Source organism: Lithobates pipiens, unplaced genomic scaffold, assembly GCF_037356315.1.
Source record: "Lithobates pipiens isolate NorthernLeopardFrog02 unplaced genomic scaffold, aLitPip1_a1.2 Scaffold_30, whole genome shotgun sequence".
Taxonomy (NCBI): domain Eukaryota; kingdom Metazoa; phylum Chordata; class Amphibia; order Anura; family Ranidae; genus Lithobates; species Lithobates pipiens.
Window position 1 is genome coordinate 72,956,611 of NW_027507791.1, and position 72,089 is coordinate 73,028,699.

Consider the following 72,089-nt stretch of genomic DNA (forward strand, 5'->3'; position numbering starts at 1 on the left):
GCAGGTCAATACAATGGACAAACCAATAGGTAGGCAACTGAACACATTAAAAAGGTAAGTGAGTGTTTGGGTAAGCATGAGATAATAATGACTCACACAGAGTAGTAGAAACAAATTTTAGAAAAAAGCGTGAATTGGGACTTTCCATGTGCCTCGGTGGAGTAAAGACAATGATTTATGACACAATGTTATTTAAAAAAAGTTCATAAAGATATTTTATTTACCATCCTTGGATGAAAATATTTAAAAATTTACAATTTAAGAAAAGATAAAATTGTACTGTTAAGTTGGTCCAGGTTGTGCAAATCCTGGTATAGAATACCGTGAGGTGTGACCTATGCTTTTCGCAGGAACCCAGCTTTGTCAGAACCTTTTAGAACAGAACAAAGAGCATGTGAATACTAAAAATGTCCTAGAAATACAAAATTGCAAAGTTTACAAAATCATAAAATGATATTAGTTAAAATGTAAATAATGCATATATAAAACATAAAAGACTCTTACATAATTTTAGATCATTTGTGATTACCCTTAGGTATAAAATACTGATATAATAGAATAGAAATATTTTTAACAAAAAATGCAGTAACAGGTCATACTTATTTATGTCCAGCAGTGTCCTGCAGACACAGGAATATTCCATACAAAGAGAAGGAGATAAATATTCTAATTTAGCATACAGAAATTAAATTTATTGATACCAAGTATGATTGTTTATTTATAGCTTACCCTCAGGTTGCATGTGTGGCGTGTAGGTCCGGGGAGGACGATGAGCCTACGGAGCCCGTGTGGATATCCCACCAAGCCCCACTGAAGGAAAAACAGGGCGGACCTCTCTGTGTTTAAAGTAATGTAATATAGTGTGAGACAGGGGATGTTAGTAGAAGTGAGTGCTGGTTAGGGATGAGCTTCGTGTTCGAGTCGAACGTACGTTCGACTCGAACATTGGCTGTTCGTCCATTCGGCGAAGTCCGAACATTTTGGTCCATTCGCGCCAAATTCGTGTGGCGCTCATGGCCCACAATGCACTGCGATGGCGCAGTGTATTGCTGGCTCATGATTGGCTGTGCACTGTGACCCCGCATGCTTGGCCAATCGCAGCGCCAGCAGCGAGGAGAGCCATGATTGGCCACAGGCAGGATGCCTGTGGCCAATCATAGCTCAGGCTGTGTAGTGCACGCCCCACACTATATAAGGCCGCCAGCGCGGCGGCCTTGTGTAGTGTGTTGGCGTCTGAAGCAGTGGGTGTTCTGTGTACCTTCAACACAGTACACACCGATCGTTTTCGGCCGATTTTCGATCTTGCTGTTGTGTAGTGGTTATTGTCTGCGTGCCCTGACCGCAGTATACACTGCTATATTCACCTCACCTATATAGCTAGTGATCTATCTTTTATAATAGAGCTTGCAGTCAGTAGTGTTAGGAGATAGTGCGTGCTGTCTGCGTGCTCTGTACCCAGTACATACCGCTATATCCACCTACATAGCTGTTCTCTATTTGAGCCCTCTTGCCATCTACAGGAGTTATTGGAAGTTGTGTGTGCCTCCAGCACAGCACAGTATACATCTGTATATACCCCTTTATCTCTGGTGTTCTATAATAAAGGCATCTGCAGGAGTTAGTGGGTGTTCTGTGTACCTTCAACACAGTACACACCGATCGTTTTCGGACGATTTTCGATCTTGCTGTTGTGTAGTGGTTGTTGTCTGCGTGCCCTGACCGCAGTATACACCGCTAAATGCATCGTCTTCCCTCCTCTCAATGTCATCATCAGTGACTCCTTCCCTAGACCCACCACGTCCTCCTGAGGAGTCTCCTGAACTCTTTGAGCACAGTGTTGGGTACATGCTCCAGGAGGATGCCCAGTGTTTTGTGGGCTCTGATGATGACACTCAGCTAGAGGAAGGCAGTAGCGTGAGCGCAGAGAGAGGGGATGCTCAAGAAGGACAGCACTCATGCAGTCATGTTCCACAAGCTGCAGCATACTGCCAGGTTTGCTACAGCGATGAAGAGGGAGGGGATGATGAGGGCACAGCTTAGGGGCAGTACACCGACTGAATCACACCACAGAGCTCCGCCTGTGCAGAGCGCTGCCTCTGCGCGTTATTCTAAAAGTTCTTTGGTGTGGGCCTTTTTTGAGACGAGTGCATCAGATCGCACCGCTGCTATTTACAACATATGTCTCAAGCGTATCTCACGTGGCCAAAACATCAGCCGCTTGGGCACCACATGCTTGACCAGACATATGTTGACCTGCCATGCAGCTCGTTGGCAAGCGTACCTCAAAGACCCACACCAAAGAACAAAGCGGACCTCTCCTTGCTCCTCATCAGCTGGCATCTGCCACCCCACTAGACCTTCAGTTCTCTCTGAAACCTGCTCTGAGAGGAATGAAGGTGTAGAATTAAGTGTGTCACAGCCAAGTGCTTCCGGGAACTCTGCTAGCGGTACACCCACGTCCGATTATAGCAGGCAAATGTCCCTGCCCCAGCTGCTGGACCGGCGAAAGAAGTTTACTCCCAGCCATCCACATGTCCAGCGGTTGAATGCTAGCTTGGCTAAATTGCTAGCACTTCAACTGCTGCCTTTTCAGTTGGTAGACTCGGCCCCCTTCCGTGAGTTTGTACAATGTGCGGTTCCTCAGTGGCAGGTCCCCAAACGCCACTTTTTCTCACGGAAGGCGATTCCGGCTCTCTACCGGCATGTGGAAGGCAATGTCCTTGCCTCGCTGGACAGGGCGGTCAGCGGTAAGGTGCATATTACCGCTGACTCATGGTCCAGCAGGCATGGACAGGGACGTTACCTGTCTTTCACGGCCCATTGGGTCACTCTTCTGGCAGCTGGGAAGGATGCAGGACAAGGTGCAGTAGTGTTGGAGGTTGTTCCGCCACCACGCCTCCAAAATGCTACTATTGGTTGTGACACACCTCTCTCCTCCACCCCCTCCTCTTCTTCTTCCTCCATGGCCTCTTCCAGTGCTCTGTCCTCAGAACCAGCGGTGCTCCGTAGGCGTTCCAGGGGCTACGCAAGTACGCAGGCAAAACGATGCCATGCCGTGCTTGCGCTGGTTTGTTTGGGGGACATGAGCCACACTGGGGCGGATGTTTTGTCAGCTCTGCAGGGGCAGGCCGAGAGGTGGTTGACGCCACGCCAGCTTAAGCCAGGAATGGTGGTTTGCGACAATGGCACCAACCTCCTCTCCGCCCTCCGACAAGGACAACTGACCCATGTGCCCTGTGTAGCTCACGTCCTTAACCTGGTGGTGCAGCGGTTCTTGGGCAGGTACCCCGGCTTACAGGATGTCCTGAAGCAGGCCAGGAAAGTCTGTGTGCATTTCCGCCGATCATTTAATGCCTGTGCTCGGCTGGCTGAGCTCCAAAAGGAGTTGAACCTGCCCAAGAACCGCCTTATATGTGACATGCCCACCAGATGGAACTCAACATTGGCCATGCTGCAGCGGCTGCACACGCAGCAGAGGGCCATCAATGAGTACCTGTGCGACTACGGCACCAGGACAGGGTCAGGGGAGCTTGGTTTTTTCTCACCACGCCAGTGGGGCATGATCAGGGATGCATGCACTGTCCTGTCACCGTTTGAGGAGGCCACAAGGATGGTGAGCAGTGACAGTGCATGCATCAGTGACACTGTACCTCTTGTTCACCTCTTGGAGCATACGCTGCGTGGAATAATGGACAGGGCACTTGAGGCAGAACAGAGGCAGGAAGAGGAGGACTTCCTTGCCTCTCAAGGCCCCCTTTATCCAGACAGTGTTCCTGCTGTGCCACCCATCACACAGGAAGAGGATGAGGAGGAGGAAGAGGAGGAGGAGGATGATTGTGTCAGCATGGAGGTGGAGGCTGGCACTCAGCATCAGCAGCAGCAGCAGCAGCAGCAGTCTTGTAGGGATGATTTACAGTCCCAAGAAACACGTGGACTTGTACGTGGCTGGGAGGAGGTAGCTGCGGATCATGTTGTCCTTAGTGACCCAGAGGACTCCGGACCGAATGCCTCAGCTAACCTACGCTGCATGGCCTCCCTGATCCTGCAAAGCCTGCGGAAGGATCCTCGTATTCTTCGGATCAAGGAGAGGGACCATTACTGGCTGGCCACTCTCCTTGATCCACGGTACAAGGGTAAGGTTGCCGACCTTATCTTGCCATCGCAGAGGGAGCAGAGGATGAGACATCTCCGGGAGGCCTTGCAGAAAGCTCTGTGCAACGCGTTCCCAGAGACTGGGAGGTTACAAACTCCTGGTCCTGGACAACGTGTTGCTGAGGCATCGGTCAGAAGGAGCGGTGGAGAAGGTGGCCGTCTGACTGATGCTTTCAGACAATTTTTTAGTCCGCAGCCCCAAGGTATGATCGGTTCCAGCACCCATCGCCAGCGTCTGATTTACATGGTGCAGGAATACCTAGGGGCAAGGTCAGACTTGGACACCTTTCCCACCGAAAATCCTCTGGCTTACTGGGTCTTGAGGATGGATCACTGGCCAGAGCTTGCACAGTATGCAATTGAGCTACTGGGCTGTCCTGCATCCAGCGTTCTTTCGGAACGCACCTTCAGTGCTGCTGGTGGCTTTGTTACCGATCACAGGGTGCGCCTGTCCACCGAATCAGTTGATCGACTGACCTTCATCAAGATGAATCAGTCTTGGATCACCCACAGCTACCAAGCACCTGAAGCTGATGTAACAGAATCATTTTTTTTAAAATATCACATCCCTTCAAGACTGCCTATGCTGATGCTGAGTGACTGTCCTGTTATGTTGATTGTCTATCCTCTTCCTCCTCCGCTGATATGTTGGAAGAACATTTCTGGTTCTGGTTGATGCCATCAGCCCAATTTTTCTGCCCCTGTTTAACAGGGGCGTTTAAGTACAATTTTTGATGCAATGCTTTGCAGCAGGGCTAATTCCTGAAATCAAACAAGAGTATATGGGAGAGGTTGCAGTGTGGTGGCCCCAGCACCAGTGCCTAAGGCCCAATTTTTCTGCCCCTGTTTAACAGGGGCGTTTAATTACAATTTTTGATGCAATGCTTTGCAGCAGGGCTAATTCCTGCAATAAAACTAGAGTATATGGGAGAGGTTGCAGTGTGGTGGCACCAGCAGCAGTGCCTAAGGCCAAATTTTTCTGCCCCTGTTTAACAGGGACATGTAATTACAATTCTTGATATAATATTTCACAGGAGGGCCCCTTCCTGTGCCCACCCAGAGTAACGGTGAGGACTTATAGTGTTGTGGCACCAGCACCACAACCACCAAAGGTCAATTTTTCTACCACTGTTCAACAATGGCATGTAATTACAATTCTTGATATAATCGTTCACAGCAGGGTGCTCCAGCGCCCACCAAGAGTCACTTTGAGGGCTTACAATGTTGTGGCAAAACCAACACCTTGTTCCGCCATTTCTGCAGAGCATATAGGGCAGGCCCCTACTTTCAAACATCCAATTTACAAACATCTCCTACTTGCAAACGGAAGGAGACAACAGCAAGTGAGATGAAAAAAGATGGGCGACAAAACAAATTATACAGGGGTGATAACCCTTCCCTATGTTTTCCAAAAAGCTTAAAAATCGTTTTTTTGACTGGAGCTACACTTTAAAAATGTACCAGTTGAAAATTACAAACAGATTCAACTTAACACAACAAACCTACACAGTCCCTGTCTTGTTTGCACCGCCTGTATACTGCTGTTCTGAGTATATAGGGCCTGGGGGCCACACGCATTTCCTTTTTTTAATATGGGTACGGGGTTCCCCTTAATATGCGTACAAGACCTAAAGGGGCTGGTAATGGGCAGGGAGGGCTACCCATGCCATTTTTCTCAATGATTTTCAACCATATTGCAGGAACCAGATATAACATTAAAACCGCAAGCAGTTTTAAATGGTGTTATTTCCGTTTAATGTCATTTTGTGCAGGGACTGTTCTAAACACGGGAAACACGTGGCACTTCACAGGCATACTATAGACACCCCCCAGGAACCATATTTAAAGGAATATTTCACTTTTTTTTTCACTTTAATCGTCATTAAAATCAGTGCTCCCGCCAAAACGGCCATTTTTAAAAACATTTTAGGCATTGACCCATGTCCCCTGGGGCAGGAGCCAGGTCCCCAAACCCTTTTTAGGACAGTATCTTGCATATTAGCCGTTAAAATTAGCACTTTTAATTTCGAACGTTCGAGTCCCATATACTTCAATGGGGTTCTAAAGTTCGTTCGAATTTGGGCTCCGTTCGAAAGTTCTGGTGCGAACCGAACCGGGGGGTGTTCGGCTCATCCCTAGTGCTGGTGAAAATGGAAAATTGTGACTTGTGTGGGAAAAGAAAAGGGAGTGTTGGAAGTGATGGGAAGGGAATTGGGGAGCAAAAGGAAGGGTGTTGGGAGAGGAGAGGGGGGGAGGAAGGAAAGGGGGGGGGGGGGGTAGGGAAGGGGGGAGGAAGGAAAGGGGAAGGAAAGTGGATGAAAGGGGGGAGGGGGAGGGGTAGGGAAGGGGGGAGGAAGGAAAGGGGGGAGGGAGGAGGGAAAAAAAGGCTTACCTTGTTTCTCAAATCCATATGAATGTGTAACACATGCTGAGTGGTAATGTGGGGATGGTATTTTAAAGTGAATGAAATGTGAAGTCCCTATATCCCTGGGTTTAGATCAAGCATAACGGAGCGATGGATCTAAATTAGATTCATATGGACAAACTTTCCACAGCTAGAAGGGAAGGGCAAGAAAAAGATACCAACTTTCAGGATAGTGTTTAAACTAAGGGTATGAGCATATACAAGAATAAAAACAGGGGGAAAGAAGTTACCTTTGTGGTGGTGTGTGTATAAAGTATTTTCCCAGCGTCTCATACATAAAAGGATAGAGCACTGAGAGGAGACAGGTGAGCAGAGTGATTTATAAGGGGTAAAGGGGAGGTCCGCCATGATGATTCCAGGAGGGCAAGGAGCAGAGATCCCTGAGGCCGCTTGCGCCACCCGGATCGAGAACCCAGAGATCCGGAGCGGCGGAAGCGGGCTTATCTGCCCACTGAGATAGCCAGGGGCACACCATAGGCCACCGCCATGGCTTCCTACGGTGAAGTGGAAGGTCATATCCACAGATATGACCTCCCACCTCACCTTAGGAAGCCACAGCGGTGGCCTATGAATTAGGGGCAGCATGCGCATTCCAGCAGCGTGGCCTATGGATTAGGGGCAGCACACACATTCCACTTGGAAGCAAGTCAGAAGACACAGCAAATCTCTGTGGCTCAGTCCTCAGGCTCTGTGGGTGCTCACAGGGCCTCGTTTTCTCACAGGTTCAGGCAGATACCACAGCAGGTCTGCACACTTGAAATTCCAGCTATAATGGACCCATTCTCAGAATGCCTGGGGAAAGTGCTGTCTTCTTCTCCCCTGTGTGCAGGGAATCCTGGATATTAAAGCGGAGGTCCACCCTAAAATGGACCTCCGCTCATCGGAATCCCCCCCCCTCCGGCGCCACAATCGGCACCTTTCAGGGGGGAGGGGGGTGCAGTTACCTGGATAATCCAGGTAACTGCACCCACTTCCGGGCTAGCTCTCTGCGGAACGGGGCGTACGTTACGCCCCCGTTCCGCAAGCGCCCGCCCCCTTCAGCAAGTGCCCCGCTGCCTGCTGGGAAACACACAGCTCCCAGAGGCAGCGGGGACCGTCCGGATTGCGCCGCGCGGCTCGCGCATGCGCAGTAGGGAACCGGGAAATGAAGCCGAAAGGCTCCATTTCCTGATTCCCATACCCAAGATGGCGGCGGGACCCGGCAGCCGAGCGAGCGATCGGCTTCGGGTGCCGACATCGCGGGCGCGCTGGACAGGTAAGTGTCACTATTTAAAAGTCAGCAGCTGCAGTATTTGTAGCTGCTGGCTTTTAAAAAAAAAAAAAAAAAACGCGGAGTCCCGGTGGACTCCCGCTTTAAAGTCCACAGCTCCATTGATTATACTTTTTAAGAACCAAATATGCCAGTGTTACATACACTGTTGTGTCATCCAGGGGGAGGGGACAGCTGAACTCTTTGCCTGTGTGCATGGCCGTCTGGGTGGTGAAGTCTACAGTTTTATCCATGTGGACTGTACTGTGCTCCTTTGGGATACACATCCCATGATCCTCCCCCTTGCAGCAGCCTCAAATCTCCATTTCACAGGCTCACAGCTGCTGCCTGGAGGGAGAGCGAGAAGGGGATTTCACACATACAGAGATACAATGGGTTCTAGTCACAGAATGAATTTGCATGAGGTATATACATTATATTACCAAAAGTATTGGGATCCCTGCTGTTACACGCACATAAACTTTAATGGCATCCCAGTCTTAGTCCATAGGGTTCAATATTGAGTTAGCCCCTTTGTCGTTATAACATCTTCAACTCTTCTGGGAAGGTTGTCGACAAGGTTTAGGAATGCGTCTATGGGAATGTTTGACCATTCTTCCAGAATGTACTGGTGCACAGTCGTGTTGGAACATTAACTGTTACCACCAAGTTGGGATCATGAAATTGTCCAAAATGTCTTGGTAGGCTGACACCTTAAGAGTTCCCTTCACTGAAACAAAGGGGCCAAGACCTACCCCTGAAAAAGACCCTTACACCATAATTCCCCCCTTCACCAAATGATTTGGGCCAGTGTACAAAGCAAGATCTCTAAAGACATGGATGAGAAAATTTGTGATGGAAGAACTTGACTGCACAGAGCCAGGCCTCGTCATCCAACCTCAGTGCCTGACCTCACAAATGCGCTTCTGGAAGAATAGTCAAACATTCCCATAGACACACTCCTAAACAGCCTTCCCAGAACAGTTAAATGTGTTATACCTGCAAAGGGTGGGCCAACTCAATATTGAACCCTATGGACTAAGACTGGGATGCCATTAAATTTCATGTGAGTGTAAAGGCAGGTATCCCAATACTTTTGATAATAATAAGGTGTCAGACACATTTTGTCTAAATATCGCATGCGACCCTGAAACTGTCAATTCACTAGACTGTTTTGTGATATTTACCAAGAAACGCTAAGAACGCTTGTTAAAGTGGAAGTAAACCCATCGATTTAAACAGTTAAAAAATAAAGGCATGCCGGGAATGCTAACTACACATTGGCTGTGCTCTCAGCCAAACTATCAAACCATCCAATGGCTGGTGTCATAACGAATCACATGTGCAGCACCATAGCAGTTGAGGATTAAACAGAGGCAAAGATGGCAGCTTCCTTGGCTGAAAACAATAGGGGAGTTTACTTCCACTTTAAATACTGCATTAAAGGGTGTTGAAATTCATTCACAGAAAGAAAGAAATAATTAAATGCATGCAGAAATTAAGTAGTGGTCCAGGCATTGCGGAATTTGTGGAATGTGTACTAGTTGTACACATTCCAATCGTAGCTGCAGGAAAGGTATGTATAGCAATTTTTGCTTTACAGGGTTAGAGAGATTAGTTTTATAATTTCTTTTTCTTTCTACTTTAGGTCTGAGTACTCCAACACTGAATTTGAGCCCAAACACACTGGCGAGTAGGCAAGGGTTTGCCAGAGACTGTCGGACCATTGCCTTTGCAATTATCTCTTAGATAGGATTTCCCATAGTATAGAGATTAGGGATCAGTCATTGCTCCACTTGTTAATGCCTAAGTTCATACGTTATTTTGCAACTGTTTCAGTATACTTGTTGAGATGTTTATTGCTGCTTTTGGTTATTTTGATCTTTGAATTATTGTGTATTATAATAGTAAATATTCCCTCCCAGGCTTGGTGTGTCAAAGGGTTTTGAACCGGGGGGGGGGGGCACAAACATCAATGTCTTCTTCAGGGGTAAGCACTATACCTCATATGTCAGCTTATTAATGTGACCAACATGATTTCATATTTAAAAAAAATGTGAAATCTATTTTATGGAATGCTGGTGAAAGTTCATTGTCCTCATCCAGAAGAAGGAATGAGGGCCATTGATGGCTAAGACAAACAGTGCTCCTTATTTAGGCTAGGTTCACACTACTGCAATCTGATTTTTATGCGATTTTCAGTCTGATTATGCAGTGTGACTTGGTTGTGTTTTGGATGTGGTTTGCATATTCTATCTATGGGGTAAAAAGTGTGCTGGAATCACACCAAAGTAGTACAGGACCTTTTTCCAAAATCATGCCATTCTATGCTGCATTGATGTGAACGGCAAACCATTGAAAACAATGTGATTTCGACTGTCATGTGATTCTTTTTCACTGAAATTGTATCTGAAATTGCACTGTGTTAACCAGGCCTTAAGAATTGCTATTAATAATCAGGTTGTCTTTGATTTTTTTAGAGGGAGATAACTGCCTCTGGTTGTAAAAGCAACATATTACCCTTAAAGGGATTGTAAAGATAAAAATTTTATTTTTTAAAAATAACAAACATGTTATACTTACCTCCACTGCGCAGCTCGTTTTGCACAGAGTGGCCCCGAACCTGCTCTTCTGGGGTCCCTCGGCGGCTGTCTCTGTTTCCTCCCTCAGGTGCTTCTCACGTTCATGCGAGCTCCCTCGCATGGTGAGAAGCATCTGCGGGCACGCTCCCGTGATACAGTCGGCGGCTATAGCCGCTCGCTGTATCACACGGCCCCCGCCCCCGGCGCTCCGCGTCATTGGATGTGATTGACAGCAGCGCGAGCCAATGGCTGCGCTGCTTTCCATCCATCCACTCCAGCCAATCAGCGGCCAGGCTGAACGGTGGATAGGACGTCGGGGGACGAGCGCGGGACTTTCGAGGGGTGAGGTAAGTAAAACGGGGGGGCTGGGGGCGCCGGGACTGTCAGATGTTTTTTCACCTTAATGCATAGAATGCATTAAGGTGAAAAAACATTTACCTTTACAACCCCTTTTAATTACATAAAAGATTTGCTAGAAAATCTCCATGTGAGCACAGCTTATACCTTATACATGCAGAAAAATTAAGGGCAAAAGTGTCACATGTGTGCACATGCCACTGGCAGGCATGTAAAGAGGTAAGTCTAAGAACTTGCATTAACTGATTTAGACCGAAATACTTCACCTTTTTGTTGTTTTTACAAACATATTTGTTCATGTATAGTCACCCTACACATGGGCATAAACAAATGCATTTAAAGGCCCGATGCCAAGCAAGGACAAGGTTGGTATAGGCTTCATTAGAAAGCAATTGTAGTTTCTAGCTATCAGAAGACCTCACTATCAAAGACAAATATCAGTAGTTACACCCCTGCTGTTCTTTGTAAGTGTTGGTAACAAATTAGAAATACTGGGACCTTCTAGATTCCCCTTGATTCCATGTTATATAAAAGTGTAGCGCTTCTCAAAACTTCAAAAACCAAACATAATTATGCCTTCCTTAAATAAGCATAATGAGTGCAAACTTATACCAATACATTCAGTGAAAAATTCCACTGTGAAATAGTGCACATAACATGTAAAATCTTACATAAGTATTGATTACTATATAAACATATATTTGTGACTATAAAGTGAAAAAAGGGTTTCAAAAAAATCCAAAAAACAAAAAAGAAGAAAAAAGAGTCCCAATAAGACAGTATAGAGTCCCTTGTGTATAATATCCTTCTATGGTCCACAAGTGTGCAGGAAATATGTTACACCTCCTTCATAGAAAACTCGTGCATTAACCACGTGATGTTCCCGTCACCAAGCAAATTGAACGCTTACCGGAATTATTGGATCCTCACAAATTTACATTTGGGGGATCATACAAACTTTTGCAAACATATGCAGATTCTTTCAGCAGCCACTTATCCAGGGGGACCTTGAATATAACTAAACCCTTCGTATGTTGAGAGGTATTTTAACTCCAGCCAGACATATCCGTAGGCATAATTAAATACATATAAAGAAAAAAACAGGGAGCAAAAATAGTGTAATTCCGTTTTTTATAGAAAAATAAAAAATAAAAGTACAAAACTCACATGTGTACAGTAGTTTGAGCGCTTATCAAGATAAAACACAATTGCAGTAGAGTCCCGACGCGTTTCGTCGTAGAAGACGTCATCTGGGGTTGATTCCATGTGACAGCACTGAGTGGTGATTGGCTGCTCAGGCATTCAGAGCTGTCATTTGGAGGAAGGGAAAGAGTCCTCAGCCCTGTGTAAACTCCAAGTTGTGTCTCACGACTTACACAGGGCCCCCCATTTGCTTCCGGCAGTGACTGGGGGAAAAAAAGGCTAGGCAAAAATAGGCAGCTGAGACACTATGCATAGCCGAAGCCTAAGTTCACTTTAAAGCTGACCTCCAACCCACACCCCCCCCCCCCATCCAAAAAAAACCAAGTTCCTTTCACCTGGTCTACAGTGTAGAAGGGTCCTTCTACCTATATCAACATTGCTTCTTGGATAACATGGACACTTCCCTTTGGCTGAGTAAGGTGTCTTTCAAAGGAGACAACATGACAATGTAGCAACAAGGGGAGTCAAAAAGACAGGTTAGTGCCAAGCCAGGCCTGCAGTGGTGGATCACAGGTCCTCAATATAAAAAGAGATGCCACTGAAGGTCTCATGATGGCAGATTCAGGTAAGTCAAAAAGAGACTTTGGAAGGTTTTTTGTTTGCCCGGAAATGGGCATTAAAGCATAGAAAGGTTAATTGTTAGGAGGAGTATCAAGTGATTGTAAACGATTTCACCTTGTAAAACAACCTATTCAGTTTAAGCCACTTTCACATGGGCAGTTTGTCTGTATGTTTTTCATTTGTCATTTGATCCGCTTCCATTCAGGTCTGCTTTTTTAAACGGAACAAGTCTGCATTTTTATTCCATTTAAAAAAAAACGGAAGCGGACAAAAAAAATTGTATGCAAATGGATTGTCATATGTTTTTCATCTGTTCTGTTTTTTTACAAAGATATTTTGATTTACATTTTTTAATATACTTTATGAACCTGTTTCCCAGGTAGTAGTCAGCAAAGAAAGTGACATCCTTTTCATCTGCTGTCATCTACCATGATTAACTGACAAAAAACAGATGAAAAACGGATGTAAAATGGATGAAAACTATTATAATTTTTTTCTTAGCAAAACTGTGACTGAGTGGCTGATGCCGGTGTAAAAGGGGATTTAAAATAAAAATGAAATGCAAAATATTTGTATGGATATAAAAAAAAAAAGCAAAACAAATAATTATTTTCCACATTGCCTCTGTTATCTGCTGCATAGAAGCTCAGGGAGGAGAAACAACAGAACACTAAACTTCCCAGTGAAAGGATGTGCAGGGGGTGGGGGGGCGGGGGGGTCAGCAGAAGTCTGGTCATTAGAGCAGGGCTGTGTTTCTAGCAGTTGAATCAGTCTGTATATGCAGTAAAGAATGCTTGTTATACTCACTGTAGAATCTAAGGAGTAAATTGTGTAATTGTCATTTGTGTGAAAGGCTGCTTAATCCAGAGTCTCCAAACCATCTTCGGATAGTACAGAGCCTTGGGGACAAGCTGCACATGCTCAGTTTGGTGTGTATTGCTACAGAGTTTTATTTTTTCTTGGGAGGGTGGATGTGATCAGCACAGGTCCAATCCGCACTGTCCCAGCAGAGGGTCAGGGGTCCCGCATCCTCATAGTACAATCAGTAGAGACTAAAACGGCTAAGGAGAAAAGGTATTTAGCGGTTTAAATTTACTAAATTATTTAATGCAGGCTCCTGGGTTTAGTAACACTTTAAAGCCACTTTCCCACTGAGGCGCTTCACAGACTATAGTGCTAAAAATGGCGCCTGCAAAGCGCCGCTCCTGTCACTCCAGTATGAAAGCCTGAGTGCTTTCACACTGGGGTGGTGCGATTGCGGGATGTTAAAAAGCATCCTGCAAGCAGCATCTTTGAGGCGCTTTAGGAGCGGTGTAAAGTGCCCCCTGCCCATAGAAATCAGCATTTTTAACCCTTTTTTGGCTGCAAGCGGGGGGTTAAAGCTAGGTGATCTCGTCACACTCTCTTTCTGAGGTTCGGCAGGAGCGGGAGGAAGAGACCTGAACATCCCAGGTATTTTGGGTGCTGTGATGGATTGAGGTCTAATGGTTGCATTGGCCCATTCTGATGCTGGAGGCTTAGAAAGCACTTGGGCAAGGGTCTTTTCAGGAGAAAAAAGTAGTGGGGACTGAGGGGAGATACTTTCTGGGCTGTCGGTGGTGCCAACATGGGTAGAGGGCTGGAAATTAAATTTGTCTACAACAATGTCAGGAAAGCCTGCTTCCACCTCTTTCACATTGCCAAGGGAACAGTGATCATTAGAAGCAGTAAACTCTGTCTCCTTGCTGACCACTGCCAAGCTCCCTGTAGTGCTGATGGTGATGGCATTGGCAGCAATGGTGGTGGTGACATCATCTTGAGCCTCGGCCTCCTGACATGTTTCCTGCTGCATGGCCAGGATCTCCAGCTTTGGCTGCACAAATGTATGTGCACTGGGAACCCCTTTGGCCTGCCCTCTTCCATAAAAGGTACCAATGGGCAGCATGTTACCTGCAGCAGTGGCAGAGGTGGTAGCGCCACTTTTGCTATGAATTGTGCTGCTGGTTCTAGGAGGTAAATCCTGGAACAGCTGGTGACATGCAAATGTCTGCTGTTTGCCAGGCTCTTTACCACCAGCAGTCTTCACTCTCAGTTGCCTCAACTTTATGGGAGGTGAGCTGAGCTCAGAGGGCGCAGAGACAGAACGTCCCACCTGCTGCTCATGTACACGGCTCATAGCTCTCCTTCTCCCAGCAGCACTCTTACTGCTTTTTTGGCCTTGTTTGCTGCTCATTTTTCCTTTAAAAGTTAGAAAAATTTAGACAAAAAAAAAATATGATTTTGATTGCAGCAAACTAACACCAAAATCACCAAATGTACAAAAAAAATATTATACAAACAGAAAATAACAAAATATTAACTAAATGAAAAAAAAAATAATCTCTCAAAATCAACCAAAAAACGAATAAAACCAGAAACTAAACACTAAGAGATGATACACTTGCAAACTACAACAGATATAAACTAAAATGAACAATGAAAAACTAAGGATTGCAAAGATATTCGCTCAGATGCACAGACAAATAATCGTGTGATCTGCTCCACTACACTAACTAACCCACAAAGGGAAGTCACATGATCGGGCCTGCCCTGTAGGCCTCAGCAGCAGAAGAAAACCTCTGATTGGTCAACCAAGTCACATGTTGTTTCCGTAGTAACGAAATTTGGACATATTGTCATATTGAGGTATATATATTTTCCTTTAAATTCATCGTAAAGAACGTTCGTACAAGTTAACGAACCTAACGACAATTCGTATTTCGTACGAATTGAAATTGAATTTGGGACACGAAATACAAAGTACGAATTAATTCTAACACGGAATGGAACGGAACGAAACAAATTTATTGACGGCGCCCATGTCTACTATTTATATTACTTGGAAAAGTAGCACATAAGGCCAGTATAGCTTTGAAGCCAAAATTATGCGAGTTCGGTTTCTTAAGATTTTTTATTGTAATTTTTTTAATTAGCATGTAATATATTCCAAGTGACACTTTCAAATTGTGGTCCCAGACACATAAACCTAAAATAAGAGCACAACAACAGTCTCTCCAGTATAGCACTGACCTGTCCTAAGATGCATGTTAATGTACCTTATACATGGCAGCTCAGACTGTTCTTACTAATTATACATCATGAAAGGAATTTGATTCAGTGTAAGATGATCCCACTGATAGGCTAATCTCCTTTTCTGCTCTGCAGACTGGAGCCTCCGCCTAACATTTTTTTTTTACAACTGTTTGACAATAAAAGTTGCAATGACAAAAGAAATAAATAGGCAACCAAAGTAGGTACAGCTCAACACATGGCAGACCATTTTGCTCTTCCCCTTTCGGCTGCTCTTTTGTAGGCTCCAGATCCTCAAGTCAATAGCCGAAATCCAGGCACCTTCACTACTTACCATGACACCCTTACCCTCTCTTTACATTCATGAATAGTCAGTACCCAGCAGACAAAACAGAACTAATCTTTCTTGACAGAATTGTTCGATTTTGGTGGAAGAGCTTTAAGATTCTTCCTTTCCCGCCTAGACGCACACACGCTCCAAGCATTTTTAGAAAAAGAGAAAGAAAACAATTAAAGCAAGTATGTTTTTTTTTACGCACACAAAAAAATATAGATAGACTTTTTAGAAAACATAAAGTTACCGGCCTGTTTTCAAAATGCAAACCTCCTTTTAAATAGCTATTACTTTATTTACAAAAAAATATCATAAAGTCATTAGATAAATGCCATCTGTAACACTGATTTTTTTCTTAAAAAAGAGAAGAAAAAAAAAAGAAAATCTATCAACTCAATAGTTTGTTTACCATCTAAGAGACTACAGGGTGTTTTTTTATTATTATTTAGAAATAACTCATTATGCATAAAGGAAATGAAAGGAGAAAGCATGAGTTTTTTTTCTCCTATTCTATTTTTCTCCAGTACAATGATATATCTTTATCAATGATGCCAGTGACATTTCAGGTCACATCATAGAGTGTCACAGCTGAGTGTCCTACAGTCTGCCCTACATACATCTGGCTAGGTTTATTAGCACAGAAATATAAACACCACGGGTAAAGATAGAAGTTAGCAAAACGGTCCACACAGCTGCAAAGTTGCATTTAAAATTCAGTTTACTCTTAGGAAGAGGGCTAATCCTGCCCCTATAATTCCCTACAGCCAAAACGTACCCCCTCCCTGAGTGACAGTGCATTGCAAAGACACTAGCGTGCTTATCTTGCCTAACCAGATGGCTGCCTTGGATCAATGCACACACGCCACGATCAATGAGAGCGATAAAGAATTAGGAAAACAGTGGTACACGCTCCCAGAAAGCTTGTACACTGCATAATTATTTTATGATTCCACACATGGCTACATGTGATACTAAAGTCAAGAAGGAAAGGATAATTAGAGAGGCAGGACAATTCTACATTGTACTAACCTGTCATTCAGCATCTCGGGGATTGTTCAAAGCAATGCTGTTATCTAAAAGTGAATTTAACAAATACAAACATATTAAGGCTTTCTACACAGGGTGTTGATAGATAGATAGATAAGGACAGGAGGATTTGGGGATGGGGTACTAGCAACATGAATTGGGTGCCTAATGAGTAGTGACCACAACTTAATTGCTAGATTATGTCATAGGCTCAGAGTAGCACTGTGGTTTAGTGGTAAGCCTTGTGGCCTTGCATTGCTGTTGTCCTGGATTCAATCATGACTAACTGCATTAGGAAGCATGTGATCCTCCGTCCATATATATATTTAGAAGGTTATAGAGGCACAATCATCCTAAATTGGATATTTGGGAGGAATAACCAGGGGTGATCCCTACAAAACCCCCAGTAGGAAAAGTAACGGACCTTCTCTGTACCCAATTATTAAATGAAAACTTTAAATAAAATTATTTTTACATAATTGTTAAAAAGACGTAAGCCTCGTATACACGATCGGATTGTTAGCCAACAAAACCGTGGACTTTTGTCCGAAGAGCGTTGGCCCAAACTTGTCTTGCATACAAACAGCAAGGAATTGTTGGCCAACAAATATGAACATAGTGATGTACTAAGTTGTTTTTCAGCTCCTTAGAGCGACCCTTTGGGTTCCTTCCGCAAATTTTGTGTAAGTAGAAGTTTGGTGAGTGTTGATTCGCCCTTTTCATTTCGCGCTTTTCATTTCACAATTTTCATTTCACACTTTTCATTCCACGCTTTTCATTTAGTGATTTTCAGTTCATTTCTGAACGGCCGTTGGTCAATCAGCCATGTTGCGGTATTGGAGGAGATAACGTGTTATTTATTATTGGCCTTGGAGTTATTGCTTTTACCCAAGTCCAGTCCAGGAACAGGAGCAGGAGGAGTTCTTCTTGGACCATTGCTTGTTTTATTAATAGTGATCAATTATGCCATATGCCTTTGTTACGGGAGCTCCGGGAGAATAATCCAGATGTTTTAAAGAATTATCTCCGGATGACAGACCCCTACTTTCACCAACTCTTGGCATTGTTGACTCCCTATATTAAGAAGAAGGGCACAAATATGAGGCTTTTATATTATTTTTTGGTTGAATAATAATGATTTTATTTGGTATACTTTCTTAATTTTTTGATGCATAGAATGGACTTTTTGGTTAAGTTCTATTGGCAGATAGCATGTATAATTTTATTTCTTTTCTTTTTTTAATGCACAGTAAAAAAAAAAATTGTGTAGAATAATACTTGGCTATGTGTTTTACTTCAAATGACAGTGTGGGATTAGGCAGTTACATAAAAAAAAAAATACAATGTAACATTTACAAGGGGCACCAACCTAGTTGTATCTTTGATCTTAAAAACTACAGGATAATGGTGTTGTGGTAACTATAATAATATTATTCTTGATATCATTAGAAAAAAAAGCCTTTGAAAATGAGTTTCCAATAACTCCATCAGTATCACCAGCAAAACAGCTTCATTATTATCCCATTAAAGAAGAAGAGAATGTGCCCTGCATTTTGAGATTGCATAATTTGCCATGTCACAAATGCTAATTCTCTGTTATGAACGCAAGTTTACAAGACCGACCGCTTCTGGCTCGTCCTTGCTTCCGAGCATGCGTGTTTGTACTTTGGACTTTTTTTTAGACTTGTGTACACACACACTTGGAATATCCAACAACAGACATTTGTCCGCAGAAAATTTTAAAACCTACTATCTAACATTTGTCCACGGAAAATCCAACAAGAATTGTCCGATGAAGCATACAAACGGTGGGATTTTCCACCAACAGCCTGTCATCGAACATTTCCCGTTGGAAAATCCGATCGTGTGTACGAGACTATAGATGCACAATTGTGATAGAACAGCAGTTCATGATAACCTCAACAGACAGTAAGTGCATTAAGGTTTATTTGTTAATAGAATATAGTATTTTCAAATACCTTAGTGAATGTGAGTGACAACAGGTGCATGCAGAGAGCAGCAACGAGGAGGAATGCCCAGAGCCAGAAACATCCTGATCCAGGAGGAGATATAAGACCTCAAATATGTCCTTTGTAGAGATGGTGGAGGGGGTGGACATCTTGAAGAGGGCCAACTATGATGGAAGGTATGGACCGTACCCAAACCCAAATATGGGAAAGGCCAAGATCATGACTAAAGTTGTGTATGCACAGGAATTTAGGAGTACGCCGATCCAAGGAGCAATTGAGGAAAGGCTGGTCAGTCCTACAATTGAGGGAGCACGATCAGTACAGAAGGATCAGGAAACTGTTTCTAAAAAGTAAGTATTTGTCATGTGTTCCTATTATTATTATTACTTTAGTGCTGCTCGATGTGCTTTTCTTTACTGTTGTACCGTTTAACCACTTTCAGACCGGACCAATTTGCTGGTCAAAGACCAGACCACTTTTTGCGATTCGGCACTGCGTCACTTTAACTGACAATTGCGCGGTCGTGCGACGTGGCTCCCAAACAAAATTGACGTCCTTTTTTTCCCACAAATAGAGCTTTCTTTTGGTGGTATTTGATCACCCCTGCGGTTTTTATTTTTTGCGCTATAAACAAAAATAGAGCGACAATTTTTGAAAAAAATTCATTATTTTTTACTTTTTGTTATAATAAATATCCCCCAAAAATATATAAAAAAACATTTTTTTCCCTCAGTTTAGACCGATACGTATTCTTCTACATATTTTTGGCAAAAAAAATCGCAATAAGCGATTATTGATTGGTTTGCGCAAAAGTTATAGCGTTTACAAAATAGGGATAGTTTTATAGCATTTTTATTAATAATTTTTTATTATTTTTTTTTACTAGTAATGGCGGCGATCAGCGATTTTTATTGTGACTGCGACATTGTGGGGGACCCATCGGACATTTTTGACACATTTTTGGGACCATTCTCATTTATACAGTAATCACTGCTATATAAATGCAGTGATTCCTATGTAAATGACACTGGCAGTGAAGGGGTTAACCAGTGGGTGGCAGTGTAGGGGTTAAGTGTTCCTAGGGGTGTGTTACTAACTGTGGGGGGGTTGGGCTTTCATTTAGTGAACACTGATCTCTGCTCCAATCACATGGAGCAGAGATCAGAGTCACTAGTTGCTAGGCAGAATGGAGAAATGGTGTTTACAACGGCATTTCTTCATTTGGCCGCTCCGTGAGACGATCGCGGGTATGCCCGCGGCGATCGAGTCCGCGGGTCCCGCGACCGGACTCACGGGGGTCCTGACCAGTGCGGGAGCGCGCCACCGGCGGCGCGCTCCCGATGGCAGGGCGGCAAATTTAAAGGGACGTACAGGTACACCCATTTGCCTGCCCGTGCCATTCTGTCGACGTACATCGTCGTGCGCTGGTCGGCAAGTGGTTAAAATGCCAAGTTACAGGTTCATGGGCACAGTAATAGTTCGTAGTAAACTTGTTTGCTGACTAATACAATGTTTTTGTCAGATGCAGGTTAACTACATTTGTTCATGACTATTTGTATTAAAAGAAGTTTAGTACATTGTTGTCTAGATGGGTTTGTAACTAGAATGAAAACTTGATTCAGTGTAAGGAGAGGACACTCAGCAGCTGTTTACACATCTGGACGCAGGAGCACTAGTGTGTGACACCAGAACAAACTTTTTAGGGTGTCCCACACAGGTGCTCCAGTGGATACTAGGGGTCTCTCTATGTGTGAAACTTTAACAAAAAGGTAAGTATTCCAACTTTAGAAAGGGAAAAAAAGCATGTTTCAGCTTGTAACTCTGCCAAAATAGACAATTGTATGACACTTCCAAGCAATATTTCATATTACTATTTCTTGCCTCAAATATCTATGTGCTAAGTATACCTTTTTTGTATTCACATACGGGAGAAAATAATCAGGACATCTGAGGACACCAGGAACACCACTACTCATGAAGAAGGGGAACTCCCCACACACCATGAAGAAGATTTGGAGGGAGAGGTTAATGAAGTGGGTGAAATAGTGACCAGAACAGGTCAGTGTCTGAGACCACAGCTTCAGGTAATAGATGTATACCTGCATATTTATAATATTTATATTTTTTATTTTATTTATAACACATGGTGTGTATTTTTATTTTTAGGTGATGTGGATGTTGTGGAAGAAGAAACTAATTTCAACAGTGCAAGTGCACAGATCCTCATCGTTGAGATCATGGTGTGCAATTGTGATTTAAAGATGGTCAAGCAATTTGCAAAATATCACTGATGTCCAAAAATATTGATATTTTAGGCAGAATCTAAAAACGACAACAATTGTAAAGTTGGTCGTTGTTTTTTATATTTTTGATATATTTTTTAACCTCTTCCCACCCGCCCTATAGCCAAATATATATAGAGCAGGCACTTTCGTCCGGGAGGCCATCCCTGGATGTCCTGGTGTTTACTTCCGCAATGCGCGCCGCCGCGGGAGCGCATCAGGGAAGTTTTGTGTTTGCCACATAATTTTGCAAGACTGATGTAGTTGTGGTTTTGGGTGATCCGAACCCATTATTGGTTACACATTTATATTGTTATTCATTGTGATCATGGTATTTATCACTGATCGAGTGTTATTATCAATTTAGTTATCCAACGCCCCCCATATTATTTATCACTAGAATTTCCATATCTAGGGATAGCAGCTTCAGTTTTTCTTATTTATAAATTTTTTCAGCGCAAGGATTTTATTAATTTCCAACACGCACTGAAGAACAGATACGAACCCACAAGCACAAACTGACAAGCAGTAACGAACTGAAAAGCAAGAGGCTGAAAAGCGCAAATCGTCTCTCACCAAACTTCTACTAACTCGAGATAAACACAAGATTAGTAGAAGGAGCCCAAAGGGTGGCACACTGGATATTTAACTTCCTTTTTATAGTCCCCGCGTTCTTGACATTCGAAATTTCCAACAATATTTGTGTGACCGTGTGTATGCAAGACAAGTTTAAGCCAACATCCTTCCGAAAAAAAAACATGGTTTTGTTGTTGGAATGTAAAATTTCATACTTATGCTGGGATCACTGTTGAGATATTTGTATGTCACAATCAAATCTCTCAAGCGCCTCTTCTCCAAGGAGAACAAATTTAGCGCTTGTAGTCGTTCCTCATAATTGAGGTCCTCCAGTCCTCATATTCATTTAGTTGTCCTTCTCTGCATCCTCTCCAGTTCCAGCACATCCTTTCTAAGGATTGGTGACCAGAACTGGATGGAATACTCCAGATGCAGCCGAACCAGAGTTTTATAAAGTGGCAAAATAATCATTTTAACTCTGGAGTGAATTCCTTTTTTAATGCATGCCATACAGCAGCCCATTCCAACAATTTATGAAGGTCCTCTTGTAAATTTTCTATACACTACTGTGTTGTTATTGCCCTGCATATTTTTTTGTGTCACCAGCTAACACTGAGATTGAGCTATTTATCCCATCCTCTATATCATTGTTTAATAAATTAAACAGAATTGGTCCCAGGACAGAGCCTTGGGGTACCCCACTAAACACTCTAGACCATTCTGAGTATACGTTATTTATCACAACCCTTTGCACACACCCTGTAGCCAGTTTTCTATCCAGGTACCTACCCTATGGTCCATGCCTACAGACCTCAGCTTGTAGATTAAGCATTTGTGGGGGACTGTACCAAATGCTTTTGCAAAATCCAGATACACCACATCCACCAGCCTACCTTTGTCCAGATGGCAGCTCCCTTCACCGTAGAAGGTTAATAGGTTGGTTTGGCAAGAGTGACCTTTCGTAAACCCGTGCTGATTACTGCTAATTATACTATTTTCATCAGCAAATTCTTGGATATGGTCTCTTATCATCCTCTCAAATAGTTTATAAACAACCGACGTTAGACTGTGTTTGACGCACTGATTGGATGTTTCCATGGTGTCCTCACTCTATTTAAGTTGGGTGTATACGTCATTTCCGTATCCGCTGATGAAGTCCCGCCCATAGGGACAAAACGCGTACAGACAGATGGACGTGACATCACCTGCAGCCACCGCTATCTGTTTACATTCATGCTGTTATACTGAGCACTGGGTCATATGTGCCTAGCTTGTGAGTTTTATTTCATTATTTATTCTATAATAAATTGTACATCCATGCTTTTTATTGTTATGATATATGTGACATTTGAGTGGAGATCGTTGATCGATTCATCCCACTATAAGGAGATCCCTAGGAAATCCATGTTGGTTTACCATTTTGACACCCCATGGGGGAAGGTGTGATAGACCCTCTATAATTAAAGGGTCCATTCAGTCAGGTGAGCTGCCATCTTTACCATTGGTGGAGGTTTGAATTTTTCACAAAGTCATCTGCGTGCATCACTGAAGACACCATGGATTGTTTTTAATTGATTTATGGACTTTTATATATTTTTCATATATTTCTTTATTAGCTCTGCACTTTTATTTATATGTTTTTTGCTTAGTGATTTGAATTTTTACCTTTGGTGTTCAGCCGCTATCTCTTAAATAGGTTTATATTATTGTGCTGATTTGTCCTCTATACGTTAGACTCACAGGCCTATAGTTCCCTGGAATGAATCTCTGCCCTTTTTTGAATATTGGTACCACATGGGCTTTTCGCCAATCCGCTGGTACCAATCCTGTCAGTATGCCGTCCATGAAGATTAGGAATAGTGGTCTTGCTATAACCTGATTGAGTTCTTTAACCACTTCGATACAGGGCACTTTCTCACCTTCCTGCCCAGGCCAATTTTCAGCTTTCAGTGCTGTTACTTTTTAAATGACAATTGTGCGGTCATGCTACACTGTACCCAAACAAATTTTTTATAATTTTGTTCCCACAAATAGAGCTTCTTTTGGTGGTATTTTATCACCTCTGCATTTTTTATTTTTTGTTAAACGAATAAAAAAATAAGAAAAATTTGAAAAAAAAAAGTTTTTTCTTTGTTTTTGTTATAAAATTTTGTAAATAAGTATGTTTTCTCCTTAATAGACACTGATAAGCTGCAATGATGGGCACTGATAAGGTGGCACTGATGAGGTGGCGCCAATGAGATGGCACCGATGAGGTGACACTGATGGGTACTAACAATGGGCACTGATAGGAGGTACTGATGGGCAGGGCCGGACTGGCCTACCAGGATACCAGGAGATTTCCCGGTAGGCCACCTGCCCTGGGGCTGCTTTTAGTTGCGGCTGCATTTCTCTCCTGCGGATCACAGAGCTGGCTCTGTGTTCGGCGGCCGCGCTGTAACACAGCCCGCCCCCCCCCCCCCCAGACCTGCTCGTGTGATAGTAGAAAGAATCAACATTCCGCCTATCACACGGCTGCCGAACACAGAGCCAATCTTGGGGATTCTCTGCTGAAAGTCTGGCAGACGCATACGCGGGAGTGACGATATTGCGGCTCCGGTCACTCACAGCGCCGGAGCTGCGATACCCGGAAGAAACGCCAAGGGAACATGTCAGCTCCCTTGGTGTGGATCGGGCCAGATGTCGGGGCCTCGTTCTAAGGTAAGTATTTCATAATGAGCTAGTATGTGGTGCATACTAGCTCATTATGCCTTTTCCTATTCAGGGAATCCACCAATTGTGACATGATGTTGTCCTGTAGAACATTTAAGAAATGGTAGACCAACAGCGTAAAGAAATATATGTCCTTTCTTGTATTAAGAGAGGTATGGACTCCAAGGAGAGAGAGATATCATTTCACCCCTGAACAAATCATTAGTAAGATCTCCTCTGGAATATGCGGATCAATTTTGGGCATCAGTTCTCAAAACTATGACAACGCTGGCAGATCTTTCCAAGGCCCAATGAAGTATCATTCAAATCAGAAGCTGAAAAACTTCAAAACAGGCTGCTTGAATGAGTCTACAGCAGTTGCTGCTTGTGCAAAGCCTACAATAGAAGGGTCCAACAACCACGGGAAGATCTCCTGTTTAAACATATAACACATGGTAAGTAATATTTTGATGCTCTGGCTGAACGGCTATCATACTAACTATTACTCACACCTCTTTTCATATAGATTGGCTTCTTCACATTCCATCTTGAACCCTGTATATGAGCGCCTATACCGGTGCCAGGTCTGGCATCTTACACTACACCCTTAAAGTGGTAGTAAACCCGCTAATGTTTTTTTTTTAACCACCTGCAAAGCAAAAGGCATAATGAGCTAGTATGCACCGCATACTAGCTCATTATGAAATACTTACCTTAGAACGAGGCCCCGACATCTGGCCCGATCCATGCTGAGGGAGCTGACATGTTCCCTCTGCGTTTCTTCCGAGTATCGCGGCTCTGGCCACTCACAGCGCCGTCACTCCCGCGCATGCGTCTGCCAGACTTTCAGCCGAGAATCCCCAAGATTGGCTCTGTGTTCGGCAGCCATGCTATAACACAGTCCGACCCCCCCCCCCAGTCCGGCTCGTGTGATAGGCAGAATGTTGATTCTTTCTACTATCACACGAGCAGATCTGGGGGGGCGGACTGTGTTACAGCGCAGTTTCTTCCGGGTATCACGGCTCCGGTGCTGTGAGTGGCCGGAGCCGTGATATCGTCACTCCCGCGCATGCGTGCGGGAGATTTTATCCCGGCGGAGTCTGGCCACTGCCGGACTTTCAGCCCAGAATTCCCTTGTGCGCATGTGCCGCTGCAGTCAGCGGCGCATACCGAGGGGAATATCTCCTAAACCGTACAGGTTTAGGAGATATTTTTTTTACCTACAGGTAAACCTTATTATAGGCTTTCCTGTAGGTAAAAAGTAAAAAAAATGAGTATACAACCGCTTTAAGACTGAGGCCGCGTACACACGGGCGGACTGTTCGCCCAACTTTGTCCGCTGAACAGTGTTTCAGCGGACAGTCCGCTCGTGTGTGGGCTTCAGCGGACAGTTTCAGCGGACAGTCTGACGAACAAAGTTTTTCGGAATTTCCGTAAGACAGTCCGCTGAAACTTGGTTTTGTCCGTCCAAACTTGGTTTCAGCGGACAGTCCGCTCGTGTGTAGGCAAGTTGGACGGACTAAGTATCGCGCATACTCAGAAAGGGTTTACACGGCCGAAGGTTGCATTGCAGTGTATAGGACGTCGTTTTTCTAGTCCCGTCGTACGTGCCGTTCACATCATCGCACACGCTTTCAGCGGACTGTTCGTTCATCGTGTGTGGTCAAGTCCGTTCATGCAAATTTTGAGCGGACTGTTTGTCGGATTGTTTGACGAACAAAGTTGGGCGAACAGTCCGCCCGTGTGTACGCAGCCTAAAAGTAAAATGATATTTATTACACTTGCACAGTTTTGTTCACTTACTGTTACTGCAGCATCATCACTGGCACATATTCCTTTTTCACATTATTCATAATTAGTTTCACTTCTTGCTTGTTTGTGCTATACCAGTCTTTGCACACACACACTGCACTTCACTTTTAAACATCGCACTTTCCAGCAAATGCACATATCCATTCTTCCTTTTGCCACTCCCACAATTCACTTATCATTTTTACGTCAGTTTACCCACCTATTTCTTACACATCATCACCTTAATCATGATAGTATAATATATCATCTGATTTCAGGGGCTTATTATTCAATCCAGGGGTAAACTTAAATAGTTTCCTCTTTCCAAAATAAATACCGTATTTATCGGCGTATAACACGCACTTTTTCCCCCTTAAAATCTGTGCGGGACTGCGAGCTGAGCCAAGCCGAATACACAGTAGAGTCGGCTCGGTCTTTTTAGGCAGCACTCGCTCCAGAAACAGCAGGGAGGTGGGACTATGAGCGGAGCCGAGCAGACGGCTCGGTCTTTTTCGGCGGCGCTCGGGGTTTTTTTGTCGGCGCTCGCCCGGTCTGTCTCGGCGGCGGGATATTTAAACATGGGCAAGGCTGCAAACGGCACTTGGCAAACTGGAAATGACACTGGCAAGCTGCAAATGACACTCTGCAAGGCTGCAAACAGCGCTGGGCAAGCTGCAAATGATGCTGGGCAAGCTGCAAATGACACTGATCATTCTGCAATGATGGACAAGGCTGCAGATGCACACTGATAAGGCTGCATTGACGAGCATTTAAATGTAAGTTTTTTTTTTTCCTTAAACTTCCCTCCTAAAACTTTTTTCCTTAAAATGCCCTCCTAAACTTGGGGTGCGTGTTATACGCCGGTGCGTGTTATACCCCGATAAATACGGTATATAATGAGAACTTAATTAAACATTAAACACATTACAATAGAGAGTCACTCTAATTGGTTGATTCATTACACCCCATGGGACTTATAGCCAGGAGCCACTATTAGCACCTCTATGAAAATGTTTTCTGCTTATCCCACTCTGACCCCCTAAATTACAAATTGCAGGTGCCCCCACTCTTACCCCCCCCCCCCGGTCATAAGACATGACTCCTTGCAAGTCCCAAGTCCTGCAGATTGGGAACTCACATAGAGGGACACTGAAGAGGCATACGGAGGTCCTGGATCACTTGAATACAACCGTTTTTAAGTCTCTGGGTATGCGAGGTCCACTACTTTAGGGGTAAATATACCATCATAGATACAAAGCAATGTATGTTTTATACATGACAATATAAATGAAGTAGTCTTCTAGTCTTGCTGCAAATGTAAAAATGGGGAAAAACCTTTCTTTGATCTATTTTCTAGAATGCTAAAAACCTCCCAAAGAAGACCATGAATGTAGGGGTCAAAATGCATTGGGGTATTCTCATGCATCCTATGGTATAATGTAACTTGTAACACATTGTCCCTATGGTGTATAATGTCACCATCGATTTTGGCTACCCCGCCTCGTGTATTGACAGGAGCTCATATTTTAAGCTCTTTGTACAATTTCATTTTTTCTACTAAATAAAATAATACATTTTTTACAAATTATTTGTCTATTCTTGCTGCGAAAAAGCCCCGTGGGGAATTTTTCCATGTTAACAGTGCAGTTACAATACAATTCAATACAGGAGGAATCAGATGGCCCTGCTCGTATATGAATACAATAATTAACCACTTCAATACCGGGCACTTAAACACCTTCCTGCCCAGACCAATTTTGAGCTTTCAGCGCTGTCGCACTTTGAATGACAATTGCACGGTCATGCTACACTGTACCCAAATGAAATTTTTATCATTTTTCCCACAAATAGAGCTTTCTTTTGGTGGTATTTGATCACCTCTACGGTTTTTATTTTTTGCGCTACAAATAAAAAAATACGGAAAATTTTGAAAAAAAATATGTTTTTTTTGTTTCAGTTTCAAAACTTTGTAAATAAGTACGTTTTCTCCTTCACTGATGGGCACTGATAAGGCGGCACTGATGGGCACCAATGATGTGGCACCAATGAAGTGGCACTGATAAGGTGGCATTGATGGACACTGATATGTGGCACTGATAGGTGGCACTGATGGGCACTGATAGGCGGCACTGATGGGTGGCACTGATAGGTGGCACAAATTGGCACTGCTAGCTGGCACGGATTGGCATGGGTGGGCGGCACAGATGGGCATGGATAGGCAGCACAGATGGTCATGGATAGGCGGCACAGATGGGCATGGGTGGGCACTGATAGGAGGCATGGATGGGCACTGATAGGCGGCACAGGTGTGCACTGATAGGCGCTACAGGTGGGCACTGATAGGCAGCACAGGTGGGCACTCATAGGCGGCATTGTATTATGTTATACTGTACTAATGGATGCCAATCAGTGCCAAACAATAATGCATGCCAATCAGTGATGCCAATTGTGGGCACTGATTGGCATCCATTATGGGCACTGATTGGCTTCCATTGTGGCACTGACTGGCATCCCTGGTGGTCTAGGGAGGAATACCTTTTGCTGGGCGTCCCTGGTGGTCCAGTGTGGGCATCCTCGAGGGGGCTGTGCTGATAATCGATCAGCACAGACCCCCCCTGTCAGAGGAGCAGCCGATCGGCTATCCTCTACTCGCGTCTGACAGACGCGACTGAGGAAAAGCCGATCACCGGCTCTTCCTACTTACACTGTGATCAGCCGTGATTGGACATGGCTGATCACGTGGTAAAGAGTCTCCGTCGGAGACTCTTTACCAAGATCGTAGTTGACGGGTGTCAGACTGACACCCCGAAACAACGATCGCCGCGATGCGCACCCCGGGGGAGTGCAGCGGCTCATAATCCTGATCACGTCATATGATGTCCGATCAGGATTATGCAACCACTTTGCAACCGTCAATTGCCTATAAGGCGGGCGGCAAGTGGTTAATAAAAGGACCTGTTGTTAACATATTGTAGTGATACCCCTGTGAGTTCTGCTAATAGATTCTGTACCCCAACTGATTACCTCGACTCTGCAAATATTCCATTACGTCTGACACCCTGGGTTCAGTCATCTTACCAACTCCATTTGTAAATAGAGACTCACACAGTATTAACCACTTTCCTACTGGCCACTTAAATACCCCTCCTGCCCAGACCAATTTTCAGCTTTTTGTCCTTTTTCCCACAAATAGAGATTTCTTTTGGTGGTATTTGATCACCTCTGGGTTTTTTATTTTTTGCGCTATAAATGAAAAAAGACCGAAAATTTTGAAAAAAAAACAAATTTTTCTTTGTTTCTGTGATAAAATTATGCAAATTATTAATTTTTCTTCATAAATTTTGGCCACAATTTATACTGCTACATATCTTTGGGAAAAATAACCCAAATTAGTGGATATTATTTGGTATTTGTGAAAGTTAGAGAGTCCACAAGCTGTGGTGCGAATCATCAGGAAAGTACAAATACCCCCCAAATGTCCCCTTTTTGGAAAGTAGACATTCCAAGGTATTTAGTAAGAGGAATGGTGAGGTTTTTGGTGTTGTCATTTTTTCCCACAATTCTTTGCAAAATGAAGATTTTTTTGTTTTTTATTTTTTTTCCCACAAAATTGTCATTGTAATAGGTTATTTCTCTCACATGGCCTGAGTATACCACAAATAATGCCCCAAAATACATTCTGCTACTCCTCCTGAATATTACAATATCACATGTGTGGGACTTTTTCAAAGCCTGGCCACATAGAGAGGCCCAACATGCAGAGAGCGCCATCAGGTGTTTTAGGAGCATAAATTACACATCTAACTTGTTGACTACCTATTACACTTTTGAAGGCCCTGGAGCACCAGGACAATGACACGTGACACTGGCGTGGCACTGATGGCAGATGGCACTGATACGTGGCACAGATGACACGTGACACTGATGTGACACTGATGACAGATGGCACTAATACGTGGCACTGATGACACTTGACACCGATGACAGATGGAACTAATATGTGGCACTGATGACACGTGACACTGATGTAGCACTGATGACAGATGGCACTAATATGTGGCACTGATGACAAATGGCACTAATACGTGGCACCTGATGACACCTGACACTGATGACAGATGGCACCAATACGTGGCACTGATGACAGATGGCACCAATACGTGGCACTGATGACACGTGACACTGATGACAGATGGCACCAATACGTGGCACTGATGAGACGTGACACTGACAGGTGGTACTGGGGACACATGGCACTAGGGAAGGGTGGCACTGGGGACAGGTGACACTGTTAGATGGCACTGGGGACAGGTGGCATTGATAGGTGGCAATGGGGACACATGGCACGGACAGGTGGCACTGGGGACAGATGGCACTGATAGGTGGCACTGGGGACAGATCGCACTAGGGACAGATGGCACTGATAGGTGGCACTGGGGACAGGTGGGCATGTGTGTGTGTTTTACTGTGTGTGTACACTCACTGTCACTGCAGCTGCAGCACGGAAGCTCTCCCTCCTCACACGCTGTCTCTGTGTGAGGAGGGGAGCCGGCGATGAGAGATGATCTCATATGTTTACATATGAGATCACCGCTCATTGGACAGGCCGATCGAGTGCTAAATGGCCTCTGTGATTGGCCATTTAGCAAGATCTGTGATTGGGTGTGTCCGAGGGACACGGCCAACACAGAACTTCCCCGATGCGCGCCCGCTGCGGCGCACATTGGGGAAGTAAACAGGAGGATGTCCAGGGATGCCCTCCGGCAGTTAGCGTCCGCTCTGTAGCCGTCTTTTGGCCATAGAGTGGGCGTGAAGTGGTTAAAGAAACAGTTCAAGTATGTTTACTGTATTAATGAGAACACAAAATAGGTATATCTCAACTTTGTCAGATAGTAAGAAAACTCTCTTGCACACAAATTCTATCTATTCTTATCAAAAAGGCAATGTAATGGTGCAAAGTTCCTTTAACTGTAAATGAACACAAATATTAACTCAATCACAGAAACAGTAGGGATGAGCTCGGTGTTCGAGTCAAACGCATGTTCGACTCAAACACCGGGTGTTTGTTCGTTCGGCAAAGCCAGAATCTTGTGGGCCGTGCATTGCTGGCTGATGATTGGCCAAGCATGCACTGTGACCCACATGCTTGGCCAATCACGCCCCACACTATATAAGGCCACCTGCGTGGCGGCCTTGTGTAGTGTGTTGCGGCGTTCATAGAGAGAAGGATAGGCAGGGACAGTGTCTACATTTCTTGTGATTGAACCTAGCGCAGTTACAGTTGGTGTATTGATGTATTGTGTCCCCTGCACAGTGTACACCTGAAGCTACCCCAATTGCTGGTGTTGTTCTGGCCCTATACCATAGGCATCTGCAGCAATTACAGTCTGTGTAGTGTGCCACCTGCACAGTACACACCTGAAGCTACCCCCAATTGCTCGTGTTGTTCTGGTCTTATACCAAAGGCAGCTGCAGCAGTTAGTTGGTATATTGTGCCCCCTGCACAGTATACACCTGAAGCTACCCCAGTTGCTGGTGTTGTTCTGGTCTTATACCACAGGTGGCTGCAGCAGTTACAGTGGGTGTATTGTTCCCACTGCACAGTATACACCTGAAGCTACCCCCAATTGCTTGTGTTATTCTGGTCCTATACCACAGGCAGCTGCAGCAGTTACAGTCGGTGTATTGTGCCACCTGCACAGTATACACCTGAAGCTACCCCAATTGCTGGTGTTGTTCTGGTCCTATACTACAGGCAGCTGCAGCAGTTACAGTCGGTGTATTGGGCCCCCTGCACAGTGTTTACCTGAAGCTACTTCAATTACTGGTGTTGTTCTGGTGCTATACCACAGGCAGCTGTAGCAGTTACAGTCAGTGTATTGTGCCCCCTGCACAGTATACACCTGAAGCTACCCCCAATTGCTCCTGTTGTTCTGGTCCTATACCAAAGGCAGCTGCAAAGCCCTCCTCATCCTCTTTCACCCAGGCTCAGGGTACTGGCAAAGCAACTGCCAATGCGTCCTCTTCCCTCGTCTCGATGGCATCAGTCACTCCTTCCCTAGACCCACCATGGCCTCCTGAGAAGTCTCCCAAACTGTTTGAGCACAGTGTTGGGTACATGCTCCAGGAGGATGCCCAGTTTTTTGAAGGCTCTGATGATGATACCCATGCTTGACCAGACATATGTTGACCTGCCATGCAGTTTGTTGGCAAACGTACCTTAAAGACCCATACCAAAGAACAAAGCAGACCATGTCCTTGCTCCCCATCAGCTGGGATCTCCAACCCCACTATACCTTCATTCCTCTCTGAAACCTGCACGGAGAGGAATGAAGGTGTAAAATGAGGTGTGTCCCAGCCAAGTACTTGCGAGCACTCTGCTAGCAGTACACCGACGTCCGATTGTATCAGGCAAATTTCCCTGCCCCAGCTGCTGGACTGTCTAAAGAAGTTCACTCCCAGCCATCCACATGCCCAGCGGTTGAATGCTAGCTTGGCTAAATTGCTAGAACTTCAATTGCTGCCTTTTCAGTTGGTAGACTCGGCCCCTTTCCGTGAGTTTGTGCAATGTGCGGTTCCTCAGTGGCAGGTTCCCAAACGCCACTTTTTCTCACGGAAGGCGATTCTGGCTCTCTACCGGCATGTGGAAGGCAATGTTCATGCCTCGCTGGACAGGGGGTCAGCGGTAAGGTGCATATTACTGCCGACTCATGGTCCAGCAGGCATGGACAGGGACGTTACCTATCTTTCACGGCGCATTGGGTCACTCTTCTGGCAGCTGGGAAGGATGCAGGACAAGGTGCAGTAGTGTTGGAGGTTGTTCCACCACACCTCCAAAATGCTACTACTGGTTGTGACACACCTCTCTCCTTCACCCCCTCCTCTTTTTCTTCCTCCATGGCCTCTTCCTGTGCTTTGTCCTCAGAACCAGCGGTGCTCCGTAGGCGTTCAAGGGGCTATGCAAGTACGCAGGCAAAAAGATGCCATACTTGCGTTTGTTTGGGGGACAGGAGCCACATTGGGGCACATATTCTGTCAGCTCTGCAGGGGCAGGCTGAGAGGTGGTTGACGCCATGCCAGCTTAAGCCAGGAATGGCGGTTTGCGACAATGGCACCAACCTCCTCTCTGCCCTCCGACAGGAACAACTGACCCATGTGCCCTGTGTGGCTCACGTGCTTAACTTGGTGGTGCAGCGGTTCTTGGGCAGGTACCCGGGCTTACAGGATGTCCTGAGGCAGGCCAGGAAAGTCTGTGTTCATTTCTGCCAGTCATAAAATGCCAGTGTTCCAAAAGGAGTTGAACCTGCCCAAGAACCGCCTTATCTGTGACATGCCCACCAGGTGGAACTCAATGTTGGCCATGCTGCAGTGGCTGCACATGCAGCAGAGGGCCATCAATAAGTACCTGTGTGACTACGTCACCAGAACAGGGTTAGGCCACGAGGATGGTGAGCAGTGACAGTGCATGCATCAGTGACACTGTACATCTTGTCCACCTGTTGTAGCACACGTTGCGTGAAATAATGGACAGGGCACTTGAGGCAGAACAGAGGCAGGAAGAGGAGGACTTCCTTGCCTCTTAAGGCCCCCTTTATCCAGACAGTGTTCCTGCTGTCCCGCCGATCACACAGGAAGAGGAGGAGGAGGATTGTGTCAGCATGGAGGTGGAGCCTGGCACTCAGCAGCAGCAGTCTTTTAGGGATGATTTACAGTACAGTACAGTACCTGGCTGGGAGGAGGTGGCTTCGGATCATGTCATCCTTAGTGACCCAGAGGACCCCGAACCGAATGCCTCAGCTAACCTATGCTGCATGGCCTCCCTGATCCTGCAAAGCCTGCGGAAGGATCCTCATATTCAGAGGATCAAGGAGAGGGATCATTACTGGCTGGCAACTCTCCTTGATCCACGGTACAAGGGTAAGGTTGCGGACCTTATCTTGCCATTGCAGAGGGAGCAGAGGATGAGACATCTCCGGGAGGTCTTGCAGAAAGGTCTGTGCAACGCGTTCCCAGAGACTGGAAGGTTACAAACTCCTGGTCCTGGACAACGTGTTGCTGAGGCTGCGGTCAGTCACAGAAGGAGCGGTGGAGAAGGTGGCCCTCTGACCAATGCGTTCAGACAATTTTTTAGTCCGCAGCCCCAAGGTATGATCGGTTCCAGCAACCATCGCCAGCGTCTGATTTACATGGTGCAGGAATACCTAGGGGAAAGGTCAGACTTGGACACCTTTCCCACCGAAAATCCTCTGCGTTACTGGGTCTTGAGGATGGATCACTGGCCAGAGCTTGCACAGTATGCAATTGAGCTACTGGGCTGTCCTGCATCCAGCGTTCTTTCGGAACGCACATTCAGTGCTGCTGGAGGCTTTGTAACCGATCACAGGATGCACCTGTCCACGACTTGGTTGATCAACTGACCTTCATAAAGATGAATCAGTCTTGGATCACCACCAGCTACCAAGCACCTGAAGCTGATGTAACTAAATAATTTTTTTTGAAACGTCACATCCCTTCAACACTGCCTATGCTGATGCTGAGTGACTGTCCTGTTATGTTGACTGACTATCCTCTTCCTCCTCAATGATCCTGCTGATAGCTTGGAAGAACATTTTTTGGTTCTGGGCGCCGCCACCAGTGGCTAAGGCCCAATTTTTTTGCCACTGTTTAACAGGGGCATGTAATTACAATTTTTGATGCAATACTTTGCAGCAGGGCTCATTCCTGCACTCCAACTAGATTATTTGTGAGGGGTTGCAGTGATGTGGCACCAGTGCCTAAGGCCCAATTTTTCAGCCCCTGATTAACAGGGACACGCAATTAAAATTTTTGATGCAATGTTTTGCGGCAGGGCTCATTCCTGCACTCCAACTAGAGTATCTGGGAGAGGTTGCAGTGTCGTGGCACTAGCACCAGTGGCTAAGGCCAAATTTTTCAGCCCCTGTTTAACAGGGGCATGTAATTAAAATTTTTGATGGAATACTTTGCAGCAGGGCTCATTCTTGCACTCCAACTAGAGTATCTGTGAGGGGTCGCAGTGTTGTGGCACCAGCACCAGTGCCTAAGGCCCAATTTTTCAGCCCCTGTTTAACAGGGGTGTGTAATTACAATTTTTGGTGCAATACTTTGCAGCAGGGCTCATTCCTGCTCTCCAACTAGAGTTTCTGTGAGGTGTTGCAGTGTTGTGGCACCAGTGCCTAAGGCCCAATTTTTGAGCCCCTGTTTAATAGGTGCATGTAATTACAATTCTTGATATAATATTTCACAGCAGGGCCCGTTCCAGCGCCCACCGAGGGTAACTGTGAGGACTTACAGTGTTGCGGCACCAGCACCACCATAACCACCAAAGGCCCAATTTTTCTACCACTGTTCAACAATGGCATGTAATTACAATTCTTATATAATAGTTCACAGCAGGGTTTTCCAGCGTCCACCAAGAGTCACTTTGAGGGCTTACAGTGTTGTGGCAACACCAACACCTTAGGCCCAAATTTCTGCAGAGCGTATAGGGCAGACCCCTATTTTCAAATGTCTCCTACTTGCAAACGGAAGGAGACAACAGGAAGTGAGATGAAAAAAGACGGACGCCCCAAAAATTTTTACAGGGATGATAACTCTTCCCTATGTTTTCCAAAAAGCTTAAAAATAGATTTTTTGACTGGAGCTACACTTTAAAAATGTACCACTTCAAAATTACAAACAGATTCTACTTAACATAACAAACCTACACAGTCCCTGTCTTGTTTGCACCGCCTGTATACTGCTGTTCTGTGTACATAGGGCCTGGGGGCCCCACGCCTTTCCTTTTTTTAATTTGGGTATGGGGTTCCCCTTAATATCTGTACAAGACCCAAAGGGGCTGGTAATGGGCAGGGGGGCTACCCATGCCATTTTTCTCAATGATTTTCATCCATATTGCCGGAACCAGTTATTACATTAAAACGCAAGCAGTTTTAAATTACCTTTTTCCATTAGAAATGTCATTTTGTGCAGGGACTGTTCTAAATACGGGAAACACGTGCCACTTCACAGGCATACTATAGACACCCCCCAGGCATGATATTTAAAGGAATATTTCACTTTTTTTTTTCACTTTAAGCGTCATTAAAATCAGTGCTCCCGAAAAATTTCAGTTTTAAAAAAAAAAAAAATTTGCATTGATACATGTCCCCTGGGGCAGGAACTGGGTCCCCAAACCCTTTTTAGGACAATAACTTGCATAATAGCCTAAAATGAGCACTTTTGATTTCAAACATTTGAGTCCCATAGACTTTAATGGGGTTCTAAAGTTCGGACTAATTTTCGTTCCGTTCAAAGATTCTGGTGCGAACCGAGCCGGAGGGTGTTCGGCTTATCCCTAGGGAATAGGTTAACAGGAGGGTAGACAACTGGCACTATATCTTCTGTGTCAGATTTCTCCCTTCTGCCTCCTCAACTCACAGACCATTAAATCTTGTACAATATAAAGAAACAATATGCAGACTATTATATTCAAATTGTCTGGCTCCCTTTAGATGAAGTCCAATGCAATTAAAGCAGATAAGGAAAAAGGATAATAAAAGGGTAAAAGCGTATTCCTTGAAATCCAGATGTCTTCAGCTATCCTCTTTGCGTTGTAAAGAAATCCTTGATAACAGGGCGTAGCAAATTTAGCAGAACTTTAGGTTATCCTCGTTGTATTGTAACTTCCTTTGATATGATCCTAATGGTGTTATCCAGTATAGCTACTAGAATCAATAATGTGAACTGGGCATAGATGTCTGCTTTCAATGTTCGTTATAACATAAGATCTAACTTCAGTGTGACTACAAGTACCACCAGCTGAATTGTGTGAATGATGTCTGAAAGCAATATCTTTAACAATAAGAAGGGCTATGCCCGCTCACCACTCTGGAACTCAGATACAGTTGGCAAGCAATGCAGATGATGAGAAGACTCTAACAGGAGCTCTCTCTGTATCCTGGCTCTGGGAAATGGCGCCCGCCACGCCACGCTGCAGCCCTCTGGGATCTGAATTGCAGGCGTCTCTGGATGACCTGGAACACCCTCCAGTCCGCTGCAAGGAAGAAGCAATGCTGTCCACAGAGGTCCTCCTGGGTATAGCTGTCTGGCTCCTCACTGTATAGGATGCAAATCATCAGCAACTCACTGTCACACAGACTTCCTGCTGGCAGAGTCAAACAGCGTCCCGAGAGACTGATATAGACTGCGCCAGCCCTTTTTATATCCTTTCCCAGCAATCTGTTCTGTCCACTCAGCATTCTGTTAATTGTAGTTCAGATCAGTCCTGCTGGCATAGTCACCTCAGAATTCTGAACTAAAGATCCCATGATGCTTTGCTCTGACAGGAAAAAGGAAATTGACACATTGAGTCCAGCAAACACTCGATGGAGCCAACCCCACATTAATAAGACATACATTGTCTCTATATTGTGGGCATAATAGCCAGCCCTGGCTACAATATCTTTATAGTATTCATACAATATTGTAATAGTAGTCATATGAAATTAAATGGAAACTGATATTAATACTACTATTACCTGAGGTATGTCTACTGGAAATAGATTTCATATCTGGTTGTTGTAAAACTACTTGACTGTTACCTATAACACTTGGGAATTCCTACAAATATTTCCCCAGGTATCCCTGCTCTGTACCTTCATCAGGAACCACATATAGTAGTAGCAAACAAACACTCCTGCACAATAATGTGATGGCTGGGTGATCAATAATCCAAGGGATAGTGTCTTTGGCTTTGCTGCCCTCTTGGATAGGGGGTATCCTAATAGGCCCAAAAAAGATAAAAAGAAGAGGGCGCACAAGCCTTGTGCATTATCCCAAGATAATTTAATAAAAAACACACAATAAAATACTACTCACAAACATTGGGTGAATAAAAGCTTGTAGAAACCACTGGAATGTGGCATTTGAGCCTCCAGGAACCAGAGGAGAGGACCTCAAAACTGTTGCTGGCTGATGCATTTTGAAGTACCTTCTTCCTCAGAATTGACCCTTGTTATAGATGTATGTCATTTACATAATATATCAAGCCTGACTGCAATATTCCCAGGACATTTCTAAGTGAGGCCTAGCCCTTACTGTCCATTTTCAATATCACTGGAGTGAGCTTTCAAACAGAGAGAAGAGAAAGGGTATGTGAGGGGGTTTGAATCAGAGAAAGAGTGCCCCTGACCGGGAACACTCCCGGTGGATAACAACAATGTGTAACAGAGCATGTTTTAGATGTGCCCAACAGTGTCTGTTTTAAGTGGCAAAATGTGGCCTGGCCAGTTCAGACCCAAATGGGGAGATCTTCAGATAGGATGGCATATCCTTATCCTTTCCCTACTCACCTAGACCCACACCCTGACACTAATCACTGTCCTTGTCATGTGGTTGACCTGTCCCTACACTACCAACATGCGGAATGCACACCAAGCCTGGGAGCCAGGGCCTTAAATAGGCTCTGCCTGACCCAAGATGGCTGCTAGAGTCACACGGGGCAGTAGCATTCATCAGATAGCTTCCCCAATAACCCAGTAAACCATAAAGGAACCATGTTCTTCTCAACTTCCTCTCCCTCTGAAATGCTGCTGTGGTTGAGCACCACCTGCACTGAAGAAAGTAGACTGTGCCTCCTACAACCAACCCATACAAGTTATAATTAGTACAGTTCACATTAAAACATTCACATCCCATTTTTTCTGCAAATGGCAGGGAAAGACCAACCAATTTTTTTCAGCTAAATACAGTTCAGGTTTATCAAAATGTTTTATTTTTATTTTTTTATGACATTTTCATTTTATGACATTTACTAGACTTTTTACTCTTTCAAATCAGTGATGATTTTGAACTGTAGTAATGAGAACATTTTGAAGGAGTAGGATGGAAGATTTTTCTCAAACCAACAAAATTCTAACTGTGTAGAGACCACAGATGAAGAAACAATAACCACTGTACAGGACGCCAAGGTTGGGTCCTGGACTGGTGCTATGTGGTGCCTATATTCGGGATGTGGTCCCTTTAAGGGAATCATGGTAGGCCTCAGGGAGTCACCCAAAAAAGGGGTGAAAAAATTCCCGCGATAGTTTCGGGAGAAGACTGACTCGCGGTCTTCTCTATATTTTAAGAGAGATAGTTGGGACCCGGAATTCGGGAGGCTCTGAAGTGACATTTGGGTGGGAAAGAGCCTCCCTCCCTGACCACAGGGATTCGGCCCACAGGGGGTTAACGGCCTCCAGGAAGACAGACAGCCTATAAGACAGGAAGCAGTAGAGAGGTGGTGGTGAGGAGGAGAAGGAGATGAACACCTGTCTGTGGAGCTGTCTGGCTGTATTGTTGTATTTGCTGTTTTGCTGTTTTGCTGTTTTGGAGGCTGCAAAAAGATCTCTGCAAGGACTCTAAAGAAACTTTTTGGTGAAGACCTGTCTACAGAACTGTAGGTGCTTTTCTTTTCGTATTATTTGTGCTGAAGATAAGCAGACTTCAATTTACGTTTTTTTATATGCTGAAGAAAAGCTTTATTTTTGATTTAATTATAAATAAATATATTTTGGTTTCACCTTATAACGGTTTATGCACTTAATCCCGCGGAGCTAGTATCCCCAAACTTCACACCACCAAAAATAAATTCTGAAGTATTTTTAGAATGACATTTGGCAAGTTTCAGTTGATATTATCATATGTACTGTACTGATAAGATTTTGGATTTTAGTAAAATTAGCAGTGTATGGCCAACTTTACAGTTGGTTTTCTTTAGAACACAACCGCAGAGTCAGGGCCGGACTGGGAATAAAAATCAGCCCTAGAAAAAAATGTCATACCAGCCCATAGCATTATTATACCAGCCCGACATCATAACCATCATAACGCATTACTTCCTTGTTCATGAAATGGAAAACCATGCATTTTAAAGCACATTTGAAGAGTGTAACATATATATATATGTTACACTCTTCAAATTTGCTGCATATACAGTACGTAGAAGGCACATATGAAAGCACATAGGGCTTTATATATATATATATATATATATATATATATATATATATATATATATATATATATATATATATTATTATTATTATACAGGTTTTATATAGCGCCAACAGTTTGTTCAGCGCTTTACAACATGTATATAGATAGATAGATAGATAGATAGATAGATAGATAGATAGATAGATAGATAGATAAGCAAAATCCAGTTAAAAGTGGTAAAATTGGTCCTTCATCAAGGGGCACCCCAGGAACATGGGGGGGGACTCTGGTTTCCAGAGACCACCTTCCGCAGAAAGAATGTGGGGGGTTACTGATATAAGGGGGAAACCTTTTATATCAGTGCCCCCTTATATTATTGTATTCACTCCCCCCTTACATCAGTGACTGCCCTCAAACTTGCCTGGCGGCACTGTCACTGACCTCCTCTCAGGTGCTCAGGGCTCAGTTAGACAGCTCCAGGTTGGTGGCTCTGGTTTTATCCTATAGTCTCCTCACTACAGTACACACACATCTGACTTCTCCCATGTCCCCTATCCTTGTGGCACTCCCACTCTTAACTCCTCTCCAGACTCCCCCTCAGAGACTGCAGACATGACATAAGACAAGAGATAGTCAGAGGTTGTGGACATGGTACAAGAGATGGTTAGAGACTGAGGACATGATACAATTGATGTTTAGAGACTAAAGACAGAATACAAGAGATGGCTAGAGACTGATAACATGATACAAGAGATGGTCAGAGGCTGCGGACATGATACAAGAGATGGTCAGAGGCTGCAGGCATGATACAGTAGATGTCAGAGGCAGCAGACATGATACAGGAGGTGCCATCGACTACAGGCATTGTACAGGAGATGGATAGACACTGAGGGCATCATACTAAAGATGGTCAGAGATTGCAGACAAGATACAAGAGATCAATGCAGCCTCATCAGTGCCCATCAAATGCAGCATCACTGTGCCCATCAATGCAGCCTCACTGTGCCCATCATTACAGATTCCCTGTACCCATCATTTCAGCCTCACTGTGCCTATCAAATGCAGCTTTATGGTACCCATCAATGCAGCCTCACTGTGCCCATTAATGCAGCCTTCTCATGCCCATCAATGCAGCCTCGCCGTGACCATCAATGCAGCCTTGCCATGCCCACCAATGTAGCCTCCCTGTACCCACCAATGCAGCCTCCTTGTACCCATCAATGCAGCCTCCTTGTACCCATCAATGCAGCCTCACTGTGCCCATCAATGCAGCCTCCCTGTGTCCATCAATTGCAGCTTTACAGTGCCCGTGAATGCAGTCTCACTGTACCCACCAATTGAGTCTCACTGTGCCCATCACTGCAGCTGGATTGTGCCCATCAATGCAGCCTCACTGTGCCCATCATTGTAGCTGGATTGTGCCCATCAATGCAGCCTCGCTGTGCCCATCAATGCAGCCTCGCTGTGCCCATCATTGCAGCCTCTCTGTGACCATCATTGCAGCCTCATTGTGCCCATCATTGCAGCCTCACTGTGCCCACCTGTGCAGCCTCTCTGCACCCACCAATGCAGCCTGGCTGTGCCTAACAATGCAGCTTCACTTCATTGCAGCCTCACTGTGCCCATCAATGCAGCCTCTCTGTGCCCACCAATGCAGCCTCTCTGTGCCCATGAATGCAGCCTCACTGTGCCCACCAATGCAGCCTCTCTGTGCCCACCAATGCAGCTTCTCTGTGCCCATGAATGCAGCCTCACTGTGCCCACCAATTGCAGCCTCTCTGTGCTCACCAATTGCAGCCTCTGTGTGCCCACCAATTGAAGTCTCTGTGGGCCCACCAATTGCAGGCCCTGTGTGCCCACCAATTGCAGCCTCTGTGCCCACCAATTGCAGCCTCTGTGCCTACCAATTGCAGCCTCTGTGTGACCACCAATTGAAGCCTCTGTGGGCCCACCAATTGTAGCCTCTGTGGGCCCACCAATTGCAGCCTCTGTGCCCACCAATTGCAGCCTCTGTGTACCCACCAATTGCAGCCTCTGTGTACCCACCAATTGCAGCCTCTGTGCCGAATAATTGCAGCCTCTGTGCCCACGAATTGCAGCCTCTGTGTCCACCAATTGCAGCCTCTGTGCCCACTAATGTCAGCCTCACCATTTTCTGGATAACACATAGCGCTCCCCTCCCTCTGTCCTCCGGTGCTCGTATGTCACGGAGCTGGATCTGTGTGCAAGGTCCCACCCCCCTAGCTAGACTGGCTTGTGTGATTCAATCAGTGTTCCATCTAGAAGACTATCACACAAGCCGGTCTAGGGGGGGCGGGACGGGGGGGCGGGACTTTGCATACACAGACCCAGCTCCTTGACATATGAGCGCCGGAGGACAGAGGGAGGAGAGTGCAGCAGTCACCCCTCAAAGTGGTGGCAGGTGGTCTACCGGGAAATTTCCCAGTATCCCGGTAGGCCAGTCTGGCCCTGTACAGAGTAGAAAAACCTATCTCTTATATATTGTAAGTAAGGATCCTTGCTCAGTGCGTGGAAGCAGTTGTCTCTCTGCAGAGATCCAACACGCTCCTTGTGGAGTCAGACCTAGAGTTCTTTACGCATAAGCTTTGGTGATTGCAGAGCTATAGGTATGACCCTGCAATGGGTGTGCTAGGCATTTACACTCATTAACCAACATAGCTGTGTAACAAGTACTCCATGCATTTGCTTTAAAGTGTTACTAAACCCACAACTGTAAAATCAGTCTGTATATGCAGTAAAGCATGCTTGTTATACTGACTGCGGAACCTAAGGTGGTAATCCTCTGCATTGTGTAAAAATGCTGTTTGATCTTGTCTTTTCTGATCCTTCCCTTCTTCCACAGTCCCGAATCCATCTCCTGATATTACAAAGCCTTGGAGACACTCTACACATGCTCAACTTGGTGTGCATTGCTAGAGATTTTATATTTTCCTCTTTGAAGATTGCATATGATCAGCACAGGGCCAATCAGAACTGGACAGAGCAATCAGGGGAGAATGAAAAATCCTCCTACAAGATTTTTACTAGACACTGATAGAAGACTGCTCTAACTGCTGATGAGAAAAGGTATTTAGCAGTTTATATTTACTAAAACGATTGAATTTCCATGTTCTGTGTATGATGGGGGACCATATATAGTGAATGCAGGGTCCTAAGTTTAGTAACATTTTAAGCATACCTCCCAACTTTTGAACTTCAGAATGAGGGACACTTGAGGGAGGAAGTGATCTGTGGCCTGCGTTGTGTGGCAAAATGGGCTTGGCCAAATGCTAAAGAGTGGGAAGGGGCTGAAGCGGTGTGGTTAAAAAAAACACATGCTTTCTTGTACTTATAAATAAAAGCTTTGATTGCTGTACAACAAACTGGAGTCTCAAGGACACAAACCCCAGTACAATCATTTTTTTTATAAAAGAATAAAAAGTGTCCATTACAAATGGTTTTGCACAAACTTTGGAAGAGTGGGTTATGCTAAACATGGAAGGATTCAGGGGATTCAGTGAGTTTCGTACATTGTGCAAGTTTAGGAATGCGTTACGTACAAGATGCAAGGCTAAGGAGTGCGTTTTGTACACAGTGCAAGGTTTAGGAATGCAATACGTACAGAGTGCAAGGTCCAGGAGTGTGTTGTACAGAGTGCAAGGTTCAGGAGTTAGTTAAACTGCAAAGACACCAATTAATTAAACATAGCACACTTATCTTCTAAATTGTTGGTTACCAGCATACAGGAGCCGAGGCAAGAATGCAGGCATCAGATGGATTATAAATGAGTGCAGTCTAGCAGGACATTCAGCAGTATGAACATCCATTCAGCACAGCCAGGGATTGGTGGGCAAGCTGGACAGGCATACGGCTGCAATGAGAGAGAGTGCAGCTGTCAAATCGAAACTCTGATGTCAATGATGGGCGGGGCCGATATGCGGGGCTCCACCTTTTTGTCCTGTGCATAAACAAAACAGCTGGAGTATATACATTGCTGGCCGGGGAAAAATACGGCAGGGGGCAGGATCAATTATTAAATACTGTATGTGCACCCAAAGTGGTGTATAAAAAACCTATGTTGGTGCACATTCAGTTGTTACAATTGTTCTCGTCCCCTGCCACCTTCTTCCCCAGCCAGTAATGTGTAAACGCCAGCTGTTTTCTCTATCCATGGGGCAAAGGGGCGGAGCCCCACATATCAGCCCTACCCATCCATGACATCAGAACTTTGATTTGATAGCTGCACTCACTCTAACTCTCATTGCGGTCATACGCCCTGGCTTGCACACCAATCTCTGGCTGTGCTGGATGGATGTTCACACTGCTGCATATCCTGCTAGGCTGTCAGCAATGGAGTAACACGGGACAAAGTTCCTGTACACCAGGACCACTGGACAAAGATTGAAATGCGGGAAAGTCACGCCCAATTCGGGACTGTTGGGAGGTATGCTTTAAGTATAACTAAAGGCAAACCTTTTATTCAGTTATGTACAGAACTTCCACCAGGATTTTATTACTGTCTCTACTCCTTCTCTATTTGCCATTATCTCCATAAGTGGAAGTGAAAGAAAATCACAAATTTTGGGTTGTCACCAAAACAGGAATCGATGGTAAATCTTCCAACAGAGACACTCGTTTTGGTGGCAATCAGAAACTCCCTGATGGAGGGAATTCTTCTCACTTCCTGTTTAGGCTATGGGACAGGAAAAAAATGTTGCCTTTAGTTTTACTTTAGGCCATCCTTGCAAACTAAAATATCATCCCCTGTTCTGTTAAAAGTACAGAAATCTTCAACACAATGTCCACGTATACCGTATATACTCGAGTATAGGCCGACCCGAATATAAGCCGAGGCCCCCAATTTACCCCCAAAAAAACTGGCAAACTTATTGACTCGTGTATAAGCCGAGGGTGAGACATGCCTGTCCATCCCTGTGTGTGTGTCCGTCCATCCCTGTGTGTCCGTCCATCCCTGTGTGTCCGTCCATCCCTGTGTGTCCGTCCATCCCTGTGTGTCCGTCCATCCATCCCTGTGTGTGTGTGTGTCCATCCATCCATCCATCCCTGTGTGTGTGTGTCTCCATCCATCCATCCATCCATCCCTGTGTGTGTGTGTCTCCATCCATCCATCCATCCATCCCTGTGTGTGTGTGTCTCCATCCATCCATCCATCCATCCCTGTGTGTGTCTCCATCCGTGTGTGTGTGTGTGTGTGTGTGTGTGTGTGTGTGTGTGTGTGTGTGTGTGTGTGTGTGTGTGTGTGTGTGTCCAGCCTACCTTTGTCCCGAGCCTCCGTCCCGTGCCTTGCCTCCTTGCCTCCGTCCCGTGCCGTGCCTTGCCTTGCATCCGTCCCGTGTCGTGCCTTGCCTTGCCCCCGTCCCGTCCCGTCCCGTGCCGTGCCGTGCCTTGCCTTGCCTCCGTCCCGTGCCCTCTTCGTCGGCGGCCATTGTAAAATTCAAAAGCTGCGCCGCCGCCTTCGCCTGTGATAGGCGGAACACTGAATTTCCCAGCAGCCTGTGTTCCGCCTATCACAGACGTCGTATCATCCTCGTCCGTAGTACGAGGATGATACGATGTCCGTGATAGGCGGAACACAGGCTGCTGGGAAATTCAGTGTTCCGCCTATCACAGGCGAAGGCGGAGCCGGAGGCGCGGCTTTTGAATAGAATGGCCGCTGTCTGTCTGCTCGACACGCTGATCGAGCGGGCAGACAGCGATGACTCGAGTATAAGCCGAGGGGGGCACTTTCAGCCTCAAAAAAGAGGCTGAAAATCTCGGCTTATACTCGAGTATATACGGTATATATAAAAAAAAAAATTTTTTAGTAAGCAACTCCCCCGCCTTTAAATTATACACTGGTTATAAGATATAAATTCTAACATTTTAATTTGTATCCTTCTTCATACAAATGCAGTTTATAAAATTTGTCTACAATTAAAAAAAATACATATTAAATAGCAATAGGTTTAGTTAAAAAAACGAAATAATCATAGATGTAAAAAATAAAATAAAAAATGAAGCAGACGTTCATTGTTCAATTAGGTTAAATGAAATAACAATACATTTTTAAAGGAATGTACATCCTGCTGTTCAAAAACATTTTAGCACAAAAAAAGGCTGTTTTTTCACATACAACAGTAGAATTTAGCAGCCAGTCAATATTATACATTAGGCAGCCAGATCTAATTTTATTCAGGAGCTGTTCATTGCACAGTCAAGCATACAATTAAGATGTTTGATGTTTGTTCAAGTGTGTGCATTTATTACCTCAACATGCCAGGCCTCCCTCTAACCTCCCAACACTTCCTGTTCCCTCCTGCTACCCCGATAAACAGCTTCAGACAATGACTTCACAAGTCCACCTGGGGGAGCCTACACTGGGCCCGTTATTGCTTCCCACAATTATCAGAAATAATCATAATTTATTTTATTGTGAGTAACCCCCACAAATCCTTTGAAAACCTTGGCTACACTCAGTTTCATTTTTTTCCCATTCAAGATCCATTCAAAGGCACATTCCATGTCAGCGATTGATAAAATATGATCATTTTTTCAGATCAGTGAGGGCAAATTCTAAGTTTTTGTTACTGGCTGCTAAATAAATATTAATTTGAAAATGTTGGCAATGTTGGTGAAACATACTGTAATTTCAGCTGGCAATGTTCATTTATTAACCACTGGATCTCCGGATGATTTACCTCCCCTTCATGACCAGGCCACTTTTTGCAATACAGCGTTGCGTTGCTTTAACTGATAATCGCGCGGTCATGCAACGCTGCACCCAAATAAAATTTGTATTTTTTTTCCCACAAATAGAGCTTTCTTTTGGTGGTGTTTGATCACCACTGCATTTTTTTTTTGTGCTATAAACAAAAAAAATAAAAAAAATAAAAACAATATTTCTTTACTTACTGCTATAAAACATACCCAATAAAAAATGGAAAAAAAATCAGATTTCTTCGTCAATTTAGGCCAATATGTATTCTGCTACATATTTTGGGTAAAAAAAAAAAAGTAAGCGCATATTCATTGGTTTACATGAACGTAACAGCGATATATACTGGAATTTTTATTTATTTATTTACAGTGCCTTGCGAAAGTATTCGGCCCCCTTGAACTTATCAACCTTTTGCCACATTTCAGGCTTCAAACATAAAGATATAAAATTTTAATTTTTTGTGAAGAATCACCAACAAGTGGGACACAATTGTGAAGTGGAACGAAATCTATTGGATAATTTAAACTTTTTTAGCAAATAAAAAACTGAAAAGTGGTGCGTACAAAATTATTCGGCCCCTTTACTTTCAGTGCAGCAAACTCACTCCAGAAGTTCAGCGAGGATCTCTGAATGATCCAATGTTGTCCTAAATGACTGATGGTGATAAATAGAATCCACCTGTGTGTAATCAAGTCTCTGTATAAATGCACCTGCTCTGTGATAGTCTCAGGGTTCTGTTGAAAGCGCAGAGAGCATCATGAAGACCAAGGAACACACCAGGCAGGTCCGTAATACTGTTGTGGAGAAGTTTAAAGCCGGATTTGGATACAAAAAGATATCCCAAGGAGCACTGTGCAAGCGATCATTTTGAAATGGAAGGAGTATCAGACCACTGCAAATCTACCAAGACCTGGCCGTCCCTCTAAACCTTCAGCTCAGAAAGGAGAAGACTGATCAGAGATGCAGCCAAGAGGCTCATGATCACTCTGGATGAACTGCAGAGAACTACAGCTGAGATGGGAGAGTCTGTCCATAGGACAACAATCAGTCGTATACTGCACAAATCTGGCCTTTATGGAAGAGTGGCAAGAAGAAAGCCATTTCTCAAAGATATCCATAAAAAGTCTCGTCTAAAGTTTGCCACAAGCCACCTGGGAGACACACCAAACATGTGGAAGAAGGTGCTCTGGTCAGATGAAACCAAAATCAAACTTTTTGCCCACAATGCAAAACAATATGTTTTTGGCGTAAAAGCAACTCAGCTCATCACCCTCAACACACCATCCCCACTGTCAAACATGGTGGTGGCAGCATCATGGTTTGGGCCTGCTTTTCTTCAGCAGGGACAGGGAAGATGGTTAAAATTGAGGGGAAGATGGATGCAGCCAAATACAGGACCATTCTGGATGAAAACCTGTTGGAGTCTGCAAAAGACCTGAAACTGGGATGGAGATTTATCTCCCAACAAGACAATGATCCCAAACATACAGCAAAATCTACAAAGGAATGGTTCACAAATAAACGTATCCAGGTGTTAGAATGGCCAAGTCAAAGTCCAGACCTGAATCCAATCGAGAATCTGTGGAAAGAGCTGAAAACTGCTGTTTACAAACGCTCTCCATCCAACCTCACTGAGCTCGAGCTGTTTTGCAAGGAAGAATGGGCAATAATTTCAGTCTCTCGATGTGCAAAACTGATAGAGACATACCCCAAGTGACTTGCAGCTGTAATCGCAGCAAAAGGTGGCTCTACAAAGTATTAACACAAGGAGGCCGAATAATTTTGCACGCCCAACTTTTAATTTTTTTATTAGTTAAAAAAGTTTCCAAAATCCAATAGATTTCGTTCCACTTCACAATTGTGTCCCACTTGTTGGTGATTCTTCACAAAAAATAAAAATTTTATATCTTTATGTTTGAAGCCTAAAATGTGGCAAAAGGTTGAAAAGTTCAAGGGGGCCGAATACTTTCGCAAGGCACTGTATTATTATACTAGTAATGGTGGCCAATCAGCGACTTATAGTGGGACTTATAGTGATATTGTTAGATAAAGGAGTGCTATGAATAGATCTGGCGCTATACCTGTGTATCAGAAACTTAATAATGTGCTAAATTAAATTTAAAATTGTTACGTTAATCCGGTGTGTAAGTGTTAGTGTGCAATATATTAGTGTTGGGATAAAGTATAAAATATAAACTGTAGGTGGGAAGTAAAAACTCAAAAATATATGTGTATAAATTGTTAAAAATTTACCAGCATGCTGGCTGGAAAAGTAAAATATTGTCTCAGGTGCGATAAACCTAAATAGGTGATTACCTTATGCACTCTTAATCACATGAATACCTTAAACATGTGAACTACTTAATAAATCAGGTAAAAATTATACATGTAAATATGAACCATAAACATAATACAATTGTGCACAAATGTGACAAATAAAATCTATGCGTGCAATACTAAAATGTACAATAAATCTGTGATAAATATCAAATAAAATCTATGCGTGCAAAAATGTACAATAAATCTGTGATAAATATCAATAACCCACGTGAAACATGCCAAATATTGGGGGTGAAAAAAGAAAAAATGAAAATGGAAATAAATTTAAAAGGAAGTGAATTAAAAATTCCAAAAATAAAATAAAAATGAAAAATAATTTTTTTTTTAGATATTTGTCCCAAGAAATAAAAATATAAAAATGTATACAAAGAGAAGAAAAAAAAGGAGTAAAAAAAGAAGCAAAAAAGCAGTCTCTGATGCAGTGCAATTAATGGGGGATTTCCCGTAGATACAGGAGGGGATGTGATGGATCCAAAACAACTAATCTTCATGCATTGTGGGCACTTATAGGATGTACTCTCACCAGAAAAATAACCCCATCCGGGGTGGATCAGCCTTCACAGTATAAGCTACCGTGTCGCTCTCTGGCTTGCTTCAAATAGGCTGTTGAGGATCCCTCGTTATTTCCAGGTGGAGTGTGCCTCAGTATATATATTGAAAGAGAGGACCATACATAGTGTGATACTGTATAAATCACTTTATTAAGAAGATACTAAAAATTACTCACACTTTTGAAAGAAGAAAATGGCTTGAATAAATGCAGTATAAAGGTGCAGTGTGAAAGGTATGGAAGCTGCTGAGAGCGTTCCGTTCGTCTTCCACGCCGTAGTGTAAAGGTGCAGTGTGAAAGGTATGGAAGCTGCTGAGAGCGTTCCGTTCGTCTTCCACGCCGACTGTATTGGAAGTGTGTATTCGATAGGCCACGCCCTACGCGTTTCGTCACTGGGACGTCATCCGGAGCGGCCATCTTTACACACCTCACGCTCTTTATAGGACACAATACACCTATCGCGCATGCGCGGACAACCGCCGCCATTTTTGCTGTGGGAATGCCCATATGTCGAATAGAGCGCGGTGGTGATTGTGTTCCTATGACTATCCTACATAATGTTCTGCCGTTTTTAGCCCGCTGTTGGATTTTATATATACAGAGCTTATATGTGTATGTATTTGTTAATAAACAGTTACTCTGCTTATTTAAAATATAGATTACACATAAATATGGTAAATACAGATTGCAATTAAAAACCCATGATAAGAAATCCATGATAAAAAATACAAATAGGTGACATTAATTGCAATTGAAAACCAATGATAAAAGCAATGATAAAAGATAATGGTAAAAACATACAAGTAGGCGACATTGATAATAGCGTACTATAAAAATGGACCATACTATAAGATGTTATTCTAAATGATCAGTGGTGGCAATAAGCGGATAAGATTTGGATTTTTGTTATGAAATGCGGAGGGAAAGAAAGATATATGATAAAAACCTATGTATGTAAAAATAGCTGGGAAAAAATTAAGATAAAATTAAAATAAAATTGAAATAAAAATAAAATTAACATAAAACTAAAAATAAAAATCAGAATGAGCTATGTGAATTGGTAATAAAATTGAAGGATATATAGAAAAATAACTTGATGTAAGATGTTTTACGTAAATATATGTATCCAAAGAAGAGGGATATTTTAATGGTTGGGTATGCCCTTCTTTGATTGTTATTTTTCTGGTTAAAATGATGGTTTGGAATATTCATTGGTTGAATAGATAACATTCGACCCTCGACATTCGACCCTCTGTGCTATAATTAATATTCGACCCATATTTCTACCTGCAAGGGTCTATGCTTATTTTTTTCCAATGGTAATATAAGCGAAAAATATACTCTTGCTGTATTGGCTGGTAGGCAACATTCGATCCCAATTATTATAGACTACATTCGACCCCAGATGTTATAAACTGTATTCGATCAGGAGTTTAGCACTGAATAGTGTTATTTTCGATAATCGTGTAGATGGGGTTGTATTCAAAAATAAAATAAAATTTAAATGTGAGAACTTTATATAGAAAATAAATTAAAGTAAAGGTTAAAAGTTAAAATTTAAAATTAAAAATTGGTTATAAAACAGTTCAAATCCAGGTCTATGTTCATTCCTGCTGGATGTAAACTTTCTAAATTAAAAATCCACTTTGTTTCATTCTGTGAAATCTTTTTAGTCAAGTCTTCACCTCTCCAGTGTCCCTTCACTTTGTCAATGGCATAAAAAATCATTTGATTGGGATCTTGGTTGTGAAAATCTCTAAAATGCCGCGAGACACTATGTTTGTCGTATCCCTTCTTAATGTTTTTAATGTGTTCGCCAATTCTTATATGTAGTTCCCGTGTTGTTCTGCCTACATATTGTTTGCGGCACGGGCATTCTATGACGTATGTCACATGCGTGCTCTTACAGGAAATCAATTCTTTTATAAGGAATGATCTTCCATTGGTGACTGACATGAATTTAGTGGTTTTCCTTTGGGTTTTTTTGCTTTTACGACATGGGAGACATTGTCCACACTTAAAGAAACCTTTTAAATGTTTACTGATTGTTATATATCGTGGAGGGTCGATCGTGTTTTTAACCAATTTATTTCTTAGATTGGGGGCCTTCTTGTAAATGAACGCAGGATTATTAGGTAATCATTTCTTTAGCGTTTCATCCGTTTTAAGAATTGGCCAATGTGTTTTTATAATCTTTTCTATTTGTTTATGGTGTCTGCTAAAACCTGTAAGGAAGGCCATTTCTATATTGTTCTTGTTTCTGCCGGTCGTTTTGTCCTCTATTAATTTCTTTCTCTCAGTTTTCGTTATAATCTCTTTGAGGGCTCTGAGATAGGGTTCCTTGTATCCTTTTTGTGTGAATCTTCTAATAATAACCTCTGCTTGTGCGTCAAAGTCCTCTCTTTTGGTACAGTTTCTATATATTCTTAGGAGTTGTCCTTTGGGTATGTTGCCTATCCATCTTGGGTGGTGGCAACTTGACGTGGGTATATACCCATTTCTGTCCGTAGCCTTAAAGAAGGTTTTTGTGCCCAATGATCCTTCAGACTTGAAAATTTGTAAGTCTAAGTAGTCTATGCTTTGAGTGTCATGTTTTCCTGTAAATGTGATGCCATAAATGTTAGAATTTATTTCTTCCAGAAAGGACCGTAATTCATCTTGGGAACCTCCCCAGACTATTAAAATGTCGTCTATGTATCTCCTATACATTTTTAAATTCGCTCTGGGGGTTCCGTAGATTTGCTCCTCCTCCCAAAGGTCCAGGAATAAATTTGCTACACTGGGTGCGTACTTAGCCCCCATAGCGACTCCCTTGGTTTGAACATAGTATTTGTCTTGGTACCAGAAGTGGTTATGTTTCATCGCCAGGTCTAGTCCTTCAAGTACATAATCTATTTGTTCCTGTTTTAAGTCTGATCTTCTATGGAGGGCCCATTTTACCGCATTGAGACCGTCCTTCTGTTTAATATTGGTATATAGAGAGTTGACGTCAATGCACAATTGTATTATGTTTATGGTTCATATTTACATGTATAATTTTTACCTGATTTATTAAGTAGTTCACATGTTTAAGGTATTCATGTGATTAAGAGTGCATAAGGTAATCACCTATTTAGGTTTATCGCACCTGAGACAATATTTTACTTTTCCAGCCAGCATGCTGGTAAATTTTTAACAATTTATACACATATATTTTTGAGTTTTTACTTCCCACCTACAGTTTATATTTTATACTTTATCCCAACACTAATATATTGCACACTAACACTTACACACCGGATTAACGTAACAATTTTAAATTTAATTTAGCACATTATTAAGTTTCTGATACACAGGTATAGCGCCAGATCTATTCATAGCACTCCTTTATCTAACATTTTCCACCCCACCAGGTGGATAGTAATAGAGGCAGCTCTTACCTATTTTCCTTTTTCTTTTATATTTTATATGTTTTTATAATTTGGATTCGCTCATAAGTTCCTTAGCGCAACCTACCCCTTTTATTTTTATTCTTTTATTCGGAGCCTTTTTGACTCCCAATAACAGGTTGCAGCAATGGATCTTTTTAAATACGTGGATAGTAGAGCTATTAATCTTATGGAAATTTTTAACCAAGAACATGTAGCCAATAGACAGGATTTAGACAGCTTGTTCAAACAATTAAAACACAGTTTAGAAAAACAATTAAGAGTATGGTGGGACATAGCCATTTTGGAGATGTATATCTCAGCAAAAATCACCCCCAGGAGACTCAGATGGGATGTTTCCCCCAATGATGCTCTCAACGATAAACATTTAATGGAAGATTGGTTCAAATTTTTCAATGAAAGTGAAACTCTGCTACTACAAAAGATTGTACTTAGAAGACAAGTCAAACTCAAAAATATTGAAGTAGAGATTTCACACATCAAAGAACAACTATCACCCTATAAAGAGACTACTGAATACAAGGAGAAGGAGAAAAATCTACAAGAAGCAATTAAAAAATATGACAAAGAAGTCCAACAAAAAAAGCAGAAAAAATTTCGAAGGGATGTATTGGACTATAAAAATCAGCAAATTTATAAGTGGCAAATGGACACCACTTATACAGATGAGGACAACAACATTTCCATGGGAGATGACCCAGATGAAGACCAAGGAAATGGAGAAGATGCGGAATGGCAACAACCCACTCAAACACCTAACAGAGCAATCAGATTGACAGAACCTCATACACCTAACTATCGAGGATCAGAAACCAACCATAATGCAAACCGGGACAGAAGAGAATGGGATACTCCTAGATATGTCCCACAACCACACCCGGACCCTTATAATATCCCAAGACATCACAATAGGTACTCCCCCCTCAGAAGATACCCCCAAACTACCCCCTTCCAGAATAGGCACCACAATGGTCCTTTTCACGGGGGACAAGGACACAGACCACCGAGAAATCCCCCATTTGGACCAAGAAACGGCTGGAGGCCTTTCCGATATCCAACAAGAAACCAACACCAGGGACCTCCGAGGAGGAATGGAGGATGGAACCCCAGGTGGACAGGCCCAGGAAACATGAGAGAAGAATATCCAGCACAACAGGACTACCGAGAGAACCAGGGGAGAGAATACAGACCTCCAAGATGGGCAGAAGGAAACGAAAGAGGGGCAAACGAGGAGGCCTCAAGAAAAAGAAGGCGAGAATATTAGGTGAAGGTATATACAATCTAAGCGGGACCACTTTCAGCGAGGAGGAACTCAAAGTACTTGACTTAGGCTTGAAATATGCGCCGGATAAGAATTTGGATAAATTTGAAACTTTTATCGACTTACAAAAATTCATTAGGAAATTAAATATTAAAAAATTCTTTGCCAACAACACATATTCAGGGAAAGAAAAAGAGCAAACAAATTTTAAACATTCTGAGCTGAGAAATAATTCAACTTTTAACCCCAACCAGCAACAAAACGAGGGAATTAAAGTTTTTAAAAAACTAGTTGAAAGAGACATTAGGGAATTAACCATCAAACCCTCTAAGAAGAAGGACATCTGGAAAACCATAAAACAGTTAGAGAAAAAGAAGGATATAGTCATAAGACCAGCGGACAAGGGAGGTGGACTGGTCATACTTAACAAAAAGGATTATGAACAGGAAATGGCCAATCTCTTAAATATTCCGGACACTTATCTACAATTAAAGAAAAATCCGAAAACGGCATACAGAAACAAACTGAAGAGCTATGTTCAAAAAGGCCTAAATAAAGGGATACTCAACAAAAAAGAAGCCCAATATCTAATCCCAAAAGCACCAAAAACTCCTGTAATTTACTATGTCCCAAAAATCCATAAGAGCCAAACGCAACCCCCGGGGAGACCCATAGTAAGCGGGATCGACTCCCTTTTTTCAAGATTAGGAGCATATGTGGACGGTTTTTTACAACCGCTGGTAACCAAAGGCAAATCTTATCTGAGAGACAGCAGACAACTGTTAAAGGAATTGGATAACATTAAAATTGAGGAAGAGGACCTATTAGTCACCATTGACGTCAACTCTCTATATACCAATATTAAACAGAAGGACGGTCTCAATGCGGTAAAATGGGCCCTCCATAGAAGATCAGACTTAAAACAGGAACAAATAGATTATGTACTTGAAGGACTAGACCTGGCGATGAAACATAACCACTTCTGGTACCAAGACAAATACTATGTTCAAACCAAGGGAGTCGCTATGGGGGCTAAGTACGCACCCAGTGTAGCAAATTTATTCCTGGACCTTTGGGAGGAGGAGCAAATCTACGGAACCCCCAGAGCGAATTTAAAAATGTATAGGAGATACATAGACGACATTTTAATAGTCTGGGGAGGTTCCCAAGATGAATTACGGTCCTTTCTGGAAGAAATAAATTCTAACATTTATGGCATCACATTTACAGGAAAACATGACACTCAAAGCATAGACTACTTAGACTTACAAATTTTCAAGTCTGAAGGATCATTGGGCACAAAAACCTTCTTTAAGGCTACGGACAGAAATGGGTATATACCCACGTCAAGTTGCCACCACCCAAGATGGATAGGCAACATACCCAAAGGACAACTCCTAAGAATATATAGAAACTGTACCAAAAGAGAGGACTTTGACGCACAAGCAGAGGTTATTATTAGAAGATTCACACAAAAAGGATACAAGGAACCCTATCTCAGAGCCCTCAAAGAGATTATAACGAAAACTGAGAGAAAGAAATTAATAGAGGACAAAACGACCGGCAGAAACAAGAACAATATAGAAATGGCCTTCCTTACAGGTTTTAGCAGACACCATAAACAAATAGAAAAGATTATAAAAACACATTGGCCAATTCTTAAAACGGATGAAACGCTAAAGAAATTATTACCTAATAATCCTGCGTTCATTTACAAGAAGGCCCCCAATCTAAGAAATAAATTGGTTAAAAACACGATCGACCCTCCACGATATATAACAATCAGTAAACATTTAAAAGGTTTCTTTAAGTGTGGACAATGTCTCCCATGTCGTAAAAGCAAAAAAACCCAAAGGAAAACCACTAAATTCATGTCAGTCACCAATGGAAGATCATTCCTTATAAAAGAATTGATTTCCTGTAAGAGCACGCATGTGACATACGTCATAGAATGCCCGTGCCGCAAACAATATGTAGGCAGAACAACACGGGAACTACATATAAGAATTGGCGAACACATTAAAAACATTAAGAAGGGATACGACAAACATAGTGTCTCGCGGCATTTTAGAGATTTTCACAACCAAGATCCCAATCAAATGATTTTTTATGCCATTGACAAAGTGAAGGGACACTGGAGAGGTGAAGACTTGACTAAAAAGATTTCACAGAATGAAACAAAGTGGATTTTTAATTTAGAAAGTTTACATCCAGCAAGAATGAACATAGACCTGGATTTGAACTGTTTTATAACCAATTTTTAATTTTAAATTTTAACTTTTAACCTTTACTTTAATTTATTTTCTATATAAAGTTCTCACATTTAAATTTTATTTTATTTTTGAATACAACCCCATCTACACGATTATCGGAAATAACACTATTCAGTGCTAAACTCCTGATCGAATACAGTTTATAACATCTGGGGTCGAATGTAGTCTATAATAATTGGGATCGAATGTTGCCTACCAGCCAATACAGCAAGAGTATATTTTTCGCTTATATTACCATTGGAAAAAAATAAGCATAGACCCTTGCAGGTAGAAATATGGGTCGAATATTAATTATAGCACAGAGGGTCGAATGTTGAGGGTCGAATGTTATCTATTCAACCAATGAATATTCCAAACCATCATTTTAACCAGAAAAATAACAATCAAAGAAGGGCATACCCAACCATTAAAATATCCCTCTTCTTTGGATACATATATTTACGTAGCTGTAAAACATCTTACATCAAGTTATTTTTCTATATATCCTTCAATTTTATTACCAATTCACATAGCTCATTCTGATTTTTATTTTTAGTTTTATGTTAATTTTATTTTTATTTCAATTTTATTTTAATTTTATCTTAATTTTTTCCCAGCTATTTTTACATACATAGGTTTTTATCATATATCTTTCTTTCCCTCCGCATTTCATAACAAAAATCCAAATCTTATCCGCTTATTGCCACCACTGATCATTTAGAATAACATCTTATAGTATGGTCCATTTTTATAGTACGCTATTATCAATGTCGCCTACTTGTATGTTTTTACCATTATCTTTTATCATTGCTTTTATCATTGGTTTTCAATTGCAATTAATGTCACCTATTTGTATTTTTTATCATGGATTTCTTATCATGGGTTTTTAATTGCAATCTGTATTTACCATATTTATGTGTAATCTATATTTTAAATAAGCAGAGTAACTGTTTATTAACAAATACATACACATATAAGCTCTGTATATATAAAATCCAACAGCGGGCTAAAAACGGCAGAACATTATGTAGGATAGTCATAGGAACACAATCACCACCGCGCTCTATTCGACATATGGGCATTCCCACAGCAAAAATGGCGGCGGTTGTCCGCGCATGCGCGATAGGTGTATTGTGTCCTATAAAGAGCGTGAGGTGTGTAAAGATGGCCGCTCCGGATGACGTCCCAGTGACGAAACGCGTAGGGCGTGGCCTATCGAATACACACTTCCAATACAGTCGGCGTGGAAGACGAACGGAACGCTCTCAGCAGCTTCCATACCTTTCACACTGCACCTTTACACTACGGCGTGGAAGACGAACGGAACGCTCTCAGCAGCTTCCATACCTTTCACACTGCACCTTTATACTGCATTTATTCAAGCCATTTTCTTCTTTCAAAAGTGTGAGTAATTTTTAGTATCTTCTTAATAAAGTGATTTATACAGTATCACACTATGTATGGTCCTCTCTTTCAATATATATACTGAGGCACACTCCACCTGGAAATAACGAGGGATCCTCAACAGCCTATTTGAAGCAAGCCAGAGAGCGACACGGTAGCTTATACTGTGAAGGCTGATCCACCCCGGATGGGGTTATTTTTCTGGTGAGAGTACATCCTATAAGTGCCCACAATGCATGAAGATTAGTTGTTTTGGATCCATCACATCCCCTCCTGTATCTACGGGAAATCCCCCATTAATTGCACTGCATCAGAGACTGCTTTTTTGCTTCTTTTTTTACTCCTTTTTTTTCTTCTCTTTGTATACATTTTTATATTTTTATTTCTTGGGACAAATATCTAAAAAAAAATTTATTTTTCATTTTTTTTTTTTTATTTTTTTTTTGGAATTTTTAATTCACTTCCTTTTAAATTTATTTCCATTTTCATTTTTTCTTTTTTCACCCCCAATATTTGGCATGTTTCACGTGGGTTATTGATATTTATCACAGATTTATTGTACATTTTTGCACGCATAGATTTTATTTGATATTTATCACAGATTTATTGTACATTTTAGTATTGCACGCATAGATTTTATTTGTCACATTTGTGCACAATTGTATTATGTTTATGGTTCATATTTACATGTATAATTTTTACCTGATTTATTAAGTAGTTCACATGTTTAAGGTATTCATGTGATTAAGAGTGCATAAGGTAATCACCTATTTAGGTTTATCGCACCTGAGACAATATTTTACTTTTCCAGCCAGCATGCTGGTAAATTTTTAACAATTTATACACATATATTTTTGAGTTTTTACTTCCCACCTACAGTTTATATTTTATACTTTATCCCAACACTAATATATTGCACACTAACACTTACACACCGGATTAACGTAACAATTTTAAATTTAATTTAGCACATTATTAAGTTTCTGATACACAGGTATAGCGCCAGATCTATTCATAGCACTCCTTTATCTAACATTTTCCACCCCACCAGGTGGATAGTAATAGAGGCAGCTCTTACCTATTTTCCTTTTTCTTTTATATTTTATATGTTTTTATAATTTGGATTCGCTCATAAGTTCCTTAGCGCAACCTACCCCTTTTATTTTTATTTTATAGTGATATTGTGGCAGACAATCAGACACTAACTGACACTTTTGACACTTTGCGAGAATCAGTGACACTAATACAGTGATCAGTGGCAAAAAAAATTACACTGTCTGAAAAGGTGTTAAACATCTAGGGCGATCAAATGGTGAAATGTGTGCCTAGTCAGTGATTGTGTTTACTATGTGTACGCTTTTACTAGGACAAGAGATGGATTTCGGTCCCTGCTTTGCAGGAACACAGAATCTCTTACTTTAACCCCTGTCGGAACAGAACTCTGCCTTGTTTGCATAGGCGAACATTGAGTGCCCGGCTCCCGCAGATCAGCTTCTGCTGTAAATTTTCATAGCAGAAGCCGCGCACGCACTCCTGCCCACTGCCGAAGTGCGGGATTGCATACATATACGTGATCGTGCGCACAGCTGCTGCCCTGTAGCATTGAAACTGCTATAGGATGGTCAGCAAGTGGTTAAACTATGTGTAAACTCAGTCACTAAAAATATAGAAAGGTTTTAACATGTTAATGTCAGATTTTTTTTTTTTAATCTTAGCTTTCAATAAAAAATACCTAGTCATCCTGCCATGAAGGTCTTTGTTCAGGCACTTCCTGTATAGGGTCACAGTGCTTTGTCCCTGTCTCCTTTTGTCTATCTGTGTTGTCGCTAGCTACGAGCCATCGTTTCGGTTTGAACCTAGGTTCGGAATTAACTTTGCCTGTTTAGGCATTTGGACGAACACCTGGACCTTTGCCCATTTTGTGTGAGCTGAAAAGTGTATATAGTAGTGGTATTTCTACTGTTTCTATATGTGACTGCTTCCTGCTGTGACTGGTTACTAAGGAATCCATAGGGGCTTGCACCTGCAACATCCCTGGAAACCACTAACATCATCCAGAATCCCTGCCATTTAAGCAAAGGGGCAGGGATAGCAGTGACATAACTGTCCCCACAACAATGATGTCACCTCTATTCTTGCCCCTTCCATTATATAGCTTATGATAGCTCGGGGAGCAGTCATTTGCCTATGAGTATTATTATTATTATTATTCAGGATTTATATAGCGCCAACAGTTTGCACAGCGCTTTATAACATGAAGGCAGACAGCACACTTACAATACAAACCAATACAGGAGGGATCAGAGGGCCCTGCTCGTTAGAGTTTACAATCTAGAGGGGGGGGGGGTCAAGTGGAAACAAAAGGTAATAACTGTGGGGGGTGAGCTGATGGAGACAATTAAAAAACAGTTGTTAGGTGTGGGTAGGGTAGGCTTCTCTGAAGAGAAGGGTTTTCAGGGATCGTCGAAAAGATAATAGAGTAGGAGATACGTGGACAGATTGGGGTAGGGCATTCCATAGGATTGGAGAGGCTCTGGAAAAGTCCTGGAGGCGAGCATGGGAGGAGGTGATGAGGGAGCTAGAGAGCAGAAGGCCTTGAGAGGAACGAAGTGAACGAGTAGGTTGGTACTTAGAGACTAGGCTAGCGATGTAGCTGGGGGCTAAATTGTGGATGGCTTTGTATGTAGTTGATAGTATTTTGAATTTAATTATTTGGCGGAGTGAAAGCCAGTGAAGGGATTGACAGAGAGGGGTAGCACAGGCAGAGCGATTGGTAAGGTGGTGATAGACTATGTGGAGGTAAGCCAATGAGAAGGGAGTTGCAGTAGTCAAGGTGAGAGATGACCAGCAAGTGAATTAAGAGCTTTGTTGTGTCATTGGTTAGAAAGGGGCGTATTTTGGAGATGTTGCAGAGGTTGAGGCAGCGGGATTTGGACAGTGATTGGACATGGTGCTTAAAGAAGAGTTCAGAGTCCAGGACTACACCTAGAACCTTGGCATGTGGGGATGGGCTTATAGTTGTGCCTTTGATTTTGACAGAGAGATCATTGGAAGGGGCATATGTGGGAGGAAAAATGATAAGTTCGGTTTTGGATAGATTGAGTTTGAGGAAGTGGGGTGACATCCAGACTGATATATCTGAAAGTAAATTAGTGATATTGAAGAGACAGTGGGAGTGAGCTGAGGGGTAGAGAAAAAGATTTGGGTGTCATCAGCGTAGAGGTGGTATTGGAAGCCATGGAAGTATTGTCCAGATTGGCCTAGTGTGCGGGTCATCAAGGTTTTTCTTTTTAGTAGCAAGCTGATACAACTGTGTCAGGCTCCAGGCTCCCATCGCACAAGATGACGTCACGTCGCAGTCACGTCCAATGCATTTCAACAGAAATTATGTTGTTGTGGGACAAGGCTAGCAGGAAGGTTGTTTAAGCCTGCTACATCAGAATAACTACCTCTGTAGAAGCTGTTAACTGTGATTTTTTTTAATTTTTTACCTTTAACGATACAATTGTTTTTTTGCCACCAATGTGTGTATTTTAATAAATGTACATCACGGATTGGCATATATGTATTTTATTTCCATGGAAGTATCCGATGGTGGTGGAGAGGATCCCAGTTTAGGACAAATTGCAGACCGGGACATCAGGTGGTGTGAAATGTTTGAGCGCTATGTGACCATTTATAATTTAATGGTCCGTTTGTTCTAGTAAGAGGCTCCATGAATGGTGACACATCGTGCTGGAAGCACTTTATTTTAACAGGAAGTAGAAGTGTGGGGACATCTTCAGCTCAATACATGAACTGTCACATTATGATTGCCATTTGCCACAAATCTCTGATGGATATTTGGACTCTTTGCACAAGCACTTTTGAACTTTAATTCTTTTTTATTTTTTTAAATCTTTATTTAAGGAATGCTGAATACACAAGTATGCAAGAAAAACGACATGACAATCATTTGTATCTATTATTAGGTATTCATGAGAACTCCAACAAGTCTATGTATATTGATGTAATAGTAATCAAAGATCTGTCATAACGTACTGGTGAAGCAAGAAGTTGTGGTTAAAAGATTTCAACCTGATTTATCTAGCAGATCAACCAGGACAGTAAGGGTAACCTTCTGCCTGGAAGGAAATATCAAAATAAACTGAACATAGTACCAATAGACCTGTGCTGTTTATTTAGCATGACCAACTGGGTGGAGGGAGACCCTCCGGGGGGGGGGGGGCCAGACTAGCTTATCCCTATATGTCAGCTATCAAGGTAGAATATTTTAATAAACTGCATCTAAACGTTTTTTGTTTAGAATATGGGACTCACTCCTAGGAACCTGGGAGTGGTACCAAAATGGGGTACTGCAATCCAGGGGGTTTTCTTATTTATGGGAAGAAAGGGTGAGTGACACCATTGGTGTCACTGAAGAAAGGAAGGGATAGTAATAAAGAGGAGCAAGAGTGGGGAAATAAGAGAAAAGGGGGGTGTGAATGAAGTTCTGGCGAAGCCAATGACCCACGGCCCCGATCCACCTAAGAACAGCCTGGTTAAGTGTAGGACCTGTATTCATCTGAAAATCGAAACAGATCCCAATGTGTCCAACATGTGTTGTGTTTTTCCTCCCTCTCCCCCTGGAGCTGCCGTAAGGCGTTCCATCCACTGAATGTCGCAAACCCTAGCAAACAACTGTATCACTGTCGGAGGGGACCGCTGCTTCCACATACTGGGAATACACGCCCTGGCTGCATTCAGGAGGTGCTTCAATAGGGATTTACGATAGCGCTTACTGGACATTGGAGTCAGGTTCAGTAGTATTGCCGCTGGGTTGTCTTGAAGATCAACATCAGTTAGTTTGTGGATGATTCCCAATACCTGTCTCCGAAAGGGGGTCAAAACTGTGCACTCCCAGAAGATGTGAAGTATTGTGCCATTCTGTGTGCGACATCTCCAACATAGGGGGCTATGTCCCGGGAATATGGACGCTAACACCGAGGGGGTCCTGTACCCACGCGTCAGTACTTTGTAGGTGATTTCTTGATATTTGCTACGTAAGGAGGACTTATGCACAAAAAAGAGGATTACATTTTTTTGATCTTCTGTGAACACAGTATTGAGATCTCTTTCCCACTTCCTCAGGTACGGGGATGATGTAGGGACGTATGGGTCAGCAAGATATTGTAAGAGTAAGAGAGGGATTTCTGTATTGGTTCCTCTCCCAGGCATAAATCTTCAAAGGGTGTAAGTTGTCTGCGGAAACCTTCAATATCCGGAATGGATCTGAGAAAGTGCAAAAGTTGTAAGATCTTCAATTTTCCCAAGCTAGAGGAAGTAAAGCTAGGATATATGTTTGAAGGGTCGTTCCATTCTGAAGGACCGCAAAAGGAGGAGGCTCTAACCAGTCTCCGTTCCAGGTGGAGCCGGAAGGACCTGTCAGAGAGACCCGGCAAAACGTCTGGATGTCCAATTATAGGTGTCAGCGGGGAGGGAAAACTGGGCGTATCTGCTATTCTAAAGTATCTGTGAAGCTCTTGTAAAGTGGGCTCAATTAACAGGTGGGAAAAGGAGAATCTGGAAGACCTAGTTCTACTCCAGGGCAAGCCCTCAAGAGGAAGCGGTACTGATTCTTGTTCTAGACGGACCCATAACTTGTGTGATTCATGCCTGCACCAGTCCACCATCCTGTTCATGTGGACCGCTGTGCAATACAAGGCTGGGTCAGGGAGACCAGTCCCTCCTCTGAGTTTTGATCATTGTAATAAAGAACTTTTGAGTAGCGAGGGTTTGCCATGCCAGACATATTTAATAAAGACTGTGCGCAGCTTACGGAAGAAGTTCCACGGTATCCTTACCAGTAGAGCTTGTAAGAGGTAGAGAAATCTTGGCATGATGTTCATCTTTAATACATTGCACCTACCAAACTAGGAGATTGCCAGGCCCTTCCACCTGTCGAGGTCTGAGGAGAAAGTGTTCAGGAGTGATTGAAAATTGAGTTGGTAGATGAGGTGCAAGTCAGAGGGGATTTTTGTGCCTAAGTACTTGATGGCTTGAGGAGACTACTGGAAGGGAAAGTTGTCACGTAAAAAAAAGTTGATTTTACACTATTATTTATATTGCATTGTATTATTGCTTACATTGTGATTCGTTATTTTGATTTATTGTGCTGCCTTCTGATACATTTTTATCTTTTTAGTTTTACCAAACAATTATTATTTTATTTGTATTATATTTTGTTTGTGTGCACCAAAATGCATAATAGTGTAATTTGTCCTGAAAATATGTGTTTGATAAAACAACTGCACAAATATCGTGCAACAGGGCCTCTGCTTTCAGAACATATATAATGTTGGGGGTTCCAAATTTTCTAGGATAAAATGTTGATTTTAACATGTGTGATAAATTCAAAACTGCCCAGGACGCAAAGTGGTTCAAGTAGAACTTAAATGTAATATTTGTTTTCATGTTCAATAGAGTAAAGTAGGGTTATAACCACTGTCAGTGTTTTTTTTTTGTTTTGTTTTTTGCCATTTGTTTCACACTGGGGAAATTTCCAGTTATTTCCTTTCTCATAGCCAAAACAGGAAGTAGAGGAAAATCCCATCAAAGTTAGGGAATCCCTGGTTGTCACCAGGATCACCAGAACACATTCTATGGTGGAAGATTTCCCCTTTATTCTTGTTTGGGTGACACCCCAAAATTTGAGATTTTCTTTCACTCTTGGTGATAACTGTAAACAGGACAAATAGAGTGAATGAATCTCCCTAACAGGGACAGCAATAAAAACCTGACAGATGTTTTAATCCCTCTCCTATCCAACACTAAAAAATGGTTTGCCTCTATTTAAACTTTAAAGATTAAAACTTTATGTTCCCCTAAGTTTGCAGAAGTATAGACATCATGCCAGCCACCTTGCATTCTTTCCTGCATGTCTCCTCTAGGTATCACTTTGTTGGATGGTGTTCAGTTACTTTCAACTGGAACAGGCAGCTCAGTTCCAATTTCCACATATGCCTGTCCTCTAAGATGATCCTTCAATGTTTCTTGTCTCAGGAGGTCCTTCAGAAGCCTCTCTTCTTGGTATGTTGCTCTTCTTAGCATTGACCCACCTAAGATTGATTGACTGGGAACAATGGTGGGCTGATATCCCAACCCTAAACCAGGACCCTAATAAAGAGTGCAGCCAGCCCCCTGTCACCTGTCCCATTGTCACCAGTGCTGCCACTAACCCCAATCACCATTCCTCATACTAAGGAGGAGTAACAGCATGTGTTTTGTGGTGTAATTCTAAGATGTCCACCCTGTGTGAGAGAAATATCTTATTAAATTGACAACTTTGTGCAAAATAATTTTATAATTGTAATTTTTATTAATTTTTAAAGCAAATACAATATAATCGAGCATTGGAATAATCAATAAGCAAAAGTGAATATAGATTTTAACACAAACGTTGACTAAAGAAGACAGAGAATAATGTCCACATATGCAGGCACAAGGGTGAACTGCATAACCATATCTTGCACAGTGAATAACAAACAGTTTATGTAAACCAAAACAAAGAATTCCGTTCAACAGAAGGCCGGAGGCCAGAGATAGGCAAAGCAACCAAACATTCACATGGTCATCATGGTGAATCCCGGGGGGGGTTACCTGGAGGATTATATAGGGAAAGATGGGAGTAGTAGCCAAGAAGGAGGCATTACGGCCGGGGGCTGCGGTCAGAAAGGTGTATAGGTGGGAGAGCCCCATATTCCGACCAATCCCAGGGTTCCCATACTTTATCAAACTGGGGAACCAAATCGTGCACCGAGGCCGTCAGATACTCCATTCTCCGAATTTCGTACACCAATTGAAGAAATCTAGGCCAGGGGGGAGTTGCGCTAGACAGCCAACACAACGGCACAAGCCTCTTAGCAGCTAATAGAATATAGGAGACCAGCCGGTTGGTAATTTTAGGTAGGCCTGGGGCGGGAAGACCCAACAAACAGTATAAGGGATCGATCGGGAGGGGCATCCCCATCATCTCCGCCACCAACGACCCCACCGCTATCCAGAAAGGTCGTATCAGGGGGCAATTCCAGAAAATATGGAACAGTGTCCCAATGTCAAGTCCACATCGCCAGCAACGCGGCGAGACTGAGGGGTCATATTTGTGGATGACATCGGGGGTCCTCTACCAGAACATGAGGATTTTAATTGCCATTTCCCTTTGTGTGACACACTTAGAGGATTTAAAGGTAGAGGACCAAATCCTATCCCATGTCTGTAGGGTGATAGGTTTGTCCAACAACTGAGACCATTTACCCATATACAGATGTGTATGTTCGTTTAAGGGAGTCGACTCATGGAGGATTCAAATGTAGTTAATGGGGACTCTGAGCACAAAGGTGCTCAAAGGCCGTGGGGTTATCAAGGATTAGAGTCGGAGATTTGGAGCTAAAGAGGTGTCTGACCTGTAGGTAAAAGTAAAAAGAGTGCTTGGAGATGTCATATTTTTCACGTAAAGGTCTCAAAGGCATGGAGTCTACGCGAAGCAGGGTGTACCAAGTTTCTAAGTTGGAAAAGGGGGGGGATCTAGCCACGGGGAAATCCTACCCAGAGAGAGACCATCAGGGATAATAGGGTTATACAACACATTCGTGAGGGAGGAGCAGGGTGAGGAGAGGGAGTCCTTATTGTTGCACTTTTGCCACAAGTCCAAGGTAAAGGACATTGGGGCCATACATTGACGTCTAAGAGTGCAAAATAATTTTAATTTCCTTTGAGCATTTTCCAAAACTTTGTGGCCAAAGAATAAAATCTTACAAAATTCTCATCATGCCTCTTAAAAAATAATTAATCTCTGAAATGGGGCCCTTTTGTTGGTGTTTCTACTATGCTTGTGCTCCAGGGCATGCAAAAATGTGATAGGTAGTAAGGGAAATAGATTTGTAATTTATGCCCCTAGAAAGTCTGAAGGTGATCCTTGGATTTTGGGCCCTTGGTGTGGCTAGGCGGTGAAAAAGTCCCACACGGGTGCAGTAGCAGAATATGTTTTGGGGTGTATGCATACAGTGGGGAAAATAATTATTTGATCCCCTGCAGATTTTGTAGTTTGCCCACTTACAAATAAATTGGGGGTCTATATTTTTTATCATAAGTGTATTTTAAATGATAGAGACAAAATATTAACAAAAAATCCAGGAAAAAACACATGATACAAATGTTATAAATTGAGTAGCAGTTCAGTGAGTGAAATAATTATTTGATCTCCAAGCAAAACATGACTTCGAACTTGGTGGAGAAACCCTTGTTGGCAAGCACAGAAGACGTTAATTGTAGTTGGTTACCAGGTTTGCTCACATCTCAGGAGGGATTTTGGTCCACTCTTCTTTACAGATCTTTAAATCCTTAAGGTTTCTTGGCTGTTGCTTGGCAACTTGAAGTTTCAGCTCCCTCCACACATTTTCTATAGTATTAAGGTCTGAAGACTGGCTAGGCCACTTCTTGACCTTAATGTGCTTCTTCTTGAGCCACTCCTTTGTTGCCTTGGCGATATGTTTTGGGCCATTGCCATGCTGGAAGACCCATCCACGATCCATTTTCAGTGTTCTGGCTGAAGAAAGAAGTTTCTCATCCAAAAATGTACAAAACATGGCCCGTCCATTGGCCCCTCAATGTGGCAGAGTCGTCCTGTACCTTTAGTAGAAAAACAGCCCCAAAGCATAATGTTTCAGCCTCTTGACTGTAGGGATGGTGTTAGGGTCATAGTCAGCATTTTTCTTTCTTCAAACATGGCGAGTCAAGGTTATCCCAAAGAGCTTAATTTTGGTCTCATCTGACCACAGTACTTTCTCCCAATGTTTCTCTGAATCATTTAAATGTTCACTCGCAAGCATCAGATGGGCCCGTACATGTGCCTTCTTGAGGAGGTGGACCTTGTGGGCACTCCACAATTTCAATCCATGGCGGTGTATTGTGTTACTAATGGTTTGTTTGGTGACTGCGGTCCCAACTGCCTTGAGCTCATTCACAAGCTCCTCCTGTGTAGTTCTGGGCTGATCCCTGACTTTTCTCATGACCACCCTTACCCCATGAGGCGATTGATGGTTATTTTGTATTTCTTCCATTTGCGAATAATCGCTCCAACAGTTGTATCCCTCTCACCAAGCTTCTTGCTGGTGGTCTTGAAGCCAATTCCAGCCTTGTGCAGATCTACAATCTTGCCCCCTAAGTCCTTTGACAGCTCTTTGGTCTTACCCATGATGGTGGGTTTGAATGGAAGAAAGAGATTCTGTGGACAGGTGTTTTTTATATACACATAATGAGTTGTCGTTAGGAGCACCTTCTGAAATTGACAGGACTAATCTATGTACCACATGAGAACATACTGTAGACTAAATACCACCAAAAGAAAGCTATATCTGAAGAAATAATAATTTGGGTATAGTGTTGCATGGATGAGTAATTGCCATTCAAAGTGTGACAGGGCTGAAATCTGAAAACTGGCCTGGACTGGAAGGGGGTGAAAGTGTCTGCACTTGAAGTGGTTAAAATCAGGGCACAAATAAGGGACTAACAGTGAAGAAAAAAAACTGTCCCTGTATTGGTGGTGTCACTGGAAGGAATAAAATGTCTGTGTCAATGGTGTTGCTAAAGAGGAACAATGGCACTGTATCAGTGTCAATGGGGAAAAATTGTCGCTGCATCGCTGGTATCAGTCTGAGGAGGACTATCAGTGGGATGAAGTAGAAATGGGCTCTGAGGGGAGATGGGCTCTGAGGGGTGCGTAGAACTAAAGGGATCTAGAGAGGCTCTGAGGGAAAAAGGGGGCTGAAAGGGTTTAAAGGGCTATCAATGAGGCCCCCCTGAAAAACGATCAGTGGTAGATCAATTTTTAGGAGGCATTTGATAGGCAGTAAATGTAACAGTAATTACACAAAACAATTTATTTAAAATCAATCACCATTCAACAAATAAAAATATACTGTATTAATAGCCACTCTCGTCTTTCATCATCAAACATGTCCACCCATCAGGAAGGAAGAAGAAGCTGTAAAGCTCAACAACAAAACAGCAGAGCAATCTTTCTAGCTGTGTCATTCAGAATAGGCGTTTGAATCACAAGGCTGACTAAATAAACTTTCTAATCCTTTGGAAGGTCAACTAGTTCACATATGTACAAGGTTGCCTGAAATTCTAATCTAAGAACATTTTTGTGTGGCTGAAAATGGAAGGAAAAAAAATATTTTTTCAATCTGACTAACTATTTACTACAGTATTTCAAAAAAGTGAGTACACCCCTCACATTTCTTTTAACTATTTTATTTTATCTTTTTATATGACAACACTGAAGAAATTACACTTTGCTACAATGTAAAGTACAGCTTGTATAACAGTGTAAATTTGCTGTCCCCTCAAAATAATTCAACACACAGCCATTAATGTTTAAACCACTGGCAACAAAAGTGAGTACACACCTAAGTGAAAATGTCCAAATTGGGCCCAACTAGCCATTTTCCCTCCCCGATGTCATGTGACTTGTTAGTGTTAAGGTCTCAGGTGTGAATGGAGAGCAAGTGTGTTAAATTTGGTGTTATCGCTCTCATTCTCTCATACTGGTCACTGAAAGTTCAACATGGCAGCTCATGGTAAAGAACTCTCTGAGGATCTGAAAAAAAGAATTGTTGCTCTACATAAAGATGACCTAGGCTAGAAAAAGATTGCCAAGACCCTGAAACTGAACTGCAGCACGGTGGCCAAGATCATACAGCTGTTTAACAGGACAGGTTCCACTCAGAACAGACCTCGCCATAGTCAACCAAAGAAGTTGAGTGCATGTTCTCAGCGTCATATCCAGAGGTTGTCTTTGGGAAATAAACATACGAGTGCTGCCAGCATTGCTGCAGAGGTTGAAGGGGTGGGGGGGTCAGCCTGTCAGTGCTCAGACCATATGCCGCACACTGCATCAAATTGGTCTGCATGGCTGTCATTTCAGAAGACTGTGAGACAGGCCTTCTCATCCACATCAGTGCCTGACCTCACAAATGCGCTTCTGAAAGAATGGTCAAACATTCCCATAGACACACTCCTAAACCTTGTGTACAGTATTCCCAGAAGAGTTGAAGCTGGTATAGCTGCAAAGGGCGGATCGACTCAATATAAAACCTAGGAACTAAGACTGGGATTCCATTTACATTTCATGTGCATTTCAAGGCAGGTGTCACAATACTTTTGACAATATAGTGTATATGGGAATAACAGATACAACATTACCTATATTAGCTGGAAGTATCACCAAAGTAAACCAAAAAAAAAAGAGAAAAACAGATAGATCCACTAACCCTCAAACACCAGAAAAATGGCCACATCATTATGGATATAAATTAAATTCCAGAGAAATTGGTAACACAATACAGGATATGTCAGAGGAAACCTCTTCATAGGGTTTCTCAACCTAGATATCCAAATCAATGTTATAAATAAAAAGACAACATACATATAAGAATCTTAATGAACCAACTAATAAGACAAAGACAGATAGCAATCCCAAGTGTGTATCCTCATGATTACATACCTCTATCCCAAATAGCATAGCCTCTCTTCCATGTTTTAACAGCAGCAAACTAATACTCTGAAACTCCTTAAAGCAGAGTTCCACCCAAAAGTGGTACTTCCGCTCATTTGTCTCCTCTCCCCCTCTAGTGCCACAATTGGCACCTTTCAGGGGAAGGGAGGAAAGGATACCTGTCTTTGACCGGTACCCTGTTCTCACTTCTGGGTGTCTGGGCCGCGGCCCGTGACATCACCGCGGCGCTCCCTCCTCCTCTCCCTGTCGGCCAGTAGGAGAGAGGAGCAGGTCCTTGCACATGCGCAGTAGGGTTCCCGGCATGAAGCCATTAGGCTACACTGCCGGGCACCCTTACCCACTATGGCGGCGGCAGCACCCGACAGCCCATGGAAACATGAGCTGCGGTGCTGACATAATGGGACTCCAGGACAGATAAGTGTCCTATTGTTAAAAGCCAGCAGTTGCAGTATGTGTAGCTGCTGGCTTTTCATTATTATTTTTTTCTGGGCGGAAGACTGCTTTAAGTATCTCCCTTAAGTTGTCTCCTGTGCCTTCCAGAGACCCCCCCCCCCCCCCACCACCACCACACAAACGGCATCGCCTTTCCCTTTCCACTGAGCCCTCCCCCATCAACAAGGACCAAGCAAGTGTTCCAACGCGGGCCTTAGATGTAAGAATGGGCAGCCAAGATAGCTACCATGCCAGAGATGACATAATGTGCACCACAAGATGGCCGCCACACCGGACAACAGAATACACACTGCCATGTCGGAGATGGTGTGGCCCACAGGATCCGGTCCCAAGACAAGGGCCAGGAAACCAGTCTAAAACAAAGGACAAGCAGACAACAAAAAACAAAACTGATGGGGACACAGCCACAAGATATGCAAGAGCCCCTCAACAGCAACAAAAAATAAACATTATATTAAAAAGTATCAAAGAAACAAATGAATAAAAAAAAATTTGATTACATCGCTTTGACCGTTCAACCAAAACTCCATCTGGTGCACAGTCTATGTATTTGCAAAACTTCCAAAAAGAAATCAATATCATAGCCTTTCGTTAACCCCTGCTGTTGAATACTAATGAAAATGGCGCTAAGTAGTATTCAGTTAGAAATGAAGCATAGCTAATAGAGAAGTTGAGGCCTGGGGGGGGGTGCACTGCATGTAAATTGTATATCCACCTTGCCTCAACCTGCAGGATACATCTGTCAAAGTCTCCAAAGTTATATCCATAGCACTTTTTACTTCTATCCACTAGAAACTTAGCCATCACACTTAATCCCCTCTCATGCAGGATACAAGAATACAGTGGCTCCACATAATTTGATGCCAAACTTACATTATCCTCAACATATAGGCCACCTAGAATCAT